This window comes from Ptychodera flava (genome assembly GCF_041260155.1).
Source record: "Ptychodera flava strain L36383 chromosome 23 unlocalized genomic scaffold, AS_Pfla_20210202 Scaffold_24__1_contigs__length_23054250_pilon, whole genome shotgun sequence".
Taxonomy (NCBI): domain Eukaryota; kingdom Metazoa; phylum Hemichordata; class Enteropneusta; family Ptychoderidae; genus Ptychodera; species Ptychodera flava.
The window spans coordinates 5,630,953-5,703,041 of NW_027248278.1; the positions used below are offsets into that span (position 1 = coordinate 5,630,953).

General features: G+C 37.3%; 2 protein-coding genes and 1 long non-coding RNA gene across 3 annotated transcripts; all 3 read left to right on the plus strand.

Annotated features, from left to right (window-relative positions):
* The first annotated feature begins 14,723 nt into the window (after positions 1-14,723).
* On the plus strand, positions 14,724-46,677 carry LOC139125109 (hyalin-like). Its single transcript, XM_070691221.1, has 8 exons — positions 14,724-14,971; positions 16,024-16,269; positions 16,463-16,708; positions 17,565-17,807; positions 18,168-18,413; positions 18,868-19,110; positions 20,725-20,833; positions 46,479-46,677. Exons 2-8 carry the CDS (start codon positions 16,056-16,058, stop codon positions 46,675-46,677), a joined length of 1,500 nt encoding a protein of 499 aa, XP_070547322.1. The 5' UTR covers positions 14,724-14,971; positions 16,024-16,055.
* Positions 46,678-50,481: 3,804 nt separating this feature from the next.
* On the plus strand, positions 50,482-55,939 carry LOC139125110 (hyalin-like). The gene is made up of 7 exons (XM_070691223.1): positions 50,482-50,841; positions 50,959-51,204; positions 51,629-51,874; positions 52,248-52,493; positions 54,717-54,962; positions 55,096-55,341; positions 55,680-55,939. The coding sequence occupies exons 1-7, from the start codon at positions 50,664-50,666 to the stop codon at positions 55,937-55,939; spliced, it is 1,668 nt and encodes a 555-aa protein (XP_070547324.1). The 5' UTR covers positions 50,482-50,663.
* A 332-nt stretch (positions 55,940-56,271) lies between these two features.
* LOC139125004 (uncharacterized) lies at positions 56,272-58,653 on the plus strand. The gene is made up of 3 exons (XR_011550126.1): positions 56,272-56,512; positions 57,429-57,671; positions 58,414-58,653. It is a non-coding gene; the product is annotated as an uncharacterized lncRNA (long non-coding RNA).
* The last annotated feature ends 13,436 nt before the right edge of the window (positions 58,654-72,089 follow it).

The following is a 72,089-nucleotide window of genomic DNA, read 5'->3' on the forward strand; positions in this document are numbered from 1 at the left end:
GACCCGGTTGGGACTAGACGTATCTAATTTCTCGTCGTGTGACGTATTCTGGTGAATCGCAACACGGAATGAGCATGTGGCGTGTTATAATGAAATTTATATTATCACTTATAGTTTTTTGGGTTACAGGAATCCCAAAGCTATGTGAGATATAGCTGACAAACGGCAAAGATAAGGGTGTTGATAAGAATTGAAAAGTTGAGACTTGATGGGACCTAAATGTCTAAGGCGGTTAAATAACGGAGCAACCTATAAGACTATATTGTTATTGACAAGAAATGGCTTTGTAGATTTTATAATGCTAATTCATAATATCATAAATTACAGGTTAGAATAGAATATTATATTTTTGTTTGATAATTGTTTTTAGGCTGATATTTTAGGATTTTACAACAGAAAAATATTTATCACTGTTTAGGTATTGTGTTGCTATTTGGTTATAATTCTTGTTAATTTAAAGTACTGCACTAGCCGTTTGCTACCGAAGAATACTTTGCTAAGTAAGTTTACGAATACTTTGTTTGCTTTGGTTGCTTTCGTATCTTATATGTTAAGGTTTAGTATAACATTACATTGTTCAGGTACAAATGCCTAAGTTTAATGAAAAAAATATGTTCTGAGCTTGTTGCCTTCCTAACGCTATCGATAAATTTGAACAATTAGAAATGGTCTCGATTTGGTTCATATCGGTGAATTTTTAAGAATATAAAATCATTTATTATAGTTTCTCTTGTGTCCCTCCTATTTCGTACAAACCTATTCGGAATTTGGTAGCCAAGGCCAGGTTTTCCCAGCCATTGAATGCATTACCTTTTAGTCTGCGCAGTATTGTGAGTTAGTTTCTGCCGGATTCACCGACTTAGCTTCTTGCATAGTATCGGCGGCAAGACGGACTTTGTACACAGTGACGTCAAGCAAATACAAAATGATTGACAGCTCCAGCCATTATTCTGGCAAATAAGGAGAACGCATGCTGAATAAACCTCTGCATATATTGAAAACTTTGTTATCATGTTGTGCAAAGCAAAGTTACGAGTAGTTTGTTGATACATAGCAGCCGCCGCGTGGTATGCATACTACTGGGCGGCCGCTGTGTATCCAAGCACACGTAACCGTGGCGCAAAGCCACCGTCTGCGCACCAACTAGCAGCGAAAAATTATTGAAATACATCATAAGAGTGAGTTTTATGCACGTCTCGCTGCGGGTCAATGGTAACTCCTCCTAATATGTAAAATTCAGTGATGTCATCTTATGAATAATAAATAAGTAAATAAAAACGTCATCTCATGCATAATTAATGGCAACGCGAACCCTGCAAGAAGGCCGAGTCTGTGATTCCGGGTGAAACTCCCCTGTATAGCGTTCACCCCTCTCATAGCGTCCACTCAAGTCACGTTCGCGTTTCACATGAAAGCAAAATACAAATCATTGCGTTCACTCCACTCAAACATTCACAAATCACAGACTTTAATCAAGCTGATTCCGGGTGAAACTCCCCTGTAAAGCGTTCACCCACTCGCGTCCACTCAAGTCACGTTCGCGTTTCACATGAAAGCAAACGACAAATCATTGCGTTCACTCCACTCAATCATTCACAAAATCACAGACTTGAACCTAGAAATGGTCCTATTCTCCCAAACTAGTTCGAATTATGTTAATGAAAAATCATGGCGCCTCATCAAGGGACTTAGCATATCAAACAACTGCATCTGTGTTTTGCTTTTCTCAGGCTACATGAAAAAGACGACAACGGGTCATGAAAACTAAAGCATGGGTTGACATTGGAGAGAAAAAAAATCATAGAAATGAAGGAAAGCCTAAATTAGAGATATGACGCAGATATTTCGTTCTTGGTGAGACGCTCCGTAATGGCAAACACGATTGCCCTGATTATGGTTTTAGTTTTCAACAAAGAAATAATTCCTCGGCCTTACACTCCTCTTATTCTCATGCAATGTTTCACTGATCAGCACCGACTAAATTATATAGCACTTTACACAAAAAGGCAGATTGTGTCTCTAAATTTGCTACCATATCATTTCCTAATTTCCCGCTGATTTCATATAAATAAACAGCACATACTTGATGAGAAAACAAAGAAATTCATACGGCATCTGATTCATTTTGCGTCCAGAAGCATTCGACATCTACTACATCCCGTCTGTACGAATATCAGACGTACTTTACGGATTAAAATCAATTCCCAGCTTTGTCAACATTATATATCATACAGAATTATGATCGTGTCTCACCTCCAAGATCAATTGCTGACAAGTTATATGAGTGTCACCAACATTTTTGTGATCGCTAATATGAAGTTTTCAATCGACGTTTACATTGTAAAGACATATAGGATGCCTCAAATGGGTACCAAGTTTATGTATTTACCCTGCATTCCTATGGCAGATTGTAAACCATCAGCATTACTGTGCAGATATTTAACTTAGCTATCGTGGAATGAACATGAAATAAAAGCAGTGTTTGTTTTCACTAACGTAAGCATGTATGTCGACCACCAACGTATTCTGTTTACTCAAACTCCAAAATGGCAATGTTGTACGTTTGTTGTTGTCAATAGCTGAAATACTGTGACCATACCGACGTTAGCGTCCTTATGTATCTTATGTACATTGCTGCGCCACATAAGTGACTAACAATAATTAACAATCACTGGACAAAATGATTGACTACATTCAGTATATTTACTTACATGGAACACAAAATAATTGCAAACATAACGTACATCTTTTTATATTGAACATATCAATACGTTGATATGCGTAGCATACATCTATGAAGATCAAGGGTAGATGTAATTCAGATCTTTGCTCACCAAGTGTACACTGTACTTATGCATCATAGTCTACGTACGTGTATACTTATCGTATTTTACAATGTACAGAATCAGTGTATATGTATACATTGTTGTATATCAAGCATTTTGCCTAGTGAATGTACGAGTTCCTTGTCATTTATAGAAATGTAAATAGTTTGCAGGATTATAAAAATTGCTTTATTTGATCCTGTTCATGGGACGTGTAGTATGTAAAAATCACATTGAGACCTACCTTTGTATGTGTTGTGCTATAGTGAGCGTAGGAGCGTGAGTGCTTCACGTACTCTACAGCGTGTGGAGGGGTCGCAGTCAGAAACATGTAGCAACTTAGTTCGGTTATTGAACCAATCTTTTTTGAGATTGGGGATTTGGCCGAGCGGTTTTGACTGTTGCTTTTCCGCTGGGTGACTGGGTGCCGTACGTTGTGAGTTCGAATCCGATTGAAACCACCGTATTATTAAGCAAGCTATTGGTTTTTACCAGGAAAGTGGTGGGGAAAATGTGCAAAATGAATGTTGCAATGTAATATGAAATTGCCCTTTCTACGTACTGTACAGAGTGTATATAGTCGAGGATATTTAAATTAGAATTTAGCTAATTATTATTTCATTTATTCTTTTACAATATTCTTGCAAGGATAAATGTCATTATTATAATCTCTGCCTATAACTCACGTCAGTGAGTCATTCTGATTGTATCGTAGCAGTGCTAAAATTGATGACCGGTTCAAAAGCAAGTATGACAGCTTTTAACCTGGAAAACGCATGTAAATAACAGTAATGTTAGCATTAAAACTCGTTAAATTAAAAAGAAGAACGTGACTACAATTAAAATGGCAGTTTAAATTTTTTCAGAAGTCCCTTACTAAAGCCTTAATTTGCACTACGCCATGTCAGCATTTTTAGCTCACGTGTTCACACACATGAGCTAATATCATAGCGATGTCTGTCTGTCTGCCCTGTGTGTGTGAGAGAGAGAGAGACTGTGTGTGTGTCTGTCTGTCTGGTTACACGATAACTCAAAAACGCCTGGACAGATTCAAGTCAGATTTGGTCGACAGGGACCATATGCTAATTGGAAGAAAAAGTTAGATTTTTGTAAGTATGGATTCCATGTTACGTCTGTGAGTGCCATGTCAATTATCTGCTCATTTGCATATTTAATGACTTTTTGGAATTAGTGGCATAACTCCGATACAACTGCACGGAATTGATGAAATCTGCCGCCGATACTGATGCGACAGATATCTATTTGTGGTGTAAAGCATTTAGTGGTGTGAAGTTAATTATGGGTTCATTTGCATATATTATGAACTTTATAACTAGAGATATTACTCAAAAATTACATCATTAAATTTGATTAAACGTGCAAGAGATGTTGACCTGAGAGATGTGTAATTGTACTGAGAAGCATCGGGCAGTGTCAAATTAATAAATAGCTCATCTGCGTATTTTATGAAGTTTTGTAATTATTCATATAATTACGGAATGAATCCATCAAATTTAATGAAATCTGCTGCAGATACTGATCAGACAGATATCTTACTGCGTTTTAAAGCATTTAGTAGTGTGAAGTTAATTAAGGGTTCATTTAAATATGTGATGGACTTTATAATTAGGTATATAACTCTCAAATTACGGCACCAAATTTTGTAAAACATGCTACAGATATTGACCTGATAAATATCTAATTGTGCTATGAGCAGTGTCAAGTCAATTAAGTGTTCATTTGCATATTTAAAGAAATTTGTAATAAGTTTTTCTACCCTCAAATTACAGCATTAAATTTAATGAAATGTTCTACAAATGTTGACCTGATACAGATATAATTGTCCCATAAAGCAGTGAGCAGTGTCAAGTTAATAAAAAACCCATTTGCATACAGTTTTATAATCAGTAATTTAACTCTGATAGTACAGGACGAAAGTTGATGAAACCTGCTACATATGATGATATAACGTACATCTGATTGTTCTGTAAAGCGTACTATGAATGAACCTGTTGTAAAACACGTGAGCATATTCACTTCACATTTTGTTAGTGTTTGTATTTTGCGTCGCTTCCATTGACTAAGCAGAGTGCGCTTGCTATGTGCACCCTTCTCTTCAAAACATTACCAGCGATAGATTTCCGTTCAACGACGGTTAGTCCATTTTTATGCTACTTTTCCTTTCTTCTATTGTTTTGTATTGGGGAGGGACACTAGAACTGTAGGAAAACAACTTTTAATCTCCAGAGATGCAAAACGTGAAATAACATATGATAATAATAATTATCTTTGCAGACAGGTACACATTCTATTCGCTCCAAAAGCACTCGCTTAGTTGTACGTTCTTAGATCGCGTATTGTATCTAAAACTAGCGCATGCCCGCTAGCCCTGAAAGTCGTTGCTTAAATATATTTGAAGAAAAAAATTCTATTATGCATATCGTCACTTAAATTTGTGAATGGTTTTGGAAGCTTGGTGACATACAGCTGATGAACAACAAGGAGGAGATTATTGACAAGACATAAAATATTGAGCCTTGGTGACCTCTAAATGTCAAAGACTTTGTAATAATATGAATCAACCTAAAAAGTACATTATTGTTGACAAGAACTGACTTTGTAAATATTATGATGGGGTTTGATAATGGCGTATATTTCAGGTTATAATAACATGGTTTGGTTGATATTTATAGATAGGCTGATATTTCATTTTACAAGAGGAAAAGGTTTACCACAAGCAACGTACTGTTGTGTTGTTGTGTTCTATTTTTTTGGAATCTAATGTAGTGCATTAAAGTTTTGCAAACGAACATTCCTTTTTCTAAGTAACTGTACAAATACTTTGTTAGCTTTGATTGCTTTTATAGCCAATATATTAAGACGCTGTCTAAAATGTTTTTCTAAGATAACATGTTCAAGTATAATGTTACAGCTAGAGTTTGCTGTCATTTTGTACGGATACTGGGATTTTATTTTGCTCTGCATCGTCGATAATGGTTTGTTAAGAAAAGAACCTGCCAGCAAAGCATTGTTTTTACATTTTATTATCACAAAATAACAATTGAAGTAAACCGTCGATCATCCGTATGTCGATTATTCGAAACGTTCACTTATCCGAATTGGTTCCTTGTCTTTATGTAATTAAAGTTTTACATTAAAGCCTGAAAAACATGTAAGATCTTTCTAGCTGTGCACTATGTCCTTACCAAACTCTATTCCATCGACATTATGGCACAACATGTATGAACATACGCACCTTTGTTGAGTGTCGTATGTGTATAAATAAATTTCGAACAAAATTGAGAAAGGAATTTGTAAAGAGAGAGAGATTCAAAATTCGTTTAATTCATAGAACGGTGGGCAATTATGCAATACTTGTTTTTTCTCATTTTTTTCAGAATAGTAGCGAAATGCAATTCAGACTGAATGCAGGTAAGTTCATGTTGTTTGTATACAATGATATGCAGTGTTATTTTTATTCAAACCCGATCGAAAATCTACTGAAGTTTTTACCCAGGGTTGACAGCTATGCTGGTGGACATAAATGTCCCCGAGGCTGTATTTCGCTAAGTTAAGCGATATCATGGCTGTGATAGAGTTGCTATGCGATTAGTGATAGTGAGTATGTAAGTGCGAGTGCTTCTAGAACTCTATAACGTGCGCGGTGCGGAGGGGCCGCAGTCAAAAAAATTGTAAAAACATAGCTGGGTTTACTCTTATTTAAGGGTAGAGATTTGGCCGAGTGATTTTAACTGTAATTGTGTTAACTAGATGACTTGGTGCCATACGGTATGAGTTTGACTCCGATCGAAAATCTACTGAATTATCTATACTCTTTGTGAGAAAACTTTTATAAGTTCAGTGACATTAGTTGCAGCAACAGTCGGTGATTGAATTGTGTCTTACAAAGATGTAAGATATTATTATCATGTCATATATGACAAAAAAATGAGAACTGATGAAAAAAATGATGATAAGGTGCTGCGAATTTACCTTGCAAACAACTGCGAGATAGCAGTTAGGTATATCTAATTCTTCCGAGCTGAAGTCTAAAGGAAGTTGTTTACAAATGTACAATACACAGTCATAACAAAAGTCGTAAAAAGATGTAAGACCAGATATGAACTGAATATGCTCACGTGTTTTACAACAGGTTCATTAATAGTAGTGCGCTTCACAGAACAATGAGATATATGTTATCAATGCTTTATAGATATCCATCAGATCACAATGTAGCACGTTTTCTTTAATTTAATGCTGTAATTTTAGAGTAATATCACTAATTACAAAGTTCATTAAATATGCAAATAAACCCTATATTAACTTGACACTGCTCAATGATTCATAGCACAATTAAATATTTATAAAATCAATATCTGTAGCACGTTTCACAAAATTTTGGTGCCGAAATTTCAATATACCTAATTACAAAGTTTATTAAATATGCAAATGAACCCTTAATTAACTTTACACTACTAAATGCTTTACAACACAATTAGATATCTGTCGTATCAGTATGTGCAGCAGTGTTCATCACATTTGATGCAGTTATTTCGGAGTTATATGACTAATTATAAGACTTCATGGAATATGCAAATGAGCTAATTATTAACTTGACACTGCTCAATGCTTCTCAGTACAATTGGATATTTATCAGATCAACATCTGTAGCAAGTTTCATCAAATTTAATGCTTTAATTTTGGAGTAATATCACTAATTACAAAGTTCATTAAATATGCAAATGAACCCTTAATTAACTTCACACAACTAAATGCTCTACACCACAATTAGATATCTGTCGGATCAGTATCTGCAGCAAATTTCATCACATTTGGTGAAGTTATATCGGAGTTATATCACTAATTACTAAACTTCATAAAATATGCAAATGACCTATTTGTTAACTTGACACTGCCAAATGCTTCTCAGTACAATTAGATATTTATCAAAACAATATCTGTACCCAATTTCACTGACTTGGGTGCCGTAATTTCAGAGTTATATACCTAGGTACAAAGTTCATTAAATATGCAAATGAACCCTTAATTAATTTAACACTACTAAATGCTTTACACTACAGTTAGATATCAGTCGGATCAGTATCTGCAGCAGATTTCATCACATTTGGTGAAGTTATATTGGAGTTATATGACTAATTACAAACCTTCATAAAATATGCAAATGAGCTATTTATTAACTTTACACTGCCTAATGCTTCTAAGTATAATTAGATATATATCAGATCAATATTTGTCGCAAGTATCATCAAGTTTGGTGCAGGAATTTCAGAGTTATCTCACTAATACCAAAAGTTCATTAAATATGCAAATGAGAAGATAATTGACATGACACTCACAGTATCATCATAATGTTCTTAGATTGTCATCTGTGAAAAGTTTCATGAAATTTTGTGCAGTATTTCTTGATATATGTCTACACTGTCATTACCGTCTCCATAGGGAAACCATTGAATGGAAAAAAACGATATTGCATAACTTCATTAATATGCAAGCCACACTAACCAAAATCTAATCAGTTCTTGCAAGTAGCACATGGTACCTGTGTACCAAATTTGACTTGAATCTGTTCAGGCGTTTTTGAGTTATCGTGTAAACAGACAGACAGACACACACACACACACACTAACACACACACACACACACACGGACAGACAGACAGACATCGCTATGACAATAGCCCACGTGTTTACACACGTGAGCTAAAAATAGCAGATACACGTCTTCAAATGCCAGTTTAGCTGTGTCTTGCAAATATGACATTGTGAAAAATTCGCCAAAGCGAATATATGTCAACATAAGCTTAGGACCAAATGTCATTTTTTTAGCTCCGTGTGTAAACACGGGGCTATTGTCATAGCGATGTCTGTCTGTCTGTCCGTGTGTGGGTGTGTGTGTGTGTGTGTTAGTGTGTGTGTGTGTGTGTGTCTGTTGTCTGTCTGTTTACACGATAACTCAAAAACGCCCTGAACAGATTCAAGTCAAATTTGGTACACAGGTACCATGTGCTACTTGCAAGAACTGATTAGATTTTGGTTAGTGTGGCTTGCATATTAATGAAGTTATGCAATATCGTTTTTTTCCATACAATGGTTTCCCTATGGAGACGGTAATGACAGTGTAGACATATATCAAGAAATACTGCACAAAATTTCATGAAACTTTTCACAGATGACAATCTAAGAACATTATGATGATACTGTGAGTGTCATGTCAATTATCTTCTCATTTGCATATTTAATGAACTTTTGGTATTAGTGAGATAACTCTGAAATTCCTGCACCAAACTTGATGATACTTGCCACAAATATTGATCTGATATATATCTAATTATACTTAGAAGCATTAGGCAGTGTAAAGTTAATAAATAGCTCATTTGCATATTTTATGAAGGTTTGTAATTAGTATTAACTCCAATATAACTTCACCAAATGTGATGAAATCTGCTGCAGATACTGATCCGACTGATATCTAACTGTAGTGTAAAGCATTTAGTAGTGTTAAATTAATTAAGGGTTCATTTGCATATTTAATGAACTTTGTACCTGGGTATATAACTCTGAAATTACGGCACCCAAGTCAGTGAAATTGGGTACAGATATTGTTTTGATAAATATCTAATTGTACTGAGAAGCATTTGGCAGTGTCAAGTTACCAAATAGGTCATTTGCATATTTTATGAAGTTTAGTATATTAGTGATATAACTCCGATATAACTTCACCAAATGTGATGAAATTTGCTGCAGATACTGATCCGACAGATATCTAATTGTGGTGTAGAGCATTTAGTTGTGTGAAGTTAATTAAGGGTTCATTTGCATATTTAATGAACTTTGTAATTAGTGATATTAATCCAAATTAAAGCATTAAATTTGATGAAACTTGCTACAGATGTTGATCTGATAAATATCCAATTGTACTGAGAAGCATTGAGCAGTGTCAAGTTAATAATTAGCTCATTTGCATATTCCATGAAGTCTTATAATTAGTCATATAACTCCGAAATAACTGCATCAAATGTGATGAACACTGCTGCACATACTGATACGACAGATATCTAACTGTGTTGTAAAGCATTTAGTAGTGTAAAGTTAATTAAGGGTTCATTTGCATATTTAATAAACTTTGTAATTAGGTATATTGAAATTCGGCACCAAAATTTGTGAAACGTGCTACAGATATTGATTTTATAAATATTTAATTGTGCTATGAATCATTGAGCAGTGTCAAGTTAATATAGGGTTTATTTGCATATTTAATGAACTTTGTAATTAGTGATATTACTCTAAAATTACAGCATTAAATTAAAGAAAACGTGCTACATTGTGATCTGATGGATATCTATAAAGCATTGATAACATATATCTCATTGTTCTGTGAAGCGCACTACTATTAATGAACCTGTTGTAAAACACGTGAGCATATTCAGTTCATATCTGATTCCACGATTACGATTTTGCAATTATATTGTGGTTTCAATTCATGCAAGTGTAGGCTCCATGAAAAAATGGGGAAAATAGCAGGCATCTTGCTCTGCTTGTAATAGGAAGAGACACGCAGGTACAGACTACTGCGAAACATATAAGAATTAACATAAGTAGTCGGCAGGCATCGATTTCTTGAAACAACCGCATTTATCGTTTGGCAACATGTTTATCCCTGCGTCTTCGCAGCCTCCATCACCTACGCTCCCATTCGACTCAGCAATGGTGGTTGGTATTATGGGCGACTAGAAGTGTTCTATAATGGCCAGTGGGGGACAGTGTGTGATGACCATTTCACCGATAACGGTGCAAGAGTTGCATGTCGACAGATGGGTTTCACGTAAGTCACTGCCTGAATAAATATGATAATTTCTAGAGAATTTATTTTCATTATTTAATCATCAAGGATAAATACCATCATTGTCTTAGTCTATACGGATCCGCATGCATGTACGAATACTCGGACTTACGTATTAGTGAAAGAAACGTATCTTTTAAGCAGCATGGACATGTCTGATATATGTTTTAACGCAAACATTCATGGAGGCTAACATACTAGTATAAGAAATATAAATATAGGAACTGCGATCAACAAAATCAATTCTCATATACTGATAATACTTTTTCTACTGGGAATGGTGAGACTTTGACAAATTTTCAATTTTGCCATTGCAAACAGTGCATTACAAATTAGTGCCTGAGAGTATTTCTTTATATTTCAATATTTATGCGCGCAGTAAAAACAATTCCCCCATTGTTGAAAAGTTCACGGCATGGATGTATGATAAAATCTGTTATTACCAAATATCGCATTTGCCTTGTGCCATGCATTGAGACGACATTAGGTAAATATCTCGAAACATCTGATCATTTGGCATGTGGAGACAAATTTTCACGTACATAAACCCAATTATCCCTATAGTACGACGTCACACTATAGGTATATGACTACGATGAATCCATATTCCACATGTGGTGGATATGGGACCAATTTAACGTAAACAAAAAATCAGCTGTTCAGAACTTTCTTTCAAATCGCAAAAGTGGGAGGGTAATGAAGCACAAGGAAAAACGTCCAACATTGAAATTTTATGAATTTGTGTTTCTTCGTCGTTGATTTTCTACTGACAGTAGGCAATGTTACCGATTCTTTGTGTTGTCTACCTCGTCAAAGGAGCCTCTGTCGATGTCCATCAGACAACATGATAAGCATAAACGATAACCCAAGACAAGTACTAATAATTTCTGTTTTCTGAAGTAACATACTTCTCCGAATTTTAGACACGTCAGAAGATATGCTATTTTATGCTATTCAATGCTATTTTATTTTTCAAGAACGTCGAGTTCACAAGGTAATCGGTGCATTTAAAGGTGCAAGGTATTGTTTTGTCCATGTATATTGTGAATCAGGTTTCCTGTATTGTACCCTGTTTTTGAACTTCCGTCGTCTCTCTTCTGAGCTTAAAAGGATTCGGTGCTCGTAGTCTTACCGATTGAGTAAGAGCCGAACACTGTTCTTCATTACATTTAACTAAGCCCATTTTATTCGTAAAATATTAAACACACAAGTGAAAATTTCGTACGACATAATAATTGGTAAATTGAAAATTTCATACAAACATTGCAAAGCAGAAATCTTGGAATGATGTTCAAATACTGACAAAAATAACCCGTAATGGGTAACTGCTGCTGAGTGTCGCGATGTCCCGCTTGCACGTCCAATAATTTTATGAATGAATTTTCATTCAAATCGATGTTATAGTAAGTACCAAATAAATACCTTGCATTAACTATCCACAGTCTTTCCTATTTCCGCTTTATTCGCACAGAAAAAGCTCTATGAGAGACGCTAATTATCCATAAGAGTTGCTTCGGCATGCTCAAAGTTAACCTTGATATGTACAGCTGAGCGCAGTCAAGTCAGCTGTGACCTAGCCACGACCGCATAACACAATGTAACACAAGTGCATGAATTCTTATAAAATAGTCCCTGTTGTTCTTTCCAGGTAATTATCATTCCTTTATTCACAAAAAACTGGTCTATGCATGTGATAAATAAATAATCCCCCCGTATTCCTCACTCGTGTGTCTGCGTTCCAGACTCGTAATTCCCCGTGTAACGGCCGCATCCATCCTAACCTACGACTCGGAGGGATACGGCCGCTACACGGGGAATCACGAGTCCGCGATGCAGCCACACCCGTTCGGAATACGGAGGGATTATATAAATATCCAATGATAGTATAACATATCTATTTATATTATTCCATTTTATCATATTGTAATTTTATAGTGGCTACTCATATTACCGTTGCTGTGCTTACTATGGACAAGGTAGTGGACCGATTTGGATGGACGATGTTAGGTGTTCAGGATCAGAATGCCACTTAGAGCAATGTCCGCGTCTCAGTTGGGGTTCTCACAATTGTGGTCACCACGAAGATGTTAGTGTTATCTGTGGTGAGTATTTGTACTATATTCACTCTGGTATCGTGTATACCTCTACATTATCGATACGTGTTTCCCAATTGTATATCTACGAATTTTTTGAAATGGAGCTGGAAACAAGGAATACATTTGCATTCCATTATTTAAAGGGTGACGCACACTATTCAATGCCAAGTGAGTGGTATGTTTACGTTAACTCGTCCCTGATACATAGCAGTGAGCAAATATTAGAACATCTGATATACTGAGTCATACAATAATATGCGTCAGCTATGATCGTAAGATCACGCGAACGTTTTAAACATTGGTATCTAAGATTCTTAACATTTCAGGTAATGAATCCTTCAACATACACCGTGTTCAACGACGTACAGTATACATAAGTTATCTAAGTGACCCTCGATTTCTATTTTACATCAACACGACGCTATTATGTCACCATTTCGGGCAAAGTCAATGTCAATCCTCAGCATATGTGGTCACTACGCACTCAAAATACAAAAAAAAAATGTGTGGAAGACATTTTAGTCTGGAGACCTCGAGGTAAATGAAAGCAAAAGCATAAGAAATATGTTTACGTGAAATTTTATACATGAGATCAACGGGAACTAAAACTAGGGGATTGTCTTCATACATTGTTGCCGTGTTAAGCTACGCTTAGGGCTAGTTCATGGCCTCACTTCGATGAAAAAATTATCATATACTGTAACACTCGGATTGATAGGTTTGTAAAATGATTATTTTACCTGTCATCTATTTTAGGGACAAGTCGTTACGCATCAATTAGATTGAACAATGGTTCAGGTTCACAAGAGGGCAGATTGGAAGTGTATTACGCTGGTGCATGGGGCACTGTTTGTGACGATTCGTTTGGTTCAGAAAGCGCGGCAGTTGTTTGTCGACAACTGGGATACAGGTATTTTAATGAAACAGATTATCAATTAATACTTTAATGTTCAAGTCTTATAAGTCTAGGACTACAGTTGCAAACTCACCACGTGTACGAAATGTCTGCAACAAATATGGTATGGCTTCAACTCGCTTGGTTATGGTGTTTCCAAAGTAAGGGTTTTCCCACGAAATAGAACGCACTTGATTATATCTAGTGCGAAAGGAACCTATTGAAGTGATTTAACATTATTATGGCATGATTGTAAACTGGCAGGTCATATCCTAAAGCTTGAAATGACTTCGTATAGAGAGATAACATTTTGCGGATAATAGTTTTTAATTGCGTTTATTTATTATATAAACAGCCTGCTAGCTCTAAATTTCTTCCTTCAGTGGCAATGCTGTTGCCCACAGCAGGGCAGCCTTTGGACGGGGTGCGGGAGAGATTTGGATGGACAATGTCACATGTCTTGGTTCTGAGTGTCGTATAGACGACTGTCCCCGAAATGCTTGGGGTTTACATGACTGCAGTCATGACCAAGATGTTGGCATAACATGTGCAGGTTTGCCATTATGATCTTATTATTTGATATCAGAGATGGCAGTGCGCGTGTGAAGCGATCATATTCTAGATATTTGATTCAAAATTCCGCAAATTGGATTTTAAAAAAATGGCTAAATAAGTAGTAAGATCGGAAGAATAATATTTGCAATTCAGATATTGTAAGTTGGTCGAAGTATGGTTAACGTTCAAGTTAATATATGAATCGTATGAATCGAATATGTTGTCAATGGATCTCTCTCTCTCTCTCTGTCTGTCTGTCTGTCTGTCTGTCTGTCTGTCTCTCTCTCTCTCTCTCTCTCTCTCTCTCTCTCTCTCTCTCTCTCTCTCTCTCTCTCTCTCTCTCTCTCTCTCTCTAATATGTATGAATGGGAAAGAAGAATGTGGACAATTTTAAGCTTTTATGAAAACTATTTACGTAATTGGTAGAGTGGTAACCTGCTACACTTTAGTTGAAATAAACTTACAGTAAAAATGTGTGACATGTTTATCTCCAGACAGCACCAGTCCGGTTATCAGCAATTGCCCATTGTCTACAACCGTCTACACTCTGGCAAATTCCTCGACAGCAACGGCAAGGTGGACAGAGCCCTTGGTGACGGACAACTCAGTCATTGCGCCAACTTGGAACAAAACCCACCTCCCAGGACACAGTTTTGCAATTGGTGTGACAAGGGTAATCTATACAGCATCTGACGCAAGTTCAAACAGCGCAGTATGCTCTTTCTCTGTAACCGTCATCGGTAAGATTGTATATTTATTTATAATATCAGAGATGAACACTTGTCATTGTTTTGTTCAAGAAGATAGAATGTTAGAAAGGCACACAGAATCGCACGCCAATGATATTAATGTTTTGACTGATTTTATTGTGGAAAAATCATCTGATTTATCAAAACAATGGTAGCCAATATACGATTTTCGTGTTTTAAATGCTCGAGGAATATCTTTTCACCGCCAAACGTTGAAAGGTTAAGATACTTTAATCTTATCTAATTATTTGACAACCATCACTTGCTTGCCTGTCAGTCTATCGAAAATGACCCGAAATAAAATATGCTTTATCAATCAAAGTTGGTCGTTGTCAAAGTGTATCTTTCAGGCATTGAGTCAGGTTCACGAGTTTCTCATTTGTTGGGCAAAGGGCGCAATCATTGTTGAAAATTGCTTTACAATTGCTCAAATTATAACGATAATCACTCAAGCTGGTTCGGTATTAAGGCGAAAAACACGTTTTTTATTCAATCATAATGTTAAATTATACTGCAGGAGCATTTTTCGGTCCCTGAAACGTTGACAGTATTTTCTGGTCTACCTCTTGTCAGGACTCGATTGAAATCTGTAGAATTAAATTCGTCAATGTTTTTCCTTCATCGTAATGACTTTTGCGAGGGTTGAAGTTTTTTGGTAGTTTTTTAATTTTAATTATTAATACATTTTCCCGTCCTGACAAGCTTCAAATGGTGAACCCTAATTTCTTATTACGTAGAATAGACGTAAACTGGCTTTTGAAGTTTTCTGGATAAAGTATAGGGAAAATTATTACATTTTCAGTTAGGATGCACTTTTTGTTGAAAATGAAGGATTTGTGTATACGGTCTTGAGAAGTACCCTAAGAACATGGGATCAATCATAATATGACAACATTTGGTTTTATAAGACGCCGTACCCAGCATTTCTAAGCAATAGGGCCCTCTAGGATTATGTAAATATGCAAAATTTTCACTGTTGACTATTCTTTCCCGATCTTGCATATCTAGACAGGCGGTCTGGTTTTTGTTTTCTTTACCTGTAGACCAAATTCCTCCTGTTTTCTCCGATTGTCCAATGGACAATTTCGCATCAACTCCCCCAAATGCACCGACAGTAGTGGCAAACTGGACCGAGCCAAGTGCGACAGACAATTCAGGGATGGAGCCCAATGTAACACAGTCACACGTTCCCGGTGATCGGTTTCCAATCGGACAAACATTTGTTACCTATAACGCTACAGACGACAGTCAAAATTTTGCTGCGTGTATCTTTAGGGTAACTGTCGATGGTAAGTTTACAGGTGAAAAACATGTGACCTTTACAGGTAAGAAGGGAAATTTATGATTATTTTGATACTTTTTTAAATAATATATTTTATATTTATTCATGGTATGTCATTAAGAGTTAATTTTCGTCACCCTGTTCAAGAACTTGGTACATTTTATACAAACAGTTAAGCAACCTCTCTCTGCAATATACAGATCCAATACCTCCTGTATTCGCAACATGTCCAGCAGACCAACATATAATATTAGCACCAGACAAGGCGAATGCCACTGTGAACTGGACAGATGCCATAGCGACAGATAATTCTGGTTTGGTGCCAACTTTGACACAGGACCATCATTCTGGCGACACATTTCTGATTGGTTCTACTTTAGTGACGTACATCGCTACGGACGGTAGTTCAAATACAGCTATTTGTTCGTTCACTGTTACCATTCTAGGTGAGATAAATGTATTTTATAACAGTCTCCCTGAATAATAGCGAAGTCGATACCCGGATTCTGCATCATATAATACCACTCACCGCCTCCCTTACGGGAAAATAGCTAGAGGACGCCAGGATACAGAAACACAGTGGCTCGAAGTCTTTTACGATAACACAGTGTATTCCATATGCATGGGTGTTATATACCGCCAGGTGTTGTGGCGTCTGTGCTTGAATTATTAAAGGCTCCTCCTATACAGCTTTACAGGGGTTATTTATATACAATTTCAATGTAAACTCGTCATATCATCCTTTGTACATGTGGATGTCATGCTCCCACACACTGCTACGTCAATATTATCATTTTATGGTTTTATTTATGATTTCGTTACTTATTGGCCCCTAGACGAAAGTTACACGTGTAGGCATCACATAATGATAGCGAAGACTACATCAAAGTGAATGACCTTTGTAGAAATGTAATTTGTTGCCAATATTACTGAAAAATAAGCAACAAATGTTTTGATCACGTTAGTTTTGTAAAACCAAACTAAAAAAGTTTGACTTTAACCTGACTTATTATGTTTTGAATGCGCCGAATCTAAATATATTCCCATAATGAAACGTAAATATAAGTTTCGGAATTATGTTTTCCTGATACGTGATTCTTTGCTTGGGCGATAACTTTATGAAATTGTAATAAAACTCAAATTGATTCCCTCCATATTTTACTGCTGCACGTTATATTTAAATAGTTCAAAAGACCCTGAAATTTTGCCATTTTTATGCTGGCTGTGAGCATTTATTTTATCATGTCAGAAGAGCCAAATCCACAATATTCTGTTCAATTTGCGATCCCTTTATATGTAAAGATCTAACAGCACCTGAGATCTTGTACTGTCCTCAAGACATGGAACTTGACCTAATGCAAGATCAAGCCGTCGTCATGGCAAACTGGACTGAGCCCTTGGCAATTGATAATAGTGGCCAAGTTTCATGGAGTCAAGATTACTTTTCTGGTGAAGAGTTCCCTGTGGGGATTACTATAGTCACCTATGTAGCCACAGATCCTAGTCAAAACACAGCGACATGTCAGTTTACGATAACAGTTATTGGTGAGTTTTACATACACCACTCCGTATACAACTCAAAACTTGAAAAATCCTGATGCAGGGTTGCATTATTTGTTTAAATTACCATTTAATGACCTAGATTAAAATTATTTATATTAATACAAAACCACTGGGGTTTTGTTTAATTTTTTATAGAAAAAGACATTAACTAGGTAAATACAGTATTTCTGTGGTTTGATTATTCTATCATTATGTAAAATTGAAGTTCAATTATTATCTAAATATCCCAATTTGGTTCAAACCGTGTTTATATTGAATTTCATTGATGTACATGACTTTATCGTAAGACTATAGGTAAAAGCGCTCTCTCTCTCTCTCTCTCTCTCTCTCTCTCTCAACTAGATTCTGTTCCACCTGAATTTACAACTTGCCCATTGGATCAATCGGGGGAAACCCCGCCGGACCAAATGAATGCAATTGTTCTGTGGAGTGAGCCTACAGCATCAGACAACTCTGGAGTGTCACCAACGTTAACTGCCGACTTTTCATCAGGTGACAGTTTTGCCATCGGGGTAACACAAGTTACATACGTGGCGACGGATGGTAGTTTGAACTCTGCGATATGTAGCTTTAATGTTACCGTGACAGGTAAGAAAATGTTGCCTGGCGAAAAAAATATGCCCAACAACAAAGTTGCGCAGGAAACGTTGAGTTCTTGTTTGCAAATGTATTTGTATGAAAAGTGAGCCTATCTAAGGTGATATATAAACATGTTTTGCTGGCAGTACTAAATCCCCATACACCATAATCAATCATTAGAGATTGCTCAGACATACAAACATTTAAATAAAATAATGATATATTTTTGATAAGCAACTAACGCTAAATATTTATTAAGGGATCGCACCTATTTGTGATACGACGTCATGTTCAGGCATGAAGTTGGCACGAAAATAGATTACTTTATCATATTATGACCTGGAATACATCAATATGAAAGAACCACTGTTTCTAGATAAAGTTTTTACAAAGATACACCTTCACAAAAGCCACAAAGCTTTCAAAGGACTTTAATGCATGGTTTTGTGTAATGCCTTCTTAGACCCAGTTCCTCCAGTATTCAACAGTTGTCCCAAGGACCAAACCATAAAAACCAGCGCAACAGTTGATGGTGCTGTAGCATCCTGGCATGAACCTGTGGCAATTGATAATTCTGGTGTGCTACCAACCTTGACAAGGGATTACTCGTCGGGCGATTTGTTTCCCTTCGGGACGACTCTGGTGACATACAACGCCACAGACGGTAGCTTCAATACTGCTCAGTGTGTTTTCACTATCACTGTTGGTATGTTGAATTCAGTTCACCCTACTGAACAACTAGCGAAAAGCATTGGGCATTTATTTGTAACAAACTAATGTACGCTCTCTTGTCAACTGACACATATTATGAAGGCTATACAACAAAAATAACGTATTGAAGTGACCATCGCCTCGGGCACTGATATTCAGATTTTCAAACCTTTACACACTTTTTAGCATAGCATTCGTGATATGAAATTTGCATATGAAATTACAATTTCAATGTCGTAAAGTTCTCATTAGCTTATCTTTATGACCATCGAAATTATTATTTACCGAATAGAGTTAACATAGGGATGGCGACTATTTTGAATTTCAAGTGTCTCTAAATGGTTTTCCAGATTTTGTTTTCTGACCGCTATGTTTTTGTAGGGGGCGGGTTAGAGTTTTGCTTACGGAATGATTGATCAAAGTTAAGGATTTTTCAGTTTCAAATTGTCATAACCTTGATTAATTTATCAAGTCATAAATTATTTTAGTAAAGTAATCATATAAAATATCGGGTATATTTGCTTTGTCAGGAGTATAAGCCGTTTTTCTCCACCAAACACTAAAATAATTAAAGTGTGTCGATATTTACATCTACCGAGACGTCTAGTACACTGGCGTGTTGAGTTCCAGATTTAGGCAGCCTTACTGCCATATTTGGCACTAGCTTAAAAAAAGAGATGGTAACAGGCGTTACTCCCTATGCACAATTGATTGACACTGAAACCTTCACAGAGCTCAGGGAGCCGTCATTATTTGCGGCCTGGGTGTCGGAGGAATGTGATGGGTCACTCAAAAAATTGAAAACTTCAAGGGGGTTTGCTCAAAATGTAGGAGGGGGTTACTCAATTTTTTGTACGAAATAAATTGAAACACCTATCAGATTGTACCATTGCATACATCAATTTCTCAAAATTTTCGATGCAAGAGGGGGACATCCCCCTTTCGTGCTCTCACCCCTGGGGTGTTCTAACAGTTTTACTGGTAAAAAACAAATCGAAAATACCTCTCAGATTGCACTAGACTGCATCATTGCGCACATCAATATCTCAAAATAATCAATGCAAGATAGGGGAAAGCCCCTTTGATACGTTTCCTCCTCAGCCTCTCGCGTATTCTCCCCCTGTACTTTCAAACTCTGCCGAGTCAGATGTCCCAGTGAAAACCCTGGCATGATACCCATCCAAATTAATTAATGTACTTTATGGTTAGATACTGGTTATCGAGTGAACTTTTTATCATTCTATACTTTGTTGTGACGTTGAATTCCGTTTTGATAGTTTACTGATGAAAATCTATCAGTGTACATCATGATAAGGATTGAAAGTTCTTTACTATGGATGTATTTTGTAAGTTTACAAATACATGTATTGGTATTTTACTTTAATTTTCTAAGTTGAGGGGCTGGGGGGTAGTCACAATTTCAGAGTTAGAGAGGGGGCGTTACTCAAATTCATCATGGTTGGCAGGGGGTTACTCGAATTTTCGGAGTTTCCGACCGACCCGTCCCACGGCCGTAAATAATGACTTAAATGACGTAAATAATAACTGTTAGTGTCTATCTTTCTTCATTCTACCATGACATACTTTGTGCACATGTTCCATCGTATAGTCGAAGAGGATATCACTACATTTAGTGCAGCCATTATTGCTGCTGTTGTCGGTGGATCTGTGTCAGTGATACTGTTGTTATCTGGACTGATATACCTGTATATGAGAAAGTAAGTACAACTCAGTATTTTTATGTTCTCGAAACTTCTCTATTTCTTCAGAAGGCGAGCATTATAGGGGATGAACAGCTACACCTCTGCTGAAACGGCATTAATTCAGTTCTTTTCGACACCACTATTATTCAATATGTTTGACCTTCAAACGGCTCATTCCACTTCCATAATGGTGCATATGAGAATCAATATTCCTATGTAATACGTTCTTAGTTCTCTTCAATGATTTTCTTTTGTTGTATTTTGAAAATGTGAATATTCACACAGCAGACTACTATCTATGTTCTTGACGATACACTGATTGACGAGGTCCACTTAATGTATTTTAAATACTGTGATTTCCTTCCCTACTGCTGTCGTCAAATTCAAATGATTGGACATTTGAAAATAAGCTCAGCTATCGCTAACATATACCTATGTAACATTTACAGTTATTTGAATGTGGAGGATATGTTATCAATGTTTGTTTTTTGTGCATATACAGTAAAACATACCTGTTTAAATACATAAAGCTACTTTTATTTTTTGACTTTTTCTTTAAATTATCACTGATGAAATAAACAGTGTGTAACACTAATCATCATAATCATCATTGATGTTAATATCATCATCAGTTGTATGGAAAACGTTTTCATAAATACCTATGAATAAGTGCATGCGTAGTCAGTAAGCCGCTGGCGCGACTATTATATTCATAATAGCGAGAGACATGACAGTTGCTCAGATTTTTGTCTTTATACACAGTGTTTTTAACAACGGAAATTAATGTCATCATACGGAGAGACATGTTTTTGCAGTGCTATTGTAGTTGCATTCGATTCGTAGGGCACCTCAATTGTGAATATAGTATTATAAAATATATAAGGTAGTCACACAAACAATGTGTAGAATGTATCACATTACTTGCTACGGAATAAAATAATATATATGTACAGGACCTGGCGGCTCTTCCTATGTTGTGTTTTTCTATCTTATTCTAGAAAAAACAGTCCCTCGAACGTACATTCTGTCGTTCGATAGAGAATGAATACATATAAAACATCGGATCACCTACTTTGATCTGAGGACGCCTGGGTTTCTCGACAGTCAGAACACATCCTTGATAAACAATTGATGACAACGAGACATTTCGGAATGATCTGTAACTTTATGGATGTCTTCAGGCAGAAGGGTTACTCACAGACATTTGGAGACGTTGTACGCATGCTCATTAAACCTGAAGTGACATACATTAAAGAAGCCTAGAATATCCATGCTTACATTACATATTGAATCTTTGGGTTGTGTGTTATTCGTGTTGTTTGCTTTCAAACGTCAATATATAATATATATAATCTTCTGGCCAAATCAACCGCAGCATTTTTAACATTAATTATAGATTCCATAGTCTGTAAACATTTCAAAATTATGGATTACAAATTTACACGGAAAATTTAATGTACCTTTTGTAATTTCTGACGATGATTCTTATTTCTTTGCGTGACCCATTTAAAGATTGTTATCGGATAGAACCTTCTTTGACGTGCAGTGTTAACGTTTATTTAGTTTTTTTTTTCATTGCTCTTTTAATCAATAAACATCATTATATAAAGTTGTAGTTTTCTCAACCACCATCAATTACGCGATTAATCAATGATTTGTAAAGTATTGATGAAGTATTATGACAGAACTCAGGGCCTTCGAGGGCGCTCTGTGAACTTCCGAAGGTATTTCCCGAGGGATACTGTGTATTCTGCCTCCAGTACTTTTCCTGGCTTCGCTCGGAAAAGTGCTAGCGGCAGAATGCACCTTCGGCACGCCACAGAGTGAAAGGCCATACGGTTCTGTTATTATTACATTAGTTCCCCCAATTTTGTCGATCGCCGTCGATAAAAGCTAATCGCGACACGGCCAGAATGCATATAGATTCTATATAGTCTGCATTTGTATGCTGTCAATGAACTTTTCATCGGCTTTGAGCTCACTGATTGGCTAAGGGAAACTTTCTACTATTCATATGCAAATATTTGATGCAGCGTACCGAGTTCACGATATTCCTTTATATCCATCTCGACTGAGACAACAAAAACAGACACAAACAAAAAACGTTTCAGGGCAGAAATCTTAAACATTTATTATACTTGTGAACAAAATTGATGCTTAAAGTAACAAGATCAACTGTAATAAAAATTAGAATGACTGAAACTTCAAAATTGTACGCGAAAGCAGACTAATCAGAGTCCGAGTATGGCTAGGCTGTCAGATCTACGGTGAATGAAACAGGGTAGTGCACGGTAATCTGGCGAAGGAAGACGCTGTTAAGAGTAACTGTTGTTTCCTGAGACAGCGATATTGAATGTGAAGTTGAAGACTTCTCCGGTGATTTGAGTATTGGAGAATAGCCCGGGTATCTGGTTTTGAACTTGCTGGCCACACCATTGCAAGGATTACGAAGTACTGATCGCTGTGTTGTCGGAGGAGCTGATCTATCACATTTGTCTTTGCCATGGCCGACACGGGTATAGCACTATCTCTTGTCGATGTGCTCGGTCACAGCACGGTCCCTCTATCACGGTCCCTCTATCACGGACCGAGGCCACGGACCTTGATCTCGGGTTGAGTTTGTCATTAATCCCACTCAATATTACTCATTTGCCGTGTTGATCTTCGTAGGCGACTGATTTGTGGTTACTGGATACCGATTCTAGCTCATATTCTTCGTCGCTATGTTTCCGTACGCTTACGTGAAATCTGGCAAGATTTACGGCACGGTCGCGGGTCAAGCTCGACTGGTTGAAACTCTCGAGTCTATCCGTTGTTATTGTCTGAAGCGAGTCGTTGAAAACATCAACTTCGGGTCGCATTTTCATAACGTTGTTTCCGGGGGGTTTTTTTGGGGTTGTTTTGTTTTTTTGCAACCTGACGAGAGCTTTGACGTCTTCGGTAGAGACCGCAGCAAATTTGCAACGGCTTATCGTAGCCTTCGCCGGTACTGCTTTGTTGAGGATTACGGCGAAGAATATCAGAGTGGCACCGTTCACGTTTGAAACGGAACAATTCGAAAAATGCGACATGGATAGCAGTTAAGGAAACTGGCAGACAGCAAGTACAGTGAAACAAGACCGGAGACAATCAGGCAGACAGCCGGACAGAATGAAACAATTAAAAATAGCGTAAGGGCATACGCAATAATATAAACAGACGGGCGGAAATATGTATAAATCATTTACACATGAATTCTGACCCATAAAAGTAACTCAGACTACAAAATGGTAAATACATTTTTATATGTTATATATAAGGCAACGCAATTTTACTGCATTCGTTTATTTGTTGGTTTGTTTGTTTGGTTTCCTTATGTCATGTTCAATGCATTTTAGACTTTGTTGTGCAGTCACATGAGAGAAGCCATGAAAGATGTTTGCCCCACATGAACCAAGTATTGATTGGTACGTATAACATTCAACTCTGTCCCATAATTGTACAACTGCACATCTTACTAACAATACAACAGCAACGACGAAAGTATCCCGGTTTCGTAATATCTGTCTGTTGGTATTATATCTCGCTTTTGAGAGAAAAGATAATATTTATGAGGGAATAAATCATTTTTCTGCACTCAGTTTAATAAAATCAATGATTTTATTAGAGACTCGTATTTAATTATTCTATTCATGATCGTAATGGCGAATCATAATTATTAACAAGGACATTAAACGTTTGGTAGAATGATTAGTAAAACACTATGTAGGTCAGCCTTGTTCAGTGTGTCCACCGAAGTCTGCTGGATAACTTGCCTGCTTTTACAAAATAATCGATAAACTTGTTTTGCTTAGCATGTTTTTCGATCGGTGCGGTTTATTATGTTAGAATGGTAATTCTAAGAAGGCGTTGCCTAGCTACTCTACATGGTGCGTTCCATGGCTGCTAAGTGACATAATAATTTGATATATCATATACAGAGACGAAACCAAAGACGGTTTAACCTATTTACATTCACTTGCAATGCAGCGAACTAATGATACATTACATCAGACTTTCTTCCAAACAATCATGCTTTTTCCTTATCCTACCTACCTACCTACATTTTGAAAATACTTGTTACAGATGTCATCATCAACTAAAGTGAATGCTTCGTGACATGAAGGGTACGTCTGGTTCGCACCTCCAGTATTAGAATTGCAGGAGTGTGGTTTGGGTCATTGAAATCAACTTCGTTAATCTAACTAATAGTTTACAAATTAACAACACGCCTTCGGTATTGTGCGGTACCCTCTGGTGGGTTGTCTTGACAGTTTATGCCCGGGGGGTTGTACTCTCAATATTTTCATACGGGGGTGTGCGGTCCAAGTTTAAAACATCTACCCATGTGTATTGTCAAAACAGACCCATTGTTAGGGCCTTTTTGTCAAAATCAGACCCATAGTTTAGGGAATAATGGAGCGAGCAAAAAACAAAACAAGCCGACCAGTTGTCATGTAGAATACTAGCAAACAAAAGTATTAAAGGGCCGTGAGCTGCAATGTCATTGAATTTGTTCAAGTTCAAATATTTCCAATAATTTCAGATATTATTTTATTTCTACCAATAAAGTGATATAACTAGCACTGTCATGAAAACAATAATTTGTTACCACTCAGCCAGGAATTTTTACATAGTTTAAGTTAATCTTAAATTTCCCGCAATTTTCCAATACTTCACATATTACAATGAAAATAGAGAATACCTTGTCTCAGTGAAGTATATTCAGTCCCATGAGATCTATTGGATGGAATCATGTTGGTCTGTAAAAATTCTTATAGGTTTATGCACTGGTTTCACTGTCTGTTTGAAAATTCACATGGGGCGACCACATTTGCGTGTGGCACCACTTTATCATCTGGTTAAAACTTACATATGTGCTCACATTCAGAGGTTTATGTAACTTATACTCAGAAAGTGTTGTCCTTATATTTAAAAGTATACAAGTAATTTAAGAAAGTGGACGGATGGACTGCGAGGGAGCGAAGCGACCGAGGGGGGGGAGAGCGCGAGGAGGGGGGTGAAGGCGAAAAATGAAATTTTGGACTAGAAATGGTGTTTTCTGGTGGCATCTGAGGTGACATTTGACTAATTCATTTGACATTTAGCTGAGACTGGAACAGTACTTTTGTTGTGTGCCTTAGACGTGGCTCACATACAACAAAACAAAGAATTTGTCATGAATTTGTCATGCTTTTCATATGCACTGCAGATTTCATAATGGTACACTTTCACCTAGCAAACATCAAGATATCTGACATATATCTCTGATTTATTAAAGTATGGCGTCCGAAGGGCGCACTAAAAAATATGAAACATCCTGATATCTCTGATATATATGTCTTATATATATAAATCATGAGCTGGAAGGGCGTGCTGAAAAATGTCTGATATATTAATCAAGTAATGCGCTCAAAGAGCTCACTGAAAAACATTGAACATACAGATATGATATATCTCTGATATATGTATGTCTGATATATTTAAGTTGGGTGTGCTGAAATTATGTCTGATATATGTATATATATATATATATATATATATATATATATATATATATATATTATATATATATATATATATATATATATATATATATCTTATATATTTAAGTCATGAGCTGGAAGGGCGTGCTGAAAATGTCTGATATATTAATAAGTAATGCGCTCAAAGAGCCCACTGAAAAATATTGAACATACAGATATGACATATCTCTGATATATGTATGTCTGATATATTTAAGTTAGGTGTGCTGAAAAATTATGTATGATAATTAAAGTTGCGCCTGAAGGGCGTGCCGAAAAATGCAACTGAATGATGAAATCTGTGGCTGACGCGATGCATTTTATGCAATTATAAGGCCGTGTCAAAATCCAAAAACACACTGACCCCTATTTGGCATTTCAAAAGCATAGTGACCCCTATCACCAAATCAAAAACAGGGTGACCCCCATGAATCAATCGCCCCCGCCCCCTAGGCCGAAGAAACTGACCAGTCCCTTAATTATCATGCATGCAATGTCTTTATTGCCACTGTGCTATATAAGCCCACATTTCCACCAGTCATCAAAAAACAGAAATGGATTTTCACTGTGTAGCCTGAATCATTTTTGAGAATATGCAAAATCACAATAACTGCACAGTATATCCTCTGAGCTCGCTCGGCACAGCACATTTCATCTTTCCGGCTATGTGTGACTGGAAGCTATGCCAAGGAAGCCATGCGCAGACGACAACATATGAATGAAATCAAATCCCGATATCTTTCACAGCTTCGTGCTGTTTTGTAACATTTGAATAAAAGATCGAGGTTTATTTCCGGGGTTTATTATAACTTAAACTATGGGGATTTTCTGAAAAATAAATGGAACCCTAACCTCAAATTTGTGAATGCCACAAGTCACACCTCCCGCACCAAAAGCCGCCATTGCAGATGACTTCCAAGGATCAGACGCACAGGAACTGACGACATTGGTTGCTAAGTAACAGTCTTTCAGTGGGGTCAACCTGGGTCATGTCATTGCAGAGAAGATTCCCCATCGAGAGTCAAGTCACCATATCACCGCATACGCGAATCGCCTATCACGGTCGGCGCGGCCGGCCCGAGGGATGGGTCTTGAGGATTTTATACCGTTATTCTAATCAATGTAAAAAAATTAGGGACGTTCGCTGTGTTTCCGACCCATGTTTAGGGATTTTTCCAATGAAAAGTCGACCCATATTTAGGGATTTTCCGCGAAAAAGTGACCCATTCGGCGGCACATACCCGTTCACCTTTCTATGGGAGTACCCCCGGAGTTTATTTGACACTAACCTTAGTAAAGAATGGGTTTTTCATAATGTTAACGTTTTATGGTATTTGTTGTACTTGCTTCCAACATAGCGAACGACATATTAACCAAAGAGCCTGCTGGTGAAGAATAGCAAAGATGCCTGGTCCTCGTTTGAAAAGAACAATTCAAAGAATAGGAGAACATGGCAAACACAGCAACACAGGCATACTGATTGACAGAATGTAGTAATTAAATTATGATGCAACGAAATCTACAGTATGAGAAACAGGTAGACACAATTTAAAATAGCATAGCGACGATATAAAAAAATACGCACAAAGGAAAGTAAACGTAAAGCCGTGTGTGAACTTTGACCGGATACGTAAATGAAATTATACGCCGAGTGTATTACGGTGTGTTATTTATGACACAAAAACACTTCGTTTGTTTATTTCTTATATTCCTCTGTGTATTTTCTTCAGACTCTGTACTGGACGGACTAATTTGTTTGCCAACTCATCTCGCTATCACAGACCTATCGCGTCAATAAAACGATTGTTTCATGTATCGATTACATTTAGTGTATCATACTCTCATATCGACAGCAACTCTCTGAGCACGTATGTTGTCCTGTCTGAAGTCCGCCATTGTACAGGGTTTTACTATGTGGTATTGTCTTCTAGTGTGTATGCTGCAAGCTGTAGCTGGAGAAGGTCAATGCGGGACTCCGTTCAACAATTTCACAAACATGTTGTATATATCAAAATAACGGCACCGACGAAAGTATCTCAGATTAAAGCTATTTGTCGCTTGAACCTTTTAATAAGGGATATTTGTATACAGTTAGACCTGTTATATTGGTCACGTTACAGAACGGTCACCTCTTTATAGTGGTCACCTTGCAGTGATCCTGTTGCATTTTTACATGTCAAAGGCCCTCTATAGAACAGCCATTTTTGTGTGGTCACTGGTCACACGGAATTGCTCAAATTATAAACAAAATCTATTTATAATGGTCAACATATCTGCTAAAAATGCTTTGAATTGAAAGCAAGAAATGGCTCTGTTTACATTGATTTCATTGTGAATGACCTTTGAAAAAATGCTTTTAATGGAAAGCAAGAAATTGACCTATTTAAACAAATTTTATTGCCACAAAATGATTCTTTCAGAAATTATACCAATGTATCATGATTTTCGAGAGATCTATGATATTGAACTTGATTACTACTGCTATCTGTTAGTAAATTCACCACTCAGAACACCGCCTACACTGAAGTAATGCCACACACACACCCTCTACACAAAGGCCACACCTCCATATATTTGTCACTTTTCCTTGGTACCTTGGATAACCACAATAATTACATAGATTTGATTGTATAATCATTTGTTTTATGGGCAAAATTAGGTTTCTCTTATCTCTTTTTAAAATTTTACTGTGGGCAAACTGTGTAATTGCATTCAATAATTTTGCGCCTAATCCTACTAGAGAATCAACATTATTTATAAAAAAAAATAACAAGCATATTACTTTCAAATTTTGGTACAATTACTATAATTTTACTCGTTTGGTAGAATCATTAATGATTAACTGATATTATATACTCAACTTCATAGAGGCCTGAAAATACTTGGAATGATTTCCGGATTTAGCTGTAACTCTGTCTGTCTGTCTCTGTCTCTATCTGTTTGTCTGTCTGTCTCTCAGTCTGTCTCTCGGTCTGTCTGTCTCTGTATATTTTACTCAATAATGTCTGTCAGTGTATTGAACTTCTCAAACAAACTGCTTTGATAACTAGCGTGCAGTTATGAAATAATCGATAATGTTTGTTTTTGTTGTGCAAGTTTACGAACCGTGCTGTATTTTATGTTAGGATAGTGATTATAAGAATGCGTTGCCTATCTACACTAGATAGTAAGTTCCGTGGCTACTAAGTGACAGAAAACCTGGCATACAAGAGTTAGCTAAAGCTTACGGAGAAGGCAATGTAGAGTTGCTTGTACGTTCCGTGCGAGTAATGTTTACACAAATTCGCATTAAGACATGCCAACTCTCACACTCGACTCACACAGTACTATTGACTGGAGGATTTTACTTCGATATTATTTCAACAGAATACGGTGATGAAAACCTGATTATTACTGACATTTTAATTTGTGTTTAAACAGCCTTACAAAGCTATAGTGTAAAGAGAAACGACAAATGTACATTTCAAAAGCCTGATTGTTTCAGATTAATAGCGCGTATGCTACGTCTGTCAACGTCTGCGATTTCACAGCTGACGATACTTTGGCTTTGTTCAGTGAAATTTTGAAGGTACTTGTAATAATGTGCCGTTAACGAAAATATTACCCCTGAGTAAGATTATAAATATGTATTAAGTATAATAACCAATATTGACTTAATGTGACAGTAATTCTGATAAAACTGGTAAAGTAATTTACATGCTTCCTAGTCGTCAAGTGTTAACTTACCGAAAATACTATTTCGTTAAGTACTGCGGACTCGCTTGTTCCTGAATTTGAGCAATAGCGATATATATTTATGATGTTTCACTTGATCAAATTTACATGGAAGCTACTGCTTACGTTGGTTTTTTTTTTTCAGGGATTAAGACCTGGCGACTGACTTTAGGAGAGTATAATAATGACTTGCATAGTTTCAATGAAACTGATTTTTGCGCAAGCATTCAAAAGCAAATTAGTGTCGAATAGTTTGCAACGTCTGTTCATGACAAACACTTTCTGCGTTACAGCGTGAATTTTGACTGTTTTCAATTGATCAGTTAATGCCTATTTTCTAACATATTCCATGAACAAAATGCTGTACCATTGAAATTAAAGGCTCCAATCAGTGTAACAGGAAATCGACTTAGCACAAAATCAAATAAGTCCAACATTTTTTATCCATTCACTCGACAAGAATTAAAATGTCAATATCATCGGTGACCCGTTGTAATGACAAGGTAACATTGTCTGCGCATGATCGGATCACTGTTTTACGTATTCAAGAGGAGCTGACTCCAGGCTTTATCGCATAGGGGGACTCAAAATAATTGACCGATACTTAAACCAAGTTGCTATCAGAAGACGAAAAACAAATTGATCTGATATACATGATTTGTTCGGTTAAGATAAGTTTTATACTTACACATTGCTTTATACAGAGTAGTAATAACAAAAAACGTCAAATGACACTCGTTCTGGAATTAGGACGTGGCGCTTTGTAGAGTGAATACATTCATTGTCCGTAGACGCCCTCGTATTCACATGCATTCCACTAATTGATCCCCCTTTCTGGATTTCAGTACTTATTTGTGCCTTACGAGTGAGTGTATTGGCATATTAAATCATGTTGAGCAAACGCATAAAATAATTTTAAAGTTCTCTGATTCTTTGCAATATTTCAACGTCGAAAAGAAAGTTACAGCACTAAGCAGATATGCACCGACATAGTTATTTTGAGTCAATTTTTCTAAGTACAGAGACATGTCGGGTAGTATGAATTCACCAGTCACTCTTATTTGTTATTGTCGTATTTTAACCTTCTTGAATGCTTCGAAGCTCACTGAGTATAGTTGGTTCATGCCAATGGTTTTAGGATTGCAGGCATGTGATGTGTGTCATTAAAATCGACTTCGATAATCTAATATACAGTCCATAAATTTACAGCACCGAATTATTTACATAGTATGACAGCATCCACTTAGTAATACTGACTTGCTACACAACACCAACTCCAGTTAAAAGAGTTCTTTCAAAAACTTTTTATGATGGTTTTTATGACTCATTCCAAACAAAACGAGGAAACGATCTTTTAGTCAAAGAATCTTGCGAGGAATACCACCCTCGTTTAAATAGAACGATTCAAAGAATGTGAGAACGTCACTGCGAGACAGACAGATAGACAGAGAGCCAGGCAACAAATAGATTTTGTTATCGCCAAACTTTCTGCAGTTGGAAAAGTGGACAAAATTAAAAAACAGACGAAAATCAAAATTAAATATAGAAGAAGAAGGACGTCAAGTCCTCTGATGGACAAAAAATTAATTACAACACAGTACATGCAGTATACTGAAGTTGGTTATATATGGCACAAAAAAATTTTACTGCATTGATTTATTGACTTGTTTTTATTTACCTTTTGTTCTGCTTTCACTGTACTTAAAAGTCGTTTGCAAAGTAACCTTGCTATCAACGCAACGACCAATCACATCGGTAGAGCGTTGTTTTAATTTAGCTCACATCCAACCAAGCTTTCATTAGAGTCGTATATTATTCGTATAACAACAGTACCGTTCAGAGCAAAAAAGTTGTCCGAATGCTAATTCACCATGGTACAACTTTCACTGTGTGTCGGTATTTTCCTGCGTATGCTGCTTTTCGCAACGGGAGACAGTCAACACGCAACTTTGTCGGATAATTGTACAACTGCTTATGTCAGTATGAATGCAACGGAAACGATTGAAAAATATAAGGTATTATCTTTTCCTATCAGTCGACCATTATCAAATGCAGATGTTCGCACGATAGACATTGCGTATGCTAATTGGGGGAGAGTATCCATATCATTCAGCCATTTTGTTGTTTTCACTCCAGAATTTTGTCAAGCTAAGATGGTTTATGTCGCTAATACAAATTTGTTATGCAGTGCAAGGTACATTAGTATGCTATTATGCAAATATTCAACCTCTTCACTCTTTGACTCTCGTCTTCTCCTGCCAGATGTCGTGATCCCGTTGATAATATCTGCACAAAACAAATGCCATGCATTGTTTATCTGATTTATTTTACCTCGAGCATAGATCGACAAAATCTATCGACAATGTTTTGACTTATGCTCTAAACATTAGACGGTGTATGAATTTAATGAGGGTTAACATAATCGTATTCCAGATTCAAAAATATAGTAAAACGCCATCATAATGTCTTACATGACGACAACTAAAAATATTTTTGCTAACTATCTCAAAATAGTATGCATTTCTTTTGGCATACACTCAAGGTTATTATTTACATTATAATATGATTGTTTTACTCTTTGATAGTCGGCTTATCTCACCTAGTCAATAACACGTTTATAACCAGTAAGCTGCAACAAAACAATCAATATTTCAGTATGTATGGCTCATGAATACAGCTGCTTTTAACCTCAAGTGTACTCTTGTCAACTCTCTTGTTTCAGCCATTCTTCAACCTCATACTGTCTACATTATAATTACGCACCAACACCCCAAAATTCCACCTTATTACTTGTGGCCTGGCCTCACAACGGCCATAGGAAAAGTCCTGCCTCCTTTTCGACCGTTTCCCGTCCCTCAGTCAAAGTCGGAAGCAAGACGGCAAATCTGCCATTTTTTCCATATATATATATATATATATATATATATATATATATATATATATATATATATATATATATATATATATATATATATATATATATATAATATATATATATATATATATAACACACCACATGCTCATTCTGTGTCGCGATTCGCCAGAATACGTCACGTGACGAGAAAATAGATACGTCTAGTCCCCACCGGATCGACAAAAGTGACGTCAGAGGGTATTTTTTGAATAGCTATTTCCCTAGGGAAATAGTTCTGACCAAATTTGGAAAAGTGTCCGGTCACGTGACCGCAGTGTCGTCTGCAGCTTTGCAACAATGGCGGGTGACTAGAACGTGATGTGCGTCCGGGATAGGTGACGACACATCCTCTAAAACAGATTTTCCAACATTTTCCAACATTCCAACAGCGTAGGAACTTGAACAGCTCATCGACGAAAAGATGAAAGTGCAACTAAGGGAGCCGTCATTATTTATGGCCGGGGGGGGTCGGAGGAATCTGAGGGGGGGGGTTCACTCAAAAAATCGAAAGCTACAAGGGGGGGGTTGCTCAAAAGTGGAGAACAAGAAATGGGGGCTACTCAATTTTGTTGACATGTATTGAAGCATTTAGTGGAGGTACGAATTAATACAACAATAATAGTAATAATATATATTATATATATATATATATATATATATATATATATATATATATATATATATATATATATATATATATATAAATCATAATACAGGTGGTATCAAGTAGAAACTAAATCTCATTTACTATGTGTTTCACGTTATTGTGATCTTCAGACGAGAATGATCAGCTATTCGACGTGGCAAGCCTTATGTTAGAGGCTAGTACTGAGTACATTTTTCAGTATTTCCTGATTAAAGATTGATATACTTGCCTGTCCATTGATCATTAATGAGAAACGGCTGCTTTCTATATTCTACATTGTATAGGTTACCAATAGGGGAAATGTGTAAAGCAAGCTTATTCTGATGCTATAAAGTTTAAAACCAGTTGAATGCCTTGACAACAAACCCATCTTTTATTGCAGGAAAATAATAATAAATAATAAATGTGAATAAATATATGTCTGTCGCTATTTTTTCGGTTTCAAAAAATATAGTTGAAATCAGTGAACTGAAATATAAATTTTGTAATACTGTCTAAGATTTATTTTCCTTTGAGTTTTTTATACGAAAAAAATACTCCCCAAGTGCCACCAAATAACACCATTTTAACCTCTATTTTTCAAAAGCTCCAACACCACATCTTCCCCCTCTTGAAAAAAAATCCTACAGAATAACTGCATGTCACCAGAGCACTGGATACAGACCTGTACATCAGCCCCTGCCACAGCAATTGGAACCTCCTTCCGACAAAGACCTATACCACAGGGTTTAATCAGGGTCTGTACAGGGCCTGTCGCAGCAGCAATCCATTTTACTGTATAGATATTTAACTTTCCCAATTTTTTTTGGGGGGGGGGGGTCACTCAAATTTCTGTAGCAGAGAGGGGGGTTACTCAAACACGTCATGGTTGGCAGGGGGGTTACTCGAAATTTTGGAGTTTCGAAAGCAATTCCTCCGACCCCCCAGGCCGTAAATAATGACGGCTCCCTAAGGATGTCGCTAGGTATATTTAGAATATTTTTTGAAAGAAAGTGGTACCACGTACAACTGAAACCGCTGTGGAAACATCGCCCAGTGAACTTGTCATAGTGAATTGTTGCGGTGCAAAATATCAAAACACATTAAAAACTATATAACAATACAACAGGAGCATGTGGTGTGTTATAAAACACCTATAGCCTGGTCTTTATTCGGGCTATAGCGCTCGTCTGTTACCCCTCGTGGCCGTGTGTTACCAGAAACACATCGCTATACCCCTCGGCCTACGGCCTCGGGGAATAGCGATGTGTTCCTGGTAACACACGGCCCCTCGGGGTAATAGACGAGCGCTATAGCCCTCATGACCAGGCAATAGGTGTTTAATATATTATTTAAACTATTTTACTTTGCAAATGTATCAATAAATTCTTGAAAGTTCAAATACCTCATGTATTTACGTGTTTGTAAAAGTAAGTTCAACAGCGTGCTGCTAAGTAACTGGCTAACCTTGCACAAGAAAACCTTGTGATCTAAAACTTGCATTTTGTTGCATTGTATTGGGAAAATGTAAGTTTGCAAATTAAAGGATTGCCGTTGACAATTCATAGACTTTTACAGACCCCCGCGACAACTTGGAAACTAGATATTTGAAGCTGTAATGGCGAAAATGTAGCAAATATAGCACCTGCAAAAGAGGCTTAACTTTAAGGATGTGAATTATTGAACGACTAATGTGTTGCCGATAGTTATTTAAAACTAGTCGGAACTTTCTATGCTTTCGGCACATTGCACATGTAGTCAGCCAAATTATCTCTTAATACCAATTAATGAATCTAGTTAAAATGCGTTCAACAGTAAAATATTTTGTGTGAGACGGTTCACCCGTCGTCACTGTTCTTTTTAATACGTTTATATTCTTTACTCATGGTTATATTTGGTGCTGGCATTTTAGAAAGTGCGAGTGTTTATAAACTTAATTTGTCTACCATCGAATACGATCAAGGCAAGAAAATCCACCGTGGTAGCTAAACTGTGACCTTTCGAAAAGTGGGTAGGGTAAATGTTTTTTTTAAAGGTAGAATGCAACTCGGAGACAAATAAGTGGACATTCAATCTTTTACAACGCATTTGTCATCTACGACTTAAGGGAAGATCCTTTTCAAACAAAACGTAAATTTTCACCGGCCTGCTCTTTGAAAAATGAAATATGTAATGCTCCCAGTAGAGTTAACACGGGGATGCAGTCATTTTTAATTTAAAGTGTAAGTTAATATTAGGCGATTAGTTTCTGTAGTACAACATTTCGTAAGTTACCCCTGTTTTTCATACTTTATCTCGAAAGGGAATGGTTTTAAGTTGAGATTTCACTGCATTAAATTAGATTTTGTTCAAAATTGACTTATCTATTTAACCGGAATATTGGAGTGAAGTAAGCATGCATTCTTTTCTGCCCTTTGAGAGTCCTTATATCTTTGTCGTAAGTTACTGATTTATCGTTTTTTTTATCGTTTTCTATGGGGGATCATCTTTATCATGACATCATGGACACTGCATCAAAACGCAATAATACAGATAAATTCACACTAATGAGTTGACTGTATTATAGAATAATACACGTGAATTCACATGATTCCACATGAATACAGACTTGCTGAATACAAGCAATGGATTATTCATGACTGTATTCATCTGTATATGCACTCTTCAGCTAAAATACAGGCAATAATCCATGCAAATACAGTATGTATTATTGGGTTTTCATGCACTGGGAGATAATAAATAATGCTATTATGTTTTCCAAATTCTCAGTAGTCATTGCGTGAGATCCAGGTGCAAATGTTTGCTGTACGTGTTAAAAAATAATCGATAATCCATGTCTGATATTTGCTGGATTTAAGCCAAAGTTTTTCGACTCTAACAAAACAGAAATTTACCTAGCATCATTAGGAAGGCCAAATAGTACACAGAATAAAACACTGCCGTTGATAATCAGAATAATATTAAGCAAAACTAATAAAGATGGTTCATTTAAATTTTAGAGTGTTCTGAAAGTGGCTGTCAGTTACTTTGTCACATTGGCCTCTCCTGAATTACAAACCGCACTGCAGAACCTCGTAGAACACTTTCTTACGCAGATGCGGGCTAGGGCACAGAGAGAGACGCCTCAAGAGAGAAGAGAGAGAGAGAGAGGAGAGAGAGAGAGAGAGAGGAGAGAGAGAGAGAGAGAGAGAGAGAGAGAGAGAGAGAGAGAGAGAGAGACAGAGAGACAGAGACAGAGACAGAGATAGAGACAGACAGACAGACAGACAGACAGACAGACAGAGATCATTAGACTTAGTGTGTGGTATAATCTGTGAGGGTGATGATGATTCGGATGATGTAATTCACGTATTGTGCAATTTTAATAAGTAAATTGACAATTGTGGTGTTTCTCTCTTCCTTTTAGAATGAAACCGAACCTGATTTCTTCTCCATAGGTAATATCTTTTGTCATTGTGATTCCGTTTCTAAAGGGAAAAGGTTACAACTTTTGTGCATAAGATACTGAATAGTGACGCATCGTAATCGAATAGTGAAGACATGAACTTGGTTTTAATATCAGAACACCGATTCGATCGTATGTAAAGTTTTCCCGCCGCCTTCGACTATTGAAATCATTCCCATTTTTGATTGATTACCTGTATTGATTTCGATATTACCTCTTACTAATTTTGTTCCGTGGTATCCTTGTAGCACGTGTACCTTTTGTTCTTCACTGCAGTGCAAATCCAGAATGGGGGGTGATTCCACCAGAAAATAAGAAATCAATGACATCATTGTGTATGAAGCATATACCGAATGTAGGAATTTGGCACATGTAATTGTGCTTCACCGGCATCATTCTTATTTTCTTTTGTGATCCATATAAAATAGGTAGACCCACTCTACGTTGACGTGTATCAATAAATAGCGGTTAGATTGTGTCTCCTGGTATTTGCCTTGTTTTCTTTGCAAAAAACACAATCTCGGGATAATGTAGTCGTCGCACTCCCACCGTAATGGAGTTCTATCATGATATTTAACTTCATGCATTCTTGTTTGCTTTACACTGATACCACTTTACAGCGACCGTGAGTCGGGCTAACATACGCTTGGTTGGAGGAAGTTCATGGGGTAGACTGGAAGTCTTTTACCATGGTGAATGGGGAACTGTTTGTGATGATTCCTTTACTTCAACCGATGCTCGTGTTGTTTGTCAGCAACTTGGCTATTAGTAAGTCGTCCTGTTATTGAATAATGAACGCCTCTTCTGATATTGTCTATACACAGAAAAACAATCGACGGCGTACTATTACGTAATAAACAAATTACTACATCGGCATCAAAATGGCGACTAGATAAACAAGATGACAAGCACATTGAGATACAATGATTGAGTAAACATAGACCAAAATGGTCGGCAAGACAATATCCACACATGAAACTAAGTTAATTCAAACAGTGTTGCAACAGTAATTAAATCTCTTTGTTCAAAAATTAATTATGAGTGCCCACAGAAACACAAATTAAAAAGATGATATTCTGAATGAGTCTAATTTATTTAGCAGAATTCGGTTTATTATGATAAGTGTTGTTGCCCGTAGGAAAGGTGATATTGGTATTTTCTCAATTACTTTTTAGTCCTTATTACGCAACGGAAGTCCCTAGTGCTGGATATGGACAAGGTTCTGGTCCAATATGGATGGACGATGTCTCATGTTCAAGTTCAACTTGCTATCTAGCGCAATGTTCCCACCTTGGCTGGGGACTGCATAACTGTGGCCACAATGAAGACGTCGGTGTCTCTTGTTCCACTTTGTACGGTAAGGTTAATATTAGTCATATTTTGAGCCGAAATTTTTCAATATATTTTCAACTATTTAGAAAATCCCTATCGTTCCAATTAGTCCAGTCAATCTAAGCGGTAAACTTGGGATTGATTGCAACAAACACGATTGGAACTAATTTGGAAGGATTGCAACAAACACGATTGGAACTAATTTGGAAGAATCGGAGCTTTATATTTTCAAATTTCTCAAAAGTATTGAGTGTTCTATAGCTGAATGTTACAATATCACAAATTACGCATAAAAGCAAGTGCATTTTTATTGCAGATTAAATTTAAACGGCATCAGTTCACTATCCAACTATCCTAAATTAGTTCCAATCATGTTATAAGAAATTATATTTTACATGTATTTTCAGAAGGTCCTAGAAATAGCATACCGAAAGTATATTAAAATCTAGCTAAGGGATGCAACAGTGCCTAATTTGCATAAATGTAAAGGGGGCTTATAGGTACAAAACCGTCGCTGCCAGAAGGTTTCTACTTAACCCTTTCAGGCCTAAATCTCTACATATAGGGGTAGGTCTGGTAAGTTACCAGAAAGTCAGGCCTGAGAAGGTTAAAATGTGTGGCTAAACATTATATTCCATGCAGGGTTTCCGCTTATTTACCTTGTTTTTGTCCAAGGCAATGTTGATGGAAATATTTCGTTGTCATAGAAATATCCCTTATTTGCATAAATCATATATGGCCGCCACAACACTTCATTTTTCTTTGTATTTCCCTAATTAATAACTATTTTTAAGCTTCTGCTGAGAGCTATAGAAACATTTTTTTCACTGTGTATTTTAGAGAGGTCCAGAATGACGTACTAAAAGTCTATCTAGTACAATCTAGAAATTAAAACAGTGCCTAATTTTCATAACTAGTAAAGATGCTATTGGTACAAAATTGCTGTTGATAGAATGTTTTTATTTTAAATTTTGCCAAACATGATATGTTATGCAGGTTTCAAGGTTATTTGTCTTGTTGTAGGTAAACACAATGTTGATGAACATATTTTGTCGTCATAGGAATATTTATAATTTACAAAAATCCAGTACGGCCACCACAAACACTTTAATTTTCTTTGCATTTCCCTAATTAATTACCGTTTTTAAGCTACTACTTAGAGCAAGAAAATAATATTTTCACTGTATATTTTAGAGAGGTCCTAGAATGACATACTAAAAATCTTATACCATCCAAGAGGTCTACAGTACCTGATTTGCATCGATATAAATGGGTTATAGGTGCAATACGTTTACTGATAAAAAATTATTCAAATTGAATTGAGAAAAAACGTGATATTTTGTTCAAGTAATGTGTTTATTTATCTTGTTTTTTATGTCCAAGCAATATTTTTAATATATTTTATCGCCTTAGAAATATTCCTCATTTGCATAAACCAAATATGGCTGCCACTGTGTTTCACTTTCCTCTGAATTTCACTTAAAAAGAAATCTCTGAAATCTACAAAAAAGCTGTTTATGTTGTTACTCTGTATTTCGTGATGGTCCCAGAATGACAAACAAAATGTCTGATAAAATCTAAGAGTAAGAGGTGAGACAGTGCATAATTTGCGTAAATGTGAAACTCGGTAATGGGAACAAAATCGTCTCCGTTAAAGGATTTTTGTACTTAGTTAATTAACAGTCTATTCAAGGAATTTGATTATTCAGAGTATTTTTATTGTGTAGGCCATGCATCATTTTATCTAATATTCTTCAATTACATAACTCCAATTTGCCCCCCTACCACTTCCCTTCTCCCTTTATTTTCCAATAAATGGCTATAAATTAATGACTATATATACTGTTTAGAACTATTTCTTCATCGTACATTATAGTAGGGTCAAGGAAATGACATACTCAAAATTAAATGAAATTTTGCGTAAGAGACATAATTTACACAAATGCAAAACAGGACATGGGTGCTGTATAAACTTGGTGATGATAATCTATTTACAAAAGCGATTTAAGAAACAAGCAGACATAGTAATGACTATTTATGATCATTTTTTGTGATTTTAGTTTAGGCAATGTTTTCAAATATATCTCACAGCAAGAAAACATTTCTCCTTTGCATGTCCACCATGTCACTTCTTTTTTTTCTTCATAGGACAAGTAAATTAATAATTTAACATAAGGATAATTTGAACATTAACTATTTATTCACTCTGAATATTTAAAGGTCAAAGAAAAGGTGTTTTCAAAGACTAAAACAATCTGTATTGTGCAACAGGGCTATGTTACAGGTTTTATAGGAATGCCAACATTCTATTAAATGTAATACTCGAAACTTGAAATTTTGTAAAAATATATTAAATTAAGGTTGGAATGTTTTGACCATTATTGCAAAATATATTTTAGCATTTTTGATCTACTTCTGATGTGCATAAATCCGATATGATACCGTAAAAAGAGTAAATTTGCATGATATTTATTGTTGTAGACTTTTAGTAAATAACCCGTGAACCTTTCTAAATTGTGTGGCAATGAAAAAAGTTAATTGAATTCATTTTTTATATGCCTGACCTATGAGTATGGCAGTCATTTTATGCAAATGTCACCGACTTGCACCACTTAGATTTTTTATTCTTTTTATATGTTATTAGTGACACTTTTCCAAATGTCATGGTGAAGAAATTGCTTTTTATAGAGCAGGTTGTACGTACCTTACAAATTAATGATATCGATACTGAAATCGATATCAGTAATATATGAGAACACTCAAACATCTTACATTTACAATGTAAGATGTTTTAGGTCCTAAACTTTTCGAGGTTGCATTGGGTTTTTGTCTATGTTTATAATACAAAGATAATAAAGTCTGTCCCTTTAGGCTGTTTTTAAAGTCACTGTATAACAACTATTGTATCAACATTTGTTGCAGAAAAATTAATGATGAATTTACGGACAAAAATGAAGACATTGTCCTGCAGCTTTTTTCTAACAAGATTTATAACATAAAAAGAATCAACATTGGTGTTTTAGCAATGATTTTTTTCTGTTGTTTTGGTTTTGCTGGACACCTAATTTTCAGTTCTCTCTAAAACAACAATAGAGCAAATCATTATCTTATGATTTGCCATATTGTGGCAGACGCAAACGGATTATTTGGTATTATGTATGGTGATCAACATTGTTCTAGACACTGCATTGGTCAATACTTGCACTAATCTTAGCACTCGTCCGAATCGTTCCCCATAATTTGCTTTGGCCCTGGAATAAAACATTCCTGGGAATACTGGGACTATACACTGTTATCTTATCATCGTTGTGGCTAGGTAGTCTAGTTATTAATGAACTAAACTTTTGGGGCGCACACAAAAATAGTAGCATGATGATTGTAATATTTTTGAAACCCGTTCTACCACTTTGAAGAAAAACTTCTGTTTCGATCTTGTCGTTGCATTTCCTTCATGAACCTATTTGAAAATATTCTAAATAATTCTGTTTACGGCGGCTGTCCGCTGATGGCTAACTTGCTTTGTGGTCGGGACAGCACAAGACAATAATTTACAAGTTCGCGTGACCGATTCCACATGTTCGATCGATAAAGATGGCATGGTATCAAAATTTTAACTTCATCGGATTTAAGAATGAAAGTACCATGTAAATCAGTTGATTTCTCCAGGATGATGGGTCGTTTTACCAATAAATTGAGGTATTTCGGGAAACGAAACACACCATTACATGCAACAATGATTTTGTTATTATAGATACGTAAAATCCCATTGAGTTTTATTCTCTTTGACGCCATCGTTTACGAGAATTGGCGGAGCAGTACAGTTTCGAGATGAAGGTGAGAAGTATTACTGCTCCAGAAAAAAAAGTCGAGTACGATGACGTCAAACAGCCAAAAATATCACGGAATATATATACAATAAACATCGCCGGCCGTACTTATTTCACATTTTACGACATTTCCTAATAACGACATCATTACATTTTTTGAATTGAAAGGAAAATATCCGACCTTGAGACTGGTTAACGGTGCTTGTGCTCATCAAGGAAGAGTTGAAGTTTACTATAACGGACAGTGGGGTACAGTCTGTGACGACTTGTTTGGTTATCATGAAGCAGTTGTTGTATGTGAAAATTTGGGTTTTAGGTATGATATTTTTACGCACCAAGGAGTGCCGCTAATCATTATTTACGATTTTACATAGCAACTGAAGATAGGATATATTAATGCATGTGTAGCAAAGAACATGATCTTAAGAATATCCTATGGAACAACAATACGATAAGAGTCGAATACTTCAGAACAGCACTTTAATACCTTTAATGCTGTCTGAATGTCTGTGTGACCATCTGTCTGTCTGTTGTCTGTCTGTCTGTCTGTCTGTCTGTCTGTCTGTCTGTCTGTCTATCTGTCTGTGTTTGTCTCTCTCTCACCTCCCTACATCTCACTCCCCCTAGTGGTGTTACGAGTTACCACAGCCAAGCCTATTTTGGGACAGGTAGCGGGCCGATATGGGTGGACAATCTCTCGTGCTCTGGCTCAGAATGTCACATTGGACAATGTTCAAGCAACAGTTGGGGTACTCACAATTGTGCTCATAGCGAAGATGTTGGCGTTACTTGTGGTGAGTTCATAATGATCTCCCTCAGACATGTTGTGGTGACAAATGAGCCATGTAGATCCATTCACTCTAATACAGCATCATAACTGGTAATAACATGTTACTTTTCTGACTCTACAGTCTCTTTGTTGAGATATCTGCCGGCAATCGCGATGCCTTAAATTACTGAAGTTGACACACCACAAGTGGTAGGTGTTAAGCACCACTTTAGATCTTCATTGGAAAACAGTAGCGGCGAAAACTCAACTCTACTATGTCTAGAAAGCGAACACGTTTCCAAATAGCCACATTGTGCTTGCCATCTCTTATAACAAAATTGCCATCTCTAAAAACAATACATAGCTCAACGCAAAACATATGGCTACTTCCAGACTGAGAGTGTGAACATACTCGGTGAATCACAGAAAGTTACAAACCATTGACAATCGTCAATATTGGTCCAGGGTTGATTAATTTAGGTCGACATGATAAACATACGTGAAAGTGGTGCTTAACACCTATCATCTGAAAGGTGTAGAAAATGTTATTACAAACACTTTTAACGGACAAAGCGCAATGAGTTGCAAGTGATAGCATAAAAAAAATCGGAATCGTTTTAGTATCTGGAATGACCCTACCTAAACTGTTTTCAGACTTTCTTAAGAATTAATGGCCTAACGATTGGCGTTTTACTTTCAGGCACTTGGAATTACGCTTCTTTGCGATTGGTCGGCGGTTCAAGTTCGAGAGAGGGTAGACTAGAGGTTTACTACAGTGGTATATGGGGCACCGTTTGTGATGACTATTTTAACTCCCTAAGCGCCAAAGTTGTATGCCGACAGCTTGGATACAGGTTTGATGTTTAATTTGATAACTCATATATATATATATATATATATATATATATATATATATATATATATATATATATATATATATATATATATATATATATATATATATATATATATATATATATATATATGTGTGTGTGTGTGTGTTATAACACAAAATTACTCCAAGTACAACGTAATGGTATCTGTTACTTACGTTTCATGCATCCTGCAATCATCAGACAGATGAAGTGAAAGTAATACTAGCTCAACACTCATATATATGTATGATCTGGACGTACCGTTCTATTTATAGGTGGTGTTAAAATTGGATAGAAAATATATGTTTTGGTGGCGACATTTTGAAACCAACTCCGAGCGTTTGTTTAACAGCGTAGATTTGTCAGCATTGATAATGTGCAGCTTTTTCTGATTTACAAAGATTATATCGCTTGTTATGTTAGGGTAACTTGATGCTTTGTCAATAATTGACCACGAAATGTCAAAGACCTGGTTCCTTTGTTTCAAGGTCCAGATGTACTTGGACAACTCAGTTGAGTGTTGATACCTTTCGTTACGGAACGATTGCATGTGATGAGCGATCACGCGTCTGGTGTTATCAGTGAGTCCGATGTAGACCTTCTCCGTGTTTCCCCGTTGATACCTTGGCCTTGTAAACCACACCTTTGACTTGACAGTTACCCTTCAAGGGGCATGTAGACTTGTTCCGGCAATTACAATCAGCTGGTCGATCTTGACGTTGGTCTCCGGTGATTACTCTCTTATTATGTGATTTGAGTATACTAGCCATATTCTTCATACAACTGTAACTCACTTTAATTGTGTTTCTATTGAAGATCTTATGAAGCTTAGACCCCTTTGGAAAGTGTTTGTCAACAAGTTGAAGGAATTTCTTGCCGATATTAGTTTCCACGTTCTTGCTGAAAGGGGATTGAACCACGTGATGTTACGTTTCCTGTTATTGTTTCTCCTCGCTGATTGGTTGGTTTTGATATATTCAATTTGATTTGTGTATCCGATTGACTTTAACGCTGCATCGTATTGACCTTTGTGTTTATCAAAGATTCCCTTATCACTGGATATCATTCAAATACGTTTGCTTATTGCGTCAGGTATGTGTTTAATTATAGTTGGCGGGTGGTTAGACTGTTTATGGACATACATTGTTTGGTCGTTTGGTTTACGATACGGATAGAACTCAATGCCGTCATTCAGATTAAAGTCACGTCCAAGAAGTTTGTTATTTTCTGGCTTGTCTCCATTGCGATCTTCAGCCCCAGTTCATGAAATACCTTCTTGATTTCCATTTTCATGCTTTCCGCTTTGCTGGCTGTGGTATTCCTGAGTACACCAAGGCCGTCGTCACGGTATAGGCCGATTAGATTCTTATAATATTTCTTGGCGAGTGTGCTGGTTTTGTGCATCGAGCACTGAAACAGTCTAACCACCCGCCTAAATATATATATATATATATATATATATATATATATATATATATATATATATATATATATATATATATATATATATATATATATATATATATTGTTCCGGCAAGTACGATCAGCTCGTCAATCTTTACGCTGGTCTCCGGTGAATCTCCTCAGTCTATAATTGTGTTTCTATTGAAGATCTTGTGAAGTTTAGACCCCTTTGGAAAGTGTTTGTCAACAAGTTGGAGAAATTTCTTGGCGGTATTAGTTTCCACGTTCTTGCTGAAGAGGGGTGGGGATTAACCACCTGATTTTACGTCTCCTGTTATTGCTTCTCTTCGCTGATTGTTGGTTTTGACATATTCAATTTGATCTCTCTACCCGCTCAACATTAAACTTTATAGGAGACTAACTCTGACTAGCTCCTCCATCAACTTCAAAATTATATACTATATACTCTGTGTGTTTAAGAAATACTTTTTAGGGTAATTGTTTAAGAAATCAACCTAATTTCGCACCTTTGTTCATAAAAAACATCAATGGGCACCATAGAATCAGGGGCAAAACCCGTAACTACGACTACTTACGTAGCAGTTACATTTTAACGTGGATATTCTCATCTGCCTTGAAAATATTTAGTTTCCTATGTAGCTAATATTCTTGCTTGTGACACAGCTGTTCATCATATACTGAATCCTTAATATATCAATAAGACTTACACTTTTAAAATTTTAGTTTCAGATATATTCTTCTAAAAACAAGAAAATTGTAGTACAACTTATCACCACGCAACTGCTGTCCAAGGTTTATTGTAAGGGTATGCTTCTTTGTCGTACGGAGTCTGCACCATTCTTGTTCAATACAGAAGCTTAAGATATCTCTATGATTTAAGAGGTTTTGAAATATTCTTTTTATCATTAATACCAAAATTAAGGGTTTTTTACGCAAATGAAGACCCCTTCATCCTTTCCGTTAACTATTGCTACCATACTAAACTTTAGATTCTCTGCTTTTTGAAAATATATAGTGTAAGGAGGTTTCCTTGTCATGTTAGATGAAAAACATTCCTTTGAAAAAACTGTGTTAATAACATGCAGCTCCACCTTAATATTTCAACATCAAAATTTAACCTACATCAAGTCCACGAGACATAAAAATGAGTTACCATTTCTGACCGTTGTGATTTTATGTTCATTCTCACAGTGGAAATTATGTTGCTCATCCTAGCGCAGCATTTGGACAAGGCTCAGGCAAGATTTTACTGGATAACGTAATCTGTGGCGGCTCCGAATGTCACATTGATGACTGTCATCACAACGAATGGGGGTCACATAATTGTAACCATGCGAAAGATGTTGGTGTGACATGTGCAGGTAGAGATGACGATTTTGAAATGACATGAGCAGTCGCGTGCTTATTAATGATATGCGAATACTCCCAAACAAGACTAAAACCATATCTAATTTAATGAAATGTCGATGCTCAACTTTGTGCATGTCTTAGTGAATTTTCAAATCATATTTTTGCAAACTGACACTTAACCAGCGTCCAATAGACCTGGTAATGTATTACCTTGAATGAAAATGATTATTGGACAAGTTAAACGTCATGTTTAACCAGTGATAAATACAATCCGCCTAAACATTTCTGTATAGTTGGATAAAAATAGGCCGAACATAAATTGTTAATCTATTGAACAATAGTTTATTGGACAAATCAATAAAAATTTCGTTAATTCCACAATCAAAATTAAGCGACAATCTGTCTAAAATATTACTGAATTGACCGAGTGTAAAACTAAACGATGGGAGGTTCATGTTCGCAAAACATTACCAATCAAGTGTATGAAACTTTTTCTCTGCAGACAGTACAGCACCAGTGATCAGCAACTGCACAATTCCAACAACAGTGTACACACCAAGTGACACAGCAACAGCCGTAGCGAACTGGATAGAACCCTCAGCGAGCGACGATTCTGCTATAGCGCCAACATGGGCTAGGACCCACTTGCCTGGACACAATTTTCCGATTGGTGATACAGTTGTAACTTACACAGTCAGTGACGCAAGTTTGAATAGCGCTACATGTTCGTTTACGGTAACCGTTATCGGTAAGCTGAAACCTATTTAAAGGGAAACATAAGTTTTGGAAAGTCAACCAATTAAATTTACGTTTCATAAATAACTATACATTTGGACATTTGAAACATTTTGAAACAGTGTGTGTGTCTGTGTGGGCAGGTGTCTGTGTGTTATGTGCGTGCCAGCATCTGATAGGTGTAATCCAAGTGAACTGTAGTTGAATCTAAGTACAAGTTGACAGTACACAAAGGCAGATGCTCATGTTTTATTATTATATGTCTCCCACGTGAACGTTCATGTGTAAAGTTTTTGGGAAAAGCACACTCACACTTGTTTAATAGTTTGACTGTATCACGCCGGCACATGTCAAAATATGAGCAATAGCGAGCATTTCCGACTAAATTTCATTCTTGTTAAAGTGCGTGTTGCTATCCGCAAACGTTCAAATAGTATACAAATCAGCGCAAGTGTCGAGAAACGTTTCCTCTGTCTGATGCAAGTGTAGGGCAGCTGTAAAACTGGTGATGTATGTAATTTTGAAATTTCATGTACAATTAACATATTATTGATGACCTCTGCGTTACTGATTGATAAGAAAGTAAAGTTATATAATCTGGTCGAGTGCGATGATGTGATGCTACATGAGTCTTTTATTTCTTCAACGCGCACGAGGCAAGCTAGCTGTAAACCCGCGCTCAACTTCAAGTACAATGTGATTTCAGAGTGAAAGTAAAAGAAAACTATTTCTTTGAATTATTTGAATACTTTTTTTTTGTTTTAACAAGGAATATCAATCAATGTCCCCGGTTTCACTGTCGCAACTACAATTAGAGCAAGAAGACTAGACTAGACTCTAATCTCGTACTAGCTTTGTTTATGACACGTATGGTGCGTTTACGGTGAGCAGTGGGCGCATAGTAACTAGAATCAAGCTAAGGTAGTCTAGAAATAAATACTTGAAACCGTTACTACCATCATTAAAAACAAAGTTATCACTGTACTCATGTTGAGGGCGTTGCACAGGCAAAAAGTTGCTGTTTCACTCATTACCTCATGTTGCAGACAATATCGCTTCACATAGATATTTTCTGTTGTAAAATGTTGTTTTATGTGTCAGATCCTCAATTTTACACTTGGACTGATTCTTTAACGTGAATTAGATGTTTGAGGAACAGATTGTTGTACTTTTTAACCCGATTCGTTTCAAAGGATATTTAATACAAGTTGTTCGCCGCTGATATGTACAGTATACCTATTCTTTACAGCCTTGCTTTATTCATTCATTAATAATATGACGGTCACAGACACAGCATACTTGACAACAACTTTTAGATCTTGAGGACTGGTGGTGCATAGTAAAACGTTCTAAATACTTTATCATGAATTGAGGCATTCATCCAAATAAGGGCAGCTTGCAAAGGCGTGATACGACAGCTTTTTGCCATACAAATTTCTGCGAGAGCGTTTGCCAGCTTAATGAGTTAGTGGGTGTGTGTGTCAATATGTACTGACTGATAACAGTGAATTTTAAATTTGACGCCTAAACCAAGCATGGCCAGTGATAGGACAGAAACGCCGTTCCACTTATCACGAACACCCCCATCCAAGTGTAACAGTTTGTTCATCGGGTCCTAAACGCTATTTTCTAAGTTTTCTAGACAAAGCATAAAGAAAATTTTCACTGGCGCTTTACACAGTGTTGCATGACTATGCTTTCTCAAAGAAGCAGGTCTTTGATGCTGAAGGAATATGACTAGAAAGTCTATTCCATAAGGAAGCAGCGGCATTCATCTGTGTAGTTGTACTCTCGTTTTTCTCGGACGAATATGGATTGCAAAGGGAAAACTCCGAGTCGTGCAACGGAAAAAAAGTTTTTCCGTCGCTGCTACGAGGCTACTATGGAAAGCACGATCATCATAATTGAGTCTTGTTGGTTGAGTTTTAAGAGAAACTTCGTCACTTGAACAGAGAGATCTGAATTCTGGTTTATGAAATCGAAAACTTTAGTGTATACACAGTTCCTCATAACAAGACCAATTATTACGCTATTAATAACAAGTTATTAATAGCGTAATACTGTCAGTAAAATTGTCTCGGGTTCATTGGAGGAGAAAGGAAAAAAATGAGCCATGATTCTTGAAGTTGGCCGGCAATGTTAGCCGTAAGTTGCGTACAGCCTCCGTGTGTTCCCGGCGTTACACGGGCTAGCCGGCATGTGAGCATTTTTTCAGTTTGTCTGTGAATAAGTCAGCATATCAAAATTAGACTACAGTATATCAAAATTGGACCACATATATATCTCACATGGATATACTAGGCTTACATTAGATAAAAGATAAAAACAGTTAACCGCCAGCTAAGTACAAAGCAGGGATCGAGGTACGGGCCCGGGTACGGGCTGAGCGAATCCTTGTCCCCGTGAACGCTAGCGCTTACAAACAGGCGAAGTTGGTCAGTTTTTGTTTTATTGTTATGTCCCATTAGCCGAAATGTTCTGTGTCTGTGAATGCCGGACCCTTGTCCATAACAACGGAGAAAACATCAGTTTTGTAGTCATTCAAGTCACTTGAACTGGACCATTGATACATGTCATACCGTCGTACCGATCGACACGATCGCAAGCGTAGCACTCGGAGCTTACGGACATAAGCGAGCGCGTTCATGTATGGCCGTAGTTTCAAGGATGTAAAAAAAATAGACTGTGGGGCTTAAATACTCGAAATTATCGTGTGTCGCAGCGCATTCCTTTTCATTTTCGACCAAAAATGGTGACTTTGGTATTTTACAACATAAAATGCACTTTTAATAGTTTGCTAGTATCCGTTTCAACTCACATCGTTTGGTGTCGCCGTTCTCAACTACCGAAAATCCAGTCGTTGTGGACTGGCGAGGTGGGAATGCAGAGAAATACTTAGAAGAGCCAAGTGTAGAATTTGGGACTCAGTGGAGATAATTTGTTTGCGTTCCTGCCAGCCTTATCCGAAGCATCCTTCGTAGTTCTATCGCCCTCGTTCACGCTGAATATTCATAGACGCCGGCACTATACGGTTCTCGGGGCCTTGACCGTATAGTGCCCACGTCAAATTTGTATGCCAAAAGCTGGAATGACAAAAGGGCACATTAGGACTGCACGTTAATCTACAATGCAAATTCATGCAGCTACCTTTCACTTTCCTCTGGGCAGTTTTTGTGTGCGTTTGTATTTTAAATCATTATTAAAATTCAAATTTTTCTTGTAGATGCAATTCCACCACGATTCACTAGGTGTGTTAATGAAACGTGGGCGCCTACACCTTTCAACGACTCTATGGCGATCGTGATGTGGCAGGATCCCCAAGCTTCAGATAACTCGGGTGTATCCCCTGTGGTAACCACAACCTTTTCACCAGGGAGCAAATTCCCGATGGGTTCTACATCAGTGGCATACACAGCAACAGATGGCAGTGGGAATAATGCTACATGTAATTTTACAGTCATTGTTTATGGTAGGTATACACTACTGTTTAACAAATTATGATTTTTTTTTAAGTTTATCATCTCACCATCGCAAGAGCCCTATCACTTGACTTCAGCTAAAATGGATTTTTAATGATTTATCTTAGATCCAATCCCGACCGTTTTCATCGGATGTCCATCAGACCTATACGAATTTACCCCAGAGAATGAAGCCACCGCTATAGCTAACTGGACGGAGCCAATGGTAACGGACAACTCTGGTATCGAACCCAACGTTTCTGTGGATGCTCTAAATGGTGATCGTTTTCCTATCGGGATAACCGTAGTGATATACACCGCTAACGATGAGAGCTACAATACAGCAACATGTGCATTTGTTATAAATGTAACCGGTTAGTATCCAGTTCACATGTTGATTGTAAGATGTTTTCAAAGTACTTGCGTCTCCTCTCAACCAACTAACGACTTTTCTGTATCGAGGGTAAGAGTTAAAAAAACTCGAAATCAATATGTCTGAGTTTCCGAGGGCATCTAATGGCAAGGATACATGTTGCGTGACAAAAGTATTAGTCAGTCGTTACAGGATATAAACTCATTTGTTCCATACAATTTTTTTACCTCACTCTTTCATTCACCCATTGCATTTGATCCACTAAGAAAGGTGATAAGTAGATGTACCATCCAATGCCATAATGCTTTTTACCATTCACACAATCCATTTTAATCTGCCAAATGCATACTGACATATCCCTGATAAAATCAATCATACCCAGTCTTGCTTTATAATCAGTAATACATTGTTTTATTTACCCGCAGATTCCATTCCACCTGTTTTCTTTGGCTGTCCTGTAGATCAGTTTTTATCTACCCCCGCCAATGAATCCACTTCAATGGCTGATTGGACTGAACCAACGGCAACGGATAATTCTGAGGAGCGTCCCGTACTGACGTGCTCTCACTTCCCCGGTGACCATTTCCCGATTGGACAAACTTTTGTTACTTATAAAGCGATAGATGAAAGTCAAAACGCCGCTGTATGTATTTTCAGTGTACACGTCGATGGTAAGCGCCTATGACTATTGTCGTTGTATGGTATTAGCTTTGCACAAAGGCCCAAATGACTTACTTTCAGAATATTTTGAATTAAAACAATAAGCGTCAGTTTAGAACTAAAAATCTAACATAAGAACACAAAGCCAAAGACATATTGCTAATAAGTGTACTGAGAACATTAATTTTTAAAGGCCATGGGTTTTAAAAGAATCCGTCTTAAGACTGTCTTGGAAGCAACGCTTATCCCCTTCCTTTACCGATTACTGTCTGAAGCTAGCCGCTATTGACGTCAGGCACCTCTGAAAGGTAAGCATCTTAGCCCAAAAGCGGAATGATATTTTATTGTACATATTATTAGGCACATTTTCTCTTTTATATACAGACCCGTTCCCTCCTGTATTCACAACATGCCCGCTAGACCAAGATATAGTGTTGGGACCAGATGAGGGCAATGCCACTGCAAACTGGACAGATATCATGGTGATAGATAATTCTGGTTTGGCGCCCATTGTTACGCAAGATCATGAGTCAGGAGATGTGTTTTCCATTGGTTCGACTTTGGTGACGTACACCGCTACGGACAACAGTTCCAATTCAGCTACTTGCTCGTTTACGATAACTGTACTTGGTAAGATCAATATGACATGACTTGTACAGAAGTATGGAAATTATGCTCTCAAAATAAGGCTTATTGAATTAGCGGCTTAGAATACACGGATGCCTAGCATCGCAGGTTAAACTCCCCCATACGATATACGAATCCAGTGAATAAATTACAACCATTTGCAGTAATAGAGCGCGAAGCCACTGCAGTGAACTGCAATAAAACTGCTTACACTAATTAGTTTCAGCTGTAGCCGTGGCCACTTTGGTGTTGAACAAGGCTACTTGATAAAGACCAAAAAGTCTGCTTGTACAAAGGCAAAACTAGCTCTGTCTGAGGCTCGAGTTGTAAACGAGAGTTTACGATTGGCACCCTGTGTTCAAGATTAAGATACAATGTAACATTACCATGCACTGGTCCATGTACAAACTTTTTTATTCAACTTCCCCAGACAAACTGTCTGCATGGGACATACAATGTTGTCGACTTTGCCAGCTGGCTACAGCTGAAACTAATTAGTGTGAGCAGTTTTATTGCAGTTCACGCAGTGGCTTCGCGCTCTATAACTGAAAAGGGTAGTATCGCTTACACCTTCCAATAAAACATCGATAAACTAAACGTATACATAGATAATAGTGTGCATGTGTTGTGATTGAAGACACGCAATTCGGTCTGCAAGCGATTGAAAACAACGTACATAAGCTTAACAACGATATGAAACCTGCCGTCAGGAATATTGAATGTGACATTAAATGGAAACACGTCTTGGGATACAAATTTGTTTCTTGTAAACCTACTTATTGCGGGTTAAAGTTTACCGCAGCTAGTTGACGTCTTCTTTTTGTATCACTTAGAAATTCAAAGGGAAAAGTATCCCACAAGAACCTGAAACTTTTTTCAAGACGTATTTTACAGACCCTCTATCTTTGTGTTAGTACTGCTCATAGACATGTGGATGCCCTGAGTTTTAGACGTACTGATGTTTGAGTGTATGTGTCTTTGTGAGAGAGAGAAGGCCAGTCTGTTTGACTGTGATGGAAATTGCCTTTAGTAAATAGACAGTCGTTTTTTCAAGATGCTATGACCATGTGGAAGTATCGCGCTTATTATGCTGAAACATGAAGTAGCTATCGTGTATACCTGAGTTATTACAAACCTCTATGACGATCATCAATAACAATATAACTATCACATGATGATTACCAGTGTAGTCCGGCCGCCATGTGACAGTGCAGGTGAAGAAGCATGCCTACACTATATGATGACAATGTTCACAGGGATCATTCGAGCTTACTTCACCGTCATCGCGGGATTAGACAATCGTCGTGCAACAGCAAAGCACCCGTGCGTCGTGTTAGCGTAAACCATGTTAACCCGACCGGAACAATTTGGACACTCAGTACATGTAAAATTCAAACAAAAGACGCTTTCTCTGTTTCTTTGTAGAAAATAATTGACCAGAAATTCAAATATAGTGCTCTTTAAATTAGGCTACTCACAACAGCATGTCTATGCTTGTGCCGGAGCTGTTTATACTTTATGCATAAGGCATGGTAGATTTAGTTTTCAGTAAAATACAATTAGGCTTGAAAGAAAAAATAAATTGTTCATCGGAATCGCCGCTTCTTCTTTGACCGATTTGGATTTTTTTTTGATTTCGGCGAATTCATACTTCTGCATTGCAAATACTTTAGTACCGCCGCTGGCGGCGCCCTACACTTCGTCGGGTTTTCGCGGGCATGTTGGATTCTGAATGAGACTTCCGACGTGTCTGCACTGAGCTCTGTTAACACCTTGTTGCGACGTCTGAAATGTCGTGTTGAATTCAATGACCAGTATCAGTGTTTCTTGTCTGAGATATTTCTGGTTAGCCTAAAAGGGGAAAAGATTATTTTGCTTCGTCTGCATCCCGGTAAAAAAGTCCGAGGAACCGTCTGGTTTAAAAAAAATAATAAAAAAATAATTCGCTCGCCGATCCTGAACCTTGGTCCAAAAAATCCGATGAACATCTGGCCTTAATAAGATGTGGAAATTTGGTAGCGAGAAAAGGACGTGAAGATCCGCTACCTGCACACTGCCTGGTACTCGTCATGTTATTTATTGTTGATACCTTTGCAAGTTGATAGAGCATCGAAAACATTTCCGTAACGGGTGATATCCCTCCCCCTGTGCAGGCAACATACCGTGATCTTGCTTTTGTTCCCCTGTGCTCTCATTGGAATCTCTACTTTTGATTTGGTCTTACAGATACAATTCCACCAAGATTCGATGGATGCCTTAATGTCACAAGAGTGCCAACACCTGTCAATGATTCCATGGCTGTCGTCACGTGGCATGATCCCCAAGCTTCAGATAACTCGGGTGTATCCCCTGTGGTAACCAAAACCTTTTCACCAGGGAGCAAATTCCCGATAGGGTCAACATCGGTGACATACACAGCAACAGATGGCAGTGGGAATAATGCTACATGTGATTTTACAGTCATTGTTTATGGTAGGTATACATTATAATGAATTGTTATCACACTTTTGTATCATTGCATTATTTATAAGTTTATTTTTTCGTCATCGTAGGCTTCCTATCACTTTGACTTCAGCTAAAATGAATTTTGTATGATTTATCTTAGATCCAATCCCGCCCGTTTTCATCGGATGTCCACCAGACATATACGAATTTACCCCAGAGAATGAAGCTACCGCTATCGCTAACTGGACGGAGCCAATAGTAACAGACAACTCTGGTATCGAACCCAACGTTACTGTGGAATTTCAACCCGGGGATCGATTTCCTATCGGGATAACCGTAGTGATATACACCGCTAAGGATGAGAGCTACAATACAGCAACATGTGCATTTTTCATAAATGTAACCGGTTAGTATCTAAATTGTGACACTTGATTGACAGAAAAATAACTTAATATACCGAGAACATCCAATTACGAGCAAAAAGGTTGCATACACAAAAACAGTATTAATAGGTCATTGCCCAAATTAAATCACATGAAATCAAGCTATCGATTTGATGGATGGCCCTCAACGATAGCTTATAGGCTCTGTTTAATACTTCACAACGCTTTGGATTTGTTTTATTTCTTGATACCGTTTATACGTCTTTTTTCCACCAGACAGTAACGGACATAACCCTTATCCGATCAGTCATAACCGGTCTCGCTGAATAATTGCAGTTGTATATGCTTTATTTACCTGCAGATTCCATTCCGCCTGTTTTCGTTGGGTGTCCTGCGGATCAGTTTGTATCTACGCCCGCCTATGAATCCACTTCAATGGCTGATTGGACTGAACCAACGGCTACGGACAATTCTGGGGTGCAACCCGTTCTGATATGCTCTCACCTCCTCGGGGATCGTTTTGCTATTGGACAAACTTTTGTTACTTATAAAGCGACGGATGAAAGTCAAAATGCTGCTTTATGTATTTTCAGTGTATACGTCGATGGTAAGCGACAATGACGATTATGCGTGTATCGTGTTAGTTTTGCAATGGCGAGGATCAGTTAATATTTACTTACCGGATAGTTTTAACCAGAACTGGAAGCTTCAGTTGACAGCAAAAAAGAAAAAATAATATACACTTACGCAAATGTATAAAGTAATTATCAAGTAAACAGAACGCTCAAAAGGCCGTCAGTGATAAGAGAGCTGACATATGATTGATATTTCAGTTTGTTTGTTTGTTTTTCATTAAAATTCAATTATTATTCAATACAACTTCATCGACTTATTCGAAAAGCGAAAAAACTAATCCAATTCACACTATATTTTCTATTACATAAACAGACCCCATCCCTCCTGTATTCACGGCATGCTCGCAAGATCAGGTTTTAATGTTAGGACCGGACGAGGCTAATACTACTGCAAACTGGACATACGTATTGGCGACAGATAATTCTGGTTTGGCGCCAATTGTGAAGCAAGATCGTGAGTCAGGGGACGTATTTCCTATTGGTTCGACTTTCGTGACGTACACTGCTACGGATAACAGTTCCAATACAGCTACTTGTTCGTTTATGATAACTGTACTAGGTAAAAAGATGTTAGATAATTTTTTTTAAAAAAATTAAAATTTATCGAGTTCGGCACCTCTCAGGCGATGACTCGTAAGACGTAGACCCTAGCTATACGATTTATTAAGGTAGAACGCACCTCGGGACAGACATTCGGACTCTCAAACTTTACAATTCTCTTCTGATATACCACATGTGGGGGTTCATTTTAAAGCTCTTTGTGAAAGAAAACTTTTCACCGGCTTAGTTTTTCGAAATTCGAAAACTTTATTTGCTCCATAGAGTTAACACAGGGATGGCGGCCATTTTTAATTTCTAATATCGGTAAATCTTGGGTAATTTGTTTCTCTAGTACCAAAATTTGCACGGTGACCCCCTATTTTTATTCTTGATTTTGAAAAAGAATGATTGAAAGATTCCTTGAGGAAAGTTAGAGCAAAAGTTTAAGTCTTTCACTTTCGAGGTGCATACTACCTTAATGTGGCCTGTCAATCTTTATGTAAGATATAAAAAGAAAATGAACCATCGCAGGCTAACTCATAGCGGCAAACGTAGTGAAAGAAGACGTACATTTTGGTAATGCAGGTGATTGAAAACTCCCTATCTATCAACAATTTTTATCCTGAAATAATTAAATGGTAAAATTGAACCGAATTGTCTGAAATGCTGGATGTGATATTCAAATGAATGATGTCTTGTTATGGTTAAAGTTTATCGGTTTTCGGTATCAATAAGGAGCACAAAAACGGCAAAAAATCCCGACATACCCTATCTCCCGGACGTATATTGCAGAACATTATAACGGTGTATCAGTATTGCCTTCAAAAGGTATTTATACCCGAGTTTACAATAGGCAAGTTACCGGAACTCGGTCCCATGGTGATATTATCTTCCTATCTTATTTATTTATTTACTTTTGCGGTTTATTTGTTCAGACCTAATAGCACCTGAGTTCTTCTTCTGTCCAGAAGACCAAGAACTTGACCTTATGCCAAACCAAACATTCGTCATAGCAAATTGGACCGAGCCAGTTGCAAGGGATAATAGCGGCCTGGTTTCATTAAGTCAAAATTACTATTCTGGTGAAGAATTCTCAGTTGGCTTTACTTTAGTCACCTATATAGCATCAGATCAGAGTCTGAACACAGCTTCATGTCAATTCGTCATCAATGTCATTGGTAAGTCTCAAGCATATTCTATGTTCTGTGCGGCAGTTCATGTTTGAAATACTGAATTGTGACATAGACGAATGGTTAATCTAAGTTTTCCGAGATTGAAATAGAACAATTGGTACCTTCGAAATTAGACGTATCTCGCTGTCTTTCAAACATTTAAGTGTTTCACATGACTACAAACTGATATTTTCATTGTCGAGTTGTATTTGTCCAATCATCTCTTACTTGTTGAGATGCCACAGGTCCATAGATCTTTCTTCCATGAATTTAACTTTGATGCACATGTTGTGTTTGCAATTTTTGCTGTTTATAAATGTGGTGCTGATTTTTAGTGGGCCGGTAGGCTCTCACTGACCTTCCACATTAATTGCTATAGTTGTAGAAGATTGATTGATGTGCAATTAAGCAGACCAATATACACATTGATAGGGGATTCTCCAATCAACTGCTTCTCTTCATGAATAACCCCTGCATGATAAATATCTAGCATTGCTAGTCTTTTTTGCTGACCGATGTCTATTATTTAATAACCTTGCGACACTATTTATCAACCCTGCTATTATTTTAATATTCGATGACATAATCCTATTTCTCATGACATCATGTTTTTCTGTCTGTCCGTCTGTCTGTCTGTCTGTCTGTCTGTCTGTCTGTCTCTCTCTCTCTCTCTCTCTCTCTCTCTCTCTCTCTCTCTCTCTCTCTCTCTCTTCTCTCTCTCTCTCTCTCTCTGATTTCTGCTGAGTAGATTCTTTTCCACCGGAATTTAAGACATGTCCACAGGACCAAGTAGGGGAAACCCCACCACATCAAATGAAAGCATTTGTCTACTGGAGTGAACCCACTGCATCGGACAACTCTGGCACGCCACCAACATTGACTTCCGACTTCTCATCTGGTGACAGTTTTCCGATTGGTGTAACAGAAGTTACATACATAGCTCGGGATAATAGTTTAAACTCTGCGATATGTAAGTTCAATGTTACCGTTACAGGTGAGTAATGATAATGAAATACATTTTCAACTTTATAACAACATTTATTCTTCAGGCTGGACTAGAAACTGTTATGCAAGGACGAATGTTTATGCATGTATTTGTTTACGTGAGTAGTTTAAAATTCGTGTTCCAAAACGACGTCCGAAACGAGATTGCTTTTTGTCTTCTGCAGATCCTGTTCCGCCAGAATTCAACAGTTGTCCTCAGGACCAAACATTAAGAATAAGCACAGCCACAGATGGCGCTGTAGCGACGTGGGATGAACCGGTGGCCATTGATAACTCTGCTGAACGACCAACCTTTACATGGGATTACTCATCGGGCGATGTTTTCCCCTTAGGGTCAACAGAGGTGACATACAACGCCACGGACGGGAGTTTCAATACCGCCCAATGTATCTTCACCATCACTGTTGGTATGTGATATTTGTTTCACCTTATTACAACTCCATTGCCTCACATTATGAAGCAGATAGTAGTTACAAACGTATAGTATATTTCCTGAACATTGTAATGCATACAAAATTAAGACTGTAATTTAACTTTTCCTTGTGAAATCGAGTACTATATAGATACCTTTCAAGATTAAAAATAGGGGTCTCCGTGAAAAATTTGTAACTGTGGAAGCAAAGTACGAAATATTTACCGACTCTTGGAATTCGAAAATGACCGACGTCCCCATGTTAACTCTAAAGGGAAAAGTGATATTTCGATTGTGATAAAATACGCCCATAAAAACTATAGCTACTGTATAAGCCTCAAGATGAAGCATTACATATTCTAGACCCAAATAATATCTGTCCACAAGGCGCATGTCACCTTCACCATGAGAGACTAGAGAGATGTCGGTACATGGGTTCGAGAGAGAGCCTATACGGTTAGTCCCCTTTCATTTCACATACAAATCTTTGTGTTTAATGATCATCTCTTGTGCCATACTGATATTTGTATTCGACAGTAGTGTACAACATAGGTGGCCAGTGACTGTACTGACCTCTGAAAAACACTCTTCGTTTCTAAAAAAAAGAATCTCTACTTAAGGCTTTTATTAACTGTCGTCTCCTATTAAAATGCTCTCCCTCCTTATGTATTGTCCATTTTATAGTCAGAGATGATGCCAGTACATTTGGCGCTGCAATCATAATCGCCGTTGTTATTGGATCTGTGTCAGTTATACTGTTGGTATCTGGACTAACGTACCTGTACATGAGAAAGTGAGTAGAGTTTAGTCTTTTTATAAATTGTAGATGCTTCTCAATTTTTTCTGATAACAATTTCAGTAAGATATATTCTTTTTAATGAACAGCCATCTCTCAATGGGTAGCTAAGTGTTACGTTCTAACAGTAATGACTAATACCAAAATGGCTGATAAAAATAGATAATTTCACTGTCACGATGGTGTTAATACGAATCAATATACAAAAGTCAGCTCAGTTTTTTTATGTTGCAGTAACATTCAAATCATACGGCATGCCGATTATCATTGCCACTTTAACTTTCAAATACGATAAAGCAAATAAGATAAACACAACTGTAACAATAGAAATAAAGAATATATCGAATAATATAAGAATATAATATTATAGATATATTAACCGCTGTAAATATACCATCCTACCTTGTTTTGTATCCTTCTTCTAGAAAACGAAATCCCGCTAAGATACACTCTGTCATTCGATAAAGAATGATTATGACGTGGAACACTGGATCCTCAACAACGTATGTTTGATCTTCTCTGCTTTGACGTGATGACGCCTGGATTTCCTGGGACTCGGAGCACTTCCGTTGATAAACAATTGATTAAAACGATGCATTTTGCTATAGTATGTGACTGTAACGGATATCTTACGGCAGAAGGGTAATATAGACACTTACCTTGAAGATGTTGTGCCCATGCTCATTAAACTGAAAATGACAAAAAGAAAACTAGAATATCAATAATTACATTTCATATGCAATGATTTGTGTTATTTTATTCGTTTGTTTACTTCTAACTTCAACATATAATATATAATCTTCAAGCAGAATCAGCCGTCGTTTTTTCAAATTTACTGTATATTTTCTTGTCTATCAACATTCAAAATTCTGGATCACAATTTTACTCTGAAAATATAATGTAAGTTTTGTAATTACAGACGATGATTTGTATTTTTTCATGTGACCCATTTAAAATATCATTTTCTTGTCGAACGAAACCTTGGGATTAGTAATGACTCGCAGCATCAATAATGTTTCATTAGATTTTACATACAATAAATATTAAATCAGTAAACGCCATTATGATACGAAGTTGTACTTTAACAACCATTAATTTCAAGACTTTATGAGTATGAAGTATAAAGCATTTGTCAATACATGTATAAATCCTTGAGAGTATGAGCTCACTATAGTATTCCCAACAGCTATCAAAGATGATTAAAATATACTATAGGTTAAAATCGATGAAAACAAAGTCTGGTCACTTTACGTTAAAATTACTTTACATTGATCCTAAGTTTCCAGTATTTTCTAAAACTAGAATGAATTGGATTCAAATTATCGGTCATTCACAGCGTGTAGACGAGTTGGAAACACTTGACCTCATAACACTGAAAATTTTGCGGCGTCTTGAAGAATTCATTAAGACTATGGGCGATAAATGTTTTGAGCTTGGGTCTTTTCGTTAAGCTCTGGGTCATTTGAATAACTGGAGACAACAAATTACAGCACGATTCCATTGGTTTTTGCCACCAGGATTTGATTATATACACTAGTTTACTTCACTCAACGAGTCATGACATGCGTGAAAATGTAATGTTATGGTGAAATTTAGTCTATAAAATTTCATTTCGCATTATAAAGCACTGAGTAGTGTGAACTTTCTCTGACGTTGTTTAGTAAGAATTTAACAACAAAGCACAACCTAATAAAATTGGGGTTTTTTCACACATTAATTTTCGATCTAATACTACTGGCAGGAACATTTCCCGATATTTTGGAAAAAAGAACCCAAACAAAATAGCATACGGAGGTACACCAAACTAACACCTATAATTTGAGATGATAGAGAAACCTAGACAGACAGACAGACACAGATATATCAGTATCCATCTATTTAGCTATATATCTATCTGCTACCTATCTCTCTCTATCTATCTATGTATTCATGTATCTACTCTATCTTTCTGTTGATCTATCTTTTTATTTATGTATCAATGACACCACTGGTTCAACTAAGTGAGTTAATCGATATATATATATATATATATATATATATATATATATATATATATATATATATATATATATATATATATATATATATATATATATTATATATATATATATATTATTATATATATATGTTCGACTGTGGTTTTTCAGGTTGTCCCAGTGTTGTCGGTGGCGTGGTTATGATAAATTCGTTTGTAGGTATTACACACGTACCAATCTGTCTGGTTCAAATAGTTTATTATAACAGCACAACGTTTCGTCCTAAAAGTAGGACTTCCTCAGGTGCTACAGATCAAAAAGTTTCAACACGGAGTGAGTTACAGTGATATTTTTCGTACAAAAGTTACATGTCAGAGAAAATACTAAGTGACAGTATGGTGAAAATACAGGAGTTGTTTCTTACCTATTTGAATGGCTCAGATGTTGAATGGCAATTGGGAGAATGTTTGAATGTGTATTTATAGTGTGGCTGGGAGGGCGCTAGTGTTGAATTTGAATAAAGACAATGGGAGAAGCTAGCTGTGAATATTTAGGCCGTCAGGTGTTAATGTCTTTAATTTGGAAATCCACAAGGATTCCAGCTTTTTCGAAGCGGGTCGTCCATTTTATTGATTTTCACAATGCCAACTATTGAAACGTCTTGGATTGTGTGTTGATCTGAATTGAAATGGAGCGCTACTGGCATGTTTGAGTTACGACGGATGGTGGACAGATGGTTATTGAATCTTAATCGAAATTCTGTTTTGGTCTCTCCTACGTACTGTTTTTTGCATTTATTACAGGTTATAAGATATATTATGTTTTTAGACTTGCATGTGATGTTTTGTGTAATAGTGTGAACTGTATTATTTGAGTGGCTATGGAAACTGGTGGCATTTGTCGAATGTTTACAGATGTTGCAGCCCCTGGTTGAGTCACATTTGTAGAAACCTGCTGGTGCATCGGACTGTTGTAGTTCACTGTGAACTAATAGATCTCGCAGGTTTCTACTACGGCGGTGTGCTATGATTGGAGTTTCAGCGATGGCACTTTTACAACGGGGTGATTTTTGTAATATATTGAAGTGAGTTTGAACGATCTGTTTGATGTTTGGGTGCCGAGGGTTAAATGTAACTACAAAAGGAATACGTGTTTGGTGTGGTTTTATTTTGTATTGTAGGAGGGTGTTTCTAGGAATTGATTTGGCCCGATTTATTTGGTCTATAACCAAGCTTTCTGGGTATCCCCGCTTGATTAATGATGTTGTCAATTCCTTTAAGCGGGTGTCCCTCCAGTCATGCCTGGAGCATATTCTACATATGCGGATGGCTAATCCATAAGGTATGCCTAGTTTTGTGTGCCTAGGGTGTGATGACGTAAATGCCAAATGTTGATTCGTGTCTGTTGGTTTTTTGTATAAATCTGTTTCGATGTTCCCCTCTTTATCCAAGTGTTGCGAGATATCAAGAAAAGGGACGGAAGTTTGTGAGAGTGTCATGGTAAATTTTATGGTGGGGTGTATAGTATTGATGAATTGATGGAATGCATTGACTATGGATTTATCATGTGCCCAGATGGAGTTGATGTCATCTATGAATCTGGCCCAATCAAGTGGTGTTTGTGGCGCTTTTTGTAAGATCTGAAGTTCCAATTCGCCCATGAAAATATTAGCATAGCTAGGGGCCATCTTTTGGCCCATCGCTGTGCCGAACACCTGTAGAAAGTGTGAGTTATTAAAAGTGAAATTGTTGTTGTGGAGAATGAGTTTGAGGAACCTGATTATTGTTTTTGTGGGTGGAACCTGTTCTGTGCGTTTGTCCAGTACTTTTTGCATGCTGCAATACCCTCATCTATGGGAATGTTGGTGTAGAGCGAAGTGACGTCAAAGGTGGCGAGAATACTTCCTTTAGGTACTTGCCCAAGGTTTTGAATACGTTGAAGGAAGTGGGTTGTGTCTTTAATGTATGAGGGTAGAGTGGAAACTAATGGTTGTAGATAATGGTCAACATATTCAGAAATTTTTTGAGTGGGATGATTAATCGTAGAGACTATAGGCCTGAATGGGATGTCTGGTTTGTGTATTTTTGGCAGCATATAGAACTTTCCTGGATTTGGATTCGTACATATAAGATAATCCCTAGTATCTTTGCATATGTTGCCTTCTTTATATTCTTCTTCGATTGCTACTCTAATGATTTTGTTTATTCTATTAGTTGGGTCTGAACGGAGCTACTTGTAATGCTTTGGATTATTGAGAATTTTCTCTGCTTCTGAGACGTAGTGGCTTTTATTCATAATAACAATTGATGACCCTTGTCGGCCGGTTTGATGACGATATCGTTTCTTTTTCTCAGATTCGTTAAAGCTTCCACTCAAAGACACAACCCACTTCCTTCAACGTATTCAAAACCTTGGGCAAGTACCTAAAGGAAGTATTCTCGCCACCTTTGACGTCACTTCGCTCTACACCAACATTCCCATAGATGAGGGTATTGCAGCATGCCAAAAAGTACTGGACAAACGCACAGAACAGGTTCCACCCACAAAAGCAATAATCAGGTTCCTCAAACTCATTCTCCACAACAACAACTTCACTTTTAATAACTCACACTTTCTACAGGTGTTCGGCACAGCGATGGGCCAAAAGATGGCCCCTAGCTATGCTAATATTTTCATGGGCGAATTGGAACTTCAGATCTTACAAAAAGCGCCACAAACACCACTTGATTGGGCCAGATTCATAGATGACATCAACTCCATCTGGGCACATGAAAAATCCATAGTCAATGCATTCCATCAATTCATCAATACTATACACCCCACCATAAAATTTACCATGACACTCTCACAAACTTCCGTCCCTTTTCTTGATATCTCGCAACACTTGGATAAAGAGGGGAACATCGAAACAGATTTATACAAAAAACCAACAGACACGAATCAACATTTGGCATTTACGTCATCACACCCTAGGCACACAAAACTAGGCATACCTTATGGATTAGCCATCCGCATATGTAGAATATGCTCCAGGCATGACTGGAGGACACCCGCTTAAAGGAATTGACAACATCATTAATCAAGCGGGGATACCCAGAAAGCTTGGTTATAGACCAAATAAATCGGGCCAAATCAATTCCAAGAAACACCCTCCTACAATACAAAATAAAACCACACCAAACACGTATTCCTTTTGTAGTTACATTTAACCCTCGGCACCCAAACATCAAACAGATCGTTCAAACTCACTTCAATATATTACAAAATCACCCCGTTGTAAAAGTGCCATCGCTGAAACTCCAATCATAGCACACCGCCGTAGTAGAAACCTGCGAGATCTATTAGTTCACAGTGAACTACAACAGTCCGATGCACCAGCAGGTTTCTACAAATGTGGCTCAACCAGGGGCTGCAACATCTGTAAACATTCGACAAATGCCACCAGTTTCCACAGCCACTCAAATAATACAGTTCACACTATTACACAAAACATCACATGCAAGTCTAAAAACATAATATATCTTATAACCTGTAATAAATGCAAAAAACAGTACGTAGGAGAGACCAAAACAGAATTTCGATTAAGATTCAATAACCATCTGTCCACCATCCGTCGTAACTCAAACATGCCAGTAGCGCTCCATTTCAATTCAGATCAACACACAATCCAAGACGTTTCAATAGTTGGCATTGTGAAAATCAATAAAATGGACGACCCGCTTCGAAAAAAGCTGGAATCCTTGTGGATTTCCAAATTAAAGACATTAACACCTGACGGCCTAAATATTCACAGCTAGCTGTTCCCATTGTCTTTATTCAAATTCCAACACTAGCGCCCTCCCAGCCACACTATAAATACACATTCAAACATTCTCCCAATTGCCATTCAACATCTGAGCCATTCAAATAGGTAAGAAACAACTCCTGTATTTTCACCATACTGTCACTCAGTATTTTCTCCGATATGTAACTTTTGTACGAAAAGTATCACTGTAACTTACTCCGTGTTGAAACTTTTTGATCTGTAGCACCTGAGGAAGTCCTACTTTTAGGACGAAACGTTGTGCTGATTAATAAACTATTTGAACCAGAAGATTGGTACGTGTGTAATATCCTACAAACGAATTTATATATCTATTATAATATATATATATATATATATATATATATATATATATATATATCGTAGTATACAGATGTCCTCGTGGGAAATTACAGTGCTCGATGCTAAAGCAGAGCGTTATAAATAATAACACAAAATTACTTCAAGTACAAAGTAATGGTATCTGTTACTTAAGTTTCATGCATCCTGCAATCATCAGACAGATGAAATGAAAGTAATACTAGCTCAACACTCTTATATATGTATGATCGGGACGTACCATTCTATTTATAGGTGGTGTTAAAATTTGATAGATAATATTTGTTTTGGTGGCGACATTTTGAAACCAACTCCGAGCGTTTGTTTAACAGCGTAGATTTGTCAGCATTGATAATGTGCAGTTTTTTCTGATATACAAAATTACATCGTTGCTCCGTGTTGTCCCCCGTTGTTACATTGGCCTTGTAAACCACACCTTTTACTCGCTTGCTCAGAGTTATTTCGCTCGTAGGTGGTTTCAAAATGTCGCCACCAAAAAAATATTATATTCAAGTGATCCTGTCTCATCATTAGTAAGGTAAACTCCTTGCTTAGGTTTTATCCGCGACAGATGGATAAAAACAAACTTCAAAATTTATGTCATTTGCTGGACGCAAAACAAACCACCCCGTTCGCAAAACAACAGTGCAAACCTTCAAGCAAAGCCGGTGTTCCGCCTCAGCAGATCATCAAGATCACTGGCCATAAGCTTAAAAATGTGTCGAATCTTCAGCATTATGACACCTCTCCATCGATGATCACCACCGTATTTCAGGCATTCTAACCGATGTCGCAAATCAGCAGAGGTACAACTCCGAGCCTTCCACGGACACGTCACGGTGACACGCGTGAAGATGGAATACCCGACGAAAGCCATCGCAAATTCACGATCGCGAAGAGACCACTCTCCCTGATGCAACCGAAGACAGGAAACGCGCCTGCCAACGCACATACTATAATGAATAACTGTGCATTTAACATCACGCTCGCACCGAAAGTCAAGAGAAGCCGTCCTTCGTCATCGAATCTGACAGTGATAGTCAGTGATTCAGTCTGTTGAGTGTTTCATTTGTTTTTCGATTTTTGATGTTTTTGCTGACGTTGCACGTTGACAAAGTCCGTGTCGTTGCGTTCTTGTGTTTCAACTTCAAGTCTTATTCCGATTGTCCGTTGCCGTGTTCATTCAGTCGTTTCAATCATCAGAAAAGGGTACGTGCGCCACAACTTTAATCTGTAAACACTTAGGTTTCATATTTAAAAGTTTATTAAACGTTCGGATTTGTATAACTTTAACAAAGGTCTCCTTCCCTTTTTATTTGTGCGTTTGCGAGTGACAGCTGTAATTGAGAATGAGTTTGTTTACGTGTATTACTTATATTCAATGTGCAAAAGGGGTTGGCTTTGGCTTTCGTCGATGGAATGACAATGTCACAGTTTAATTCCGCCATAAAAATTTAGCCATAAACAAATTCAACAAATAATTTTCCTCAAATACTTAGTGATAAAAAGGTATATGATAACACCTTTGCGGCCTGATACTCTTTGCGGACCTCGGTCGTACGGCGTACGGGCGCTCGCACGCTCGGGCCCTTCCGCCGTACAAGCCTCGGTCCGCAAAAACCGTATCAGGGCCGTAAAGATTACTATTTTCCCTTCATTGCTGTAAATGTATTATTTCACGCCATATTCCTTTGTTTTCTGATAAAAACACTTGTCTCTGGAAGACGCATAAATTTTTTAAGCTCATATAAGGACCGGAGGCCTACATTATGTATAGGATAAAGCCCGATTACGAGGGCTCTTCTGGTATATAAAGTCCAACCCAACGATAAAATGTCTCTGCCTGCGGCCTCGACATTTTATCGTAGGGTTGGACTTTATATACCAGGACAGCCGAGTACTGAGGGTTTTATCCGACTTAAAAAACTATCGCCCTTAACGATATATTTCGTTTTCAATGTGTTTACGTCAACCGTCCCCTTTGTCAGTAACATGTTTAGGATATGAATTAAAACTTTTATTTGTGAAATAACCTTCCAATGTAATGGAACATCCTATAATGCCCTAGGGCACATTAGTTTGTGTTTGTACCACCGCAGATTTTGTGTTGCAGGTGGTTTCCGCTGTGTTACCAAATTTGAATATTAGGGAAAAAACGTACAAGATGTCTACAGAATATGACATGTTCACTTTTGTCGGACAGCACTTTACTACGGCGCTGTCATTCGTTTTCTGGAATATGGTGACCAAGGCTTTACGAGTAAATAAAACACCCTGAATTGAGCACTCTGTTTGGCCAATCAACAGTAGATAGTTTTTAAGCAGGAATAAAGTGTCAATGTCCATGGCGAGATTACAATAAGATGACATTGCTTTCTGATAATTATTATCATGATTATTCATACAAAAATGATAATGAAAAGAGAATGATTGTTTGCCATTATTTGGCATATTTAATGTCTGATACATGGTAGTTGTGACAACACTCATGTCGTGGCCTGCACAACGCCGCAAACCTGTGCAACGTGAACGACCCGAAGGAGTTGCTAACACTGTACCCTGTGTCTTTCCTCACCTATAGACGAATCGTGATAATATGTCGATGTGTGAGAGTGAGTGTCACTGTCAGAACTGTAACAAGTTAGCCCGGTTATTGACCACTTTGTTTTTGAGGGTGAGGATTTGGCCGAGCGATTCTGTGTATGTTGCTTCACCGTATGGATGCCGTGTATGTTGTGAGTTCGAACCCGATTGAAAACTCGCCGTATTTAGTGCCACTTTTGCATTCTTACATCTGAAATTATGTTTACCAAACAAACGAAGAAACAAACAGTTATGGTATGACCTCGTCTAATAGGGAAGCAAGCAGACATGTTTATTGTAACACTGATTGTGGTCGTGCGTTAACTTCCTGCGATCTTCTGCAATGCAGTGCCTAAATTGTAATAAAATTAACATCCTACCTCCCTATATTATAAGTTATGTTATGTGAACCTTGCCATGAGGTCAAAATGTGATCTTTATTTTGATTTAAGACTTATCAATTACGCCTGGCCCAATAAAAACTCTAATGCCGACAAATCGCAGATTTTGTAGAGTTGCCTGATTCACTGTGTTTCACTAAGTTTGAAAGATTGAAAAAGGTTAACAGACCTTAACGTGAACATTTTCTCTTTGGTCATGTATTTAGGCGATATGAACTGAACAGAGGCAAGAGTATTCATGTAAATCACCATGATCATCAAGGTGTCGAACCATTATGTAGATGATTTGAGGGTTCAGCTGTAAAGGTCTAGAGAGTACTTTCTCTGGCCTGCGCAGCGTCATGTCTTCACGTCTACAAATTGAATATTAAACCTTGTTTACTTGAGGTCTAATCTACAAATGCCATTGTTCGCTCCGGGTGTTCGCTGCCAGGTTTAGTAGAACAGACAGGTTTTGCACAACGTTCCTAGTAATTTTGGAGAGGGATTTACATTCGTGATCTCCCATTTATTTTTTTACCGGTGCATTAATATAATCCAAGGAAAACAAACATTAATACTTATTGTCTGTGGCTTCTCCGCTAGGTGACCGTAGACTCTCCACAGTCGCTGTGCCTTGTTTTGTGCACACCCCACGGTGGGCCTGCATTCGAAGGCTACGCTGTGCAGCTTTGAGCACGCGCTGCCAGACACAGCGACTGTCAGTTCTTGCAAGGGTATGAATATTCATAAGGGTAGTGTCGTCAAGAGAAACACAATCTAACTGGGCGGAGAGAATATATACTAGTAGCTGGTAGACTTATATACATGGTATGTTTTTATTTATCATTTTCGTTTTATTTGGCCATGCTACTTGTCATTTTTGTTTTTGATTAACGGATGCGTAGAGTTCTGTAAAGTACCCGGATCAGGCAGAAATCCGACCGGTCGCTTGCAAGAACGTCCAGACCCTGGGATTCGCGTCGCGTCTCGGAAGGGCGCGCGCGTGTTCCAACAGGTACGAACGCGAATCGCAGGGTCTCTGCCAGACTAGGTGACTGGGTACCGTACGTTGTGAGTTCGAACCCTGTTGAAACCACCATTTTTTAAAATACTTAATTGTGTTTGTACTCTAAAGTCGATCATGTATGCAACTTCCGCTGACGTTTGGTAAAGCATCGTGAACATTACCTTTCTTGTGTTAGAGTTTTTATCACTTGAGTGAAAAAAGTAACCTCTGACTCGTTTACATAAAAGGTAAACGACAGCTAGCGTTATAAAATACAGTGGGATATGCAAAACATTGTAAGCAGTCTTTGTAATATATATGTCCTTTCGAAATCTGCAGAGATTTACAGTGTTTTGCGTCGACCTGGTAGCATTAAACGATTTAGTTATATCGACTTGTTGCCAACACTGTCAAGTGCAATTATCAGCTAAGCGTTAAAATGAGTCAATCATAAAGGAATCAACTCCGCAAAAATGAAACATTGTCTAGCAGGAGGTCAGACGTTGTCAAAACAACATCACCCGATCCACACACAACACATCTGAATCTGAGTTGTAATTTTTTATATCGTTCCGTGGCATTAAATTTGGTGTGTTGAAGAAAAACACTTGCTTATTTATTGACGATGCATGTGTGTATGTTTGTCCGTGCAAAAATTTGTAAATGCGAAAAGCCTTATATTTGACAGTAAGTGATACGTCCTAGACAGTTAGCGGGCTGTGCGCTGATATGTGAGGTTGTGTTGTTTTGACTATGCATGGCTCGAAATTAGCGGTAGTCCCGCGTCCACAGACTACCAACTTTTCCCTGGGGCTACCAAAACTCATGAAATGGTAGCCCACATGGACTACCAAAGCCTGGGACATGAAATTACTTAGTGAGCAACATGATGTTGGTCGCTGTGAGATGACCAACGCTCATATAGTCAACCCAGTTATGAAAATTAAAAGTCGACAGTGCAGTCGAATTTGTTGCGACAAACTTTCAATAAATGTCATTATGTTAACTGATGTACTTGGATGACAGGTTCGGGAAATGATGGCCAATGAAAATTTATTTCCATAGTTATTTAATCACTATGTATCAATCACAATTAAAACAAAATTATTCAAACTGCAAAGTAAAAGCTGTCGGGCCATCCACAAATTACGCTTTCCGAAGTGTACGAGATCATCCCATGATAGTGTACTATGGTGTAGAAATTTATAGCCAAAATGCCACGAAAGTATTAGGAACATGACTGTACCAAGTTGCCATCCTGAAATTCATCGCCAACCTATTTTAGCCATGTTACGTTTACAGTGCTGAGTGAAAAGTCGTTGTCATGGCGAACATCAAAATTTGCATATAAGCTCTGCGTATGTGTGAATAGGTCGTCTAACTTTGAGGCATCACCGTTGTCCACTACACATGCTATACTGTTCTCCTAAGGCTATGATCTGCAGGTATTGATGTCAAATGACTAGAAAATTCACTTCCTGGATAGAATCATGCAAAATAAATCTTTCATTGTCTAGATATAAATAAAAATATCCTTTACAAAAAACTCTTCATTCATGCATGGGCTACCAGACCTTGTCACTGGACTACCAACTTCAGAAAATGGTAGCCAAATGGGACTACCAGGGGAAAAAAGTAAATTTCGAGCCCTGCTATGTCTCCTGCTGGACAATGTTTCTACTTCTGCAGAGTTGATTTCTTTGCAATTGACTGATAATACCGCCCAGCTGATAGCTACGCCTGACAGTGTTGACAACACCTTGATTTAGACAAAATGTCTAGTTCGTCTAATGGCAAAGGGTCCGACGGTCAACTCAAACTTCTGTAAAGCAGGCGAAAGTTTTTGATCGTAATAACATATAGCCAAATAAAACGTTCTTCCGTTTTTGATTCCTTGGGATATGTGAAATTTGTTGCCCGTGATAGAGTTGACTTATTCGTTTACGAAAGAAGCCTGTTTGCACAAATATTTCTTATTCATACACAAGTTGAAATAATAGTAAAACCTGAAAACATAAGAGTTTTTTCCTGTCATTTGTAAAATTATTCACGTGAGTATATAAACTGGCTCTAATAAATAAACGCCATTTCCGTGTCTGCATTCGCGTTATTTGTGCCGCGT

Coding starts and splice junctions, on each gene's coding strand:
- LOC139125109 (XM_070691221.1), top strand. CDS start 16,056: ATGGACAATTTCGCATCAACTCCCCCAAATGCACCGACAGTAGTGGCA. Junction 16,709..17,564: donor GTTCACTGTTACCATTCTAG/GTGAGATAAATG, acceptor TTATATGTAAAG/ATCTAACAGCACCTGAGATC. Junction 18,414..18,867: donor CTTTAATGTTACCGTGACAG/GTAAGAAAATGT, acceptor ATGCCTTCTTAG/ACCCAGTTCCTCCAGTATTC.
- LOC139125110 (XM_070691223.1), top strand. CDS start 50,664: ATGGCGATCGTGATGTGGCAGGATCCCCAAGCTTCAGATAACTCGGGT. Junction 50,842..50,958: donor TTTTACAGTCATTGTTTATG/GTAGGTATACAC, acceptor GATTTATCTTAG/ATCCAATCCCGACCGTTTTC. Junction 52,494..54,716: donor GTTTACGATAACTGTACTTG/GTAAGATCAATA, acceptor TTGGTCTTACAG/ATACAATTCCACCAAGATTC.